At 35.7% G+C, this 72,089-nt stretch overlaps 1 protein-coding gene across 1 annotated transcript; it reads right to left on the reverse strand.

Annotated features, from left to right (window-relative positions):
* Positions 1 to 13,554: 13,554 nt before the first annotated feature.
* LOC145139978 (uncharacterized) lies at positions 13,555 to 14,891 on the reverse strand. Its single transcript, XM_079073614.1, has 4 exons — positions 14,739 to 14,891; positions 14,017 to 14,647; positions 13,850 to 13,952; positions 13,555 to 13,750 (listed from the first exon to the last, which is right to left on the reverse strand). The coding sequence occupies exons 1-4, from the start codon at positions 14,889 to 14,891 to the stop codon at positions 13,555 to 13,557; spliced, it is 1,083 nt and encodes a 360-aa protein (XP_078929740.1).
* Between the last annotated feature and the right edge of the window lie 57,198 nt (positions 14,892 to 72,089).

The following is a 72,089-nucleotide window of genomic DNA, read 5'->3' on the forward strand; positions in this document are numbered from 1 at the left end:
TCTGAGCTCTGGACAAAAGGCCATAAGGGATAAAGTGCTTAATGAAGGAGTGGGATAAGGTCGTGTATGTTGGGCCTACTCAACAGCCTTGGACTTTGACTTTTGTTGACTTCCGCTGACTGTTGACTTTTTGACCAAGTTTGACTTTGGGCCAAACTTAAGGATTTTGGGCTATTGATTAAGATTCTAGCTGGTTTCGGTGTTACTGGATTCGCGGGTGCAAGCAGTGCAGTAAAGGGATCATATCGCAGTGTTTCAGAGTTCTTCGATTCAAGTAAGTTTCTTCACTGTACTTGTGGGTCGAAGGTACCAAGGCTGGCCTACTGGATTTTGTATCCTGGTATATTGGATTGATGTTATGTTGAGTATGTGTTAGATTGGTAGATTTGTATGATTACCAATGTTCATCGAGTATGTGTTAGTTATGTATCCTTATGTATAATATGTTGCTATGTTGTAGTGATCTAAGTGTAATGCTTGGTCCAGGTATAAAACAATTCTCATTATTTTTCAAGAGTTTGGAATGGAACTCGATGAGTTGGGGAGCTCCAACTCGTCGTGTTGAAATTTTCTGGCCGCGGATTTTAGGTGGCCAACTCGACGAGTTTGTGAGCCCCAACTCGACGAGTTGGCGCAAGGGGAGGAAACCCTAAATTTCAGGGTTTGCACCCTTTATAAAGGACTTAACTCTTATGGCTGGCCTCCCTACCAGCCTCCATTGTCTAGAGAAACCCTAGATTCATATTCCATCTTGCATCTTGAGTGTGGTGAGCTTAAAAGAGTGGTTTTTGGTGATTCTTGAAAGGAGCTTGGAGGTGGGAAGCATCTAGCTTGAAGGAGGGGCTTTAGATCCAGAAACTCTTCTTCCAGGGCAGCATCTTTAAGGTATAAAGTCGACACATTGGCATGTAGTTATCTAAATCTCCTTACTTGAAGTTGAAGTTTGATTTTTGGGTCTTTGGTTAAGTTGTACAAGAAGAAGAGGATTCCAGGGGTTGATAGGGTAGATCTGACCCCTTCATGACCTCTTGAAGCTTAAAGTTGCAAACTTTATTAGTCCCTATGTCCCATTCATGCAATATGTCCATTATGAAGTCATAAATGAGCCTTAGAGGGTATTTCTAGCATGCATGGACGTAAAGTTGGAAACTTTACGTGATTTGACCACGTTGGGACAACAGATCTGTGTTCTGGAACATTAAAGTGAGAGTTTAGGGGCTTAATGGTTCAAGACCCTCTTAAAAGGACCTAGGGTTTGAGTTTGAAGCTTTATAAATGGTCCTTGAGGGTAAAGTTTGAAACTTTACCCTTCTAGACATCATTTTTGAAAGGGATCTGAGGTTTGGAGTCTTTGGATTCAAAGGAAACGGCTTAATGCATTAAGAAGTTGGTTTTCTAGCCAACTCGACGAGTTCATGAGTGAACTCGACGAGTTGGTGGGACTTTTCGCGATCTGACCAGTCAACAAGGGAACTCGACGAGTTGATTCAACTCGGAATGTTGACCTTGACTTTGACTTTGAGTTTGACTAATGTTGACTCTTAGGGTTTGAAGTATTGAGTTGAATCTAAAGAGTTGTTTATGTTTAGGGATTGAGTAGAGCAGATACTCGGAGTCAGGGCCTATTCAGCTACTGTTAGCATTTGAGGTGAGTCTCCTCACTATACCAATGGGTCGAAGGCACAAAGGCCGGCCCATTTAGTTAGTTGTGGTAATTATTGAGAATGTGTCATCGACATGTTTAGTATGTATATATATGAATGTGTTAGTATCTTGTTTTATAGTTAAATGAAGACCACGGGGGGAGCCCATGGCAGGTAGTTAAGACCATGGGGGAGCCCATGACACATAGGTATAAAACCTTGGGGGAGCCCACAACATCCTGGAATAAGACCATGGAGGGAGTCCATGGCATCCTTACATATTACATGCATGGCTTATGTGGTTTATATGGAATATGTGATTATGTGGATTATGTGGGATATGTTATAGGAAACTCACTAAACATTAGCTTACAGTTTGTTGGTTGTTTCAGGTACTTCGGGATCTAAGGGCAAGGGCCCGGCGTGATGACGCGACATGCACTCCCCGACGTTTTATTATAGACACTATGATATTTTGAATATTTTATTTGATGACCTGGATTTTGAGAACAATTGTGATTGGAATTTTATAATTAATGAATATGAGTTTGTTAATTAAATGAAAATTTTTATTAAAAAATTTGGGTTGTTATAAGTTGGTATCAGGGTCTTGGTTTGAGGGATTCGAGCACACTCTCGGGTGTGTCAGAACGCAAAAAAATTAACAACCCTAGAACTCATAGTTAATTCTAAGCGTAACAATCATATAAATTTCCAGAAAAGAAAATAACCTACACAAATTAATAAATTAATTAGAATAAATAAATAATGAAATAATTATATGAAAAATATTACTATCCAAATAAATAAATTAATAAATAAAATAACCCAATAATACAAAAGAAATAATAATAATAATAACAACTTATGTGTCTATATTCCATTAGATGAAGAAGCATTAGTTTTAGGTGTATATATTCATATATGAATATGGTTGTATTTTGTTATAGATGTACATGATGGCTTACAATATAAACAACTATCTAATGATCTATTTCTTAACTCGACAGATTGAAGAAGCAAAAATAAAAATGAAACTAGATCGAAAATTGTTTCGAGGTCAAAAGGGAGGATAAATCATTCCTCTACATATCATGAAACATTTTTGGATGATGCAATACATGAACAATTTGCTTATACAAATTACAATACAAAAGGATAGCCCAAAGAGTTTGTATATACAGTAAACTTTGTGTGTATATTCATTTATGAATATGATTGTATTCTTTCACTTTCACTTTAAGAAAACAACTAGAATCCTAAAGAAAAGATAATTCAGATCTGAACCATTGATTCTTCTGCCAAATGTTGCTTGCAGGTTTAGGTAACCATGGCATTGATCAATCATCATCAATCTCCAATTGCAAGAGACACACTTGGATCTTCTTCATCAGAATCAGATTCAACCTACATGAACGTTGTATCAATATTACAATATACTTTGGGAATGAACTAAAATCACAATTATATTAATGGGAACAAAAGAACGGATTACATTTTCAACTAAATGTCATTTTACAGTTAGAAAACTATGAAGACACATAGTTAAGAACATTGGCTATGTACAACTAGTTATAACATCAATTTGATGTCACCTCACATGTCACATAAGCAATGATGTTATAACACCAAGCGAGGAAATAGTTTTCATGTTATAGCACAAATATTTTCCATGTCATATTTATATTTTGAATTTTCTTTTTCGAGTTTGTTTTTTTTTCGTGTTTCTTTTTTTAATTAATAAAACAAATATATTTTTATAAAACATAATATTTAAAAAACAAAAAAAGACATAATTTTTAAAAACTAAAATTAAGATTACAATAAAAAAAACATTAATTTTAAAAGATAACATTTTTTTCCTAGTCCTAATTAACCCAAATAACATTTAAATTAAACCCAAAACCATACCATTTTACTATTAATCCTAATTACTCCAAATATTTCTTCATAATTTGATCATTCATCGCTTGTAGGACCTCTAAATCTTAAGGCGCCAAAACATCCTCGCTAGTCTGGATAATTGGCAATCGATGTATCATTAGTTCTCTCTCTCTTTGCTCCTGCTTCTCCCGTGCATTCCTTTCTAGGAACTCCAAGTGACGACGTTTCAACTCATTTTTTCTTTTTGTAATAAATTTGTGTTCATCCAATTTCACTTTTATTTTCGCCGCATCTTTTGCTTTCGCCTCGACCTCATCTGCATGCCTTGCAACGCGTCTCGCTTTGTCGCGTCTCGTGGTGGGGAGATCTCCTCGATATCATATGAGATCTCATCGGTGTCGGCGTTTAGGTCGATGTGAGTCCGTGCATCTGACACGTCGACCGAGCTCGAATTTTGAGACCTCTTGGATTGAACTTTCGTCGATGTAGGAGTTTTATTCTACCTTGGATCTACTCATAGCAACTCCCATAATTTCTCAAACTCTAACATATGTCCCATTTTCACCCGATATTGTTCTTTTGCATATTTGAACAAATTAAATTCGTTTGCTCCGCTTTGCTGTTGCGCCTGAAGCCCGGTGTAAATACCATTGAATGATGTGCACCGTTTAGTTACTTGACTCCATTTGCTGCTTAGCATGTCCGTATTGCGACACGGTTTTTTCTTCAACATAACGTAGGATCTTTCGAGCATCACCTCCCAATAAGCACTTTTCTTCATACCATTGCCGTGGAGTTCGTCTTTTGAAGTATTACATCATGTCGCCGTCAAAGAATATTCCTCCTCCGGTGTCCACCATTGTGGAACTTCCTCATTTTCCGTATCAACCGCTATAGATTTCCCTTTCCCTCTCCCTCTCCTACTACCTCCCGTTTGCAATTCAACCGATGGTTGTGTTGGTGGTGGTTGGGTGGTTGTTTGTGGCATCGAAGCGAAAGTCAGGAAAATATTTTGTTGTAAATTTGGGTTTTGTTTGTTGAATGTATGTTGAGTTAGGAAATTGCATTGGTGGTGAAGCGAGATTAAAAGTGGCTCCTTGGTATGGGATTTTTGGTGATCATTGAGACGATAAAATGTTGAAATAATTTTCGTAACCGGCAAATCCGAGAGACGAGGTTGTATTTGGTTGTGTGTTTGGGTTTGATGGATGGGTGTTCGGGTTTTGATCCATTTTTTTGGTTGAAGAAAATATGAGATTTTATAAAATATAGAGAGAAAGAGAGAAAGTTGAAAAAAATGGGTTAATATGTTGTATTTATAGCAAAAATTAAAAAGTATTTTTTTAATTACAATTTAACCGTTTGACAACGGTCTAATGTTCAAACGTTCTTCTTTCATCCGATCAAGACGGCAACGAGAACCAACTTTACGAGATACAGCGAAATGGGGGGGGGGGGGGTGTTAAGCTCGTTAGGACGGCGTTGTGGCTCGTCCACATAGGCAAAAACGCCGTTGTTACGGCCCATACCGATTGCTCTAAGAAACATTTGATAACATTTTCATTTGTAATTTTTGAAAATCCTTCTCTTTCTGATCTCTGGCGAAGTCATCATTTTATGGAGTCTGATTTGGTGGGGGTTGTGGGTAGGTTAAAAAGAAATAAGAAGATAGATTAAAAAAAAGTGAATAAGAAAAGAAGGTAATTAAATGTGTACAGGGTGCCAGCTAAAATCAAAGGGGTAATTACTAATCTAGCAAAATTAAGGAAGTGATTAGCATTTTTTAGCCAAAAATTAGTAAATGTCCAAATATAGCCCACGAAATCGTAGGTTTCTATATTCGTCTACTGTTTCGCCAATTCGTCTGCTGTTTCGTGTTTTGTATAATTTTTTTTTTCATTTCTAAGAAACAAAACCGTAGGTTTTTTAAAACCTATGGTTTCCTCTTGGTTTAGCTACGGTTTCCCAAACCGTAGCCTACGGTTTTTTATTTATTTATTTTTTTTTAAAGTCTACTGTTTTGGGGTTTAATCTACTGTTTTATCAAAAAAGCTACGGTTTTATTTTTTTAAATTTTTTTTTTGTGATATAGAGTATTAAAAATTGTGTTTATAAGATGTAGAATTATTTTAACAATTATTTTGTTAAAATTTTTTGAGAATTCAAAACATTAGACTTCAAAAAAAAAAAACAACTTATTCTTTTTGTGATATAGAGTATTATAAAGATTGTTTATAAGATGTAGAATTATTTTAACAATTATATTGTTTATAAAATGTAGAGTTGTTTTTTGACAATTATTTTGTTAAAAATTTTTTTTTGTAAAATATAAACTAGTTTTTTAAGAATTAACACAATAACTTTTTGCTAATGTAGATTATTTTTTTGAATTTGTTGACTGATTTTTTTGGTAAATTTGAAAATATTTTTGGTAAACTTGACTACTTTTTTGTCAGAGTTGAGTAATGTTTTGGTAAACTTGACTACTTTTTTATCAGAGTGGACTACTGTTTTGTAAAACTTGACTACTTTTTTGTCAGAGTGGACTATTGTTTTGTTAAACTTGACTACTTTTTTGTCAGAGTGGACTACTGTTTTGAACCTACCCTATATATATATATATATATATATATATATATATATATATATATATATATATATATATATATATATATTAAGTATTTCATATTTTTGAAATTATTTCGTATTTTGAAAACTGCACTTCTCTCTAGCTTCTTTATTCTCAAAATTAACATAATGAGTTGTAACGAGTATTTCGTATTGTTCATTACGGATGGAAGATGGGAGTTTGTTAATTCCCAATTATCATATGTTTGGCCACCCGAATACAATCTGAGAATGTTTTATTTAGGTGTTGAATTTTACGAAACCACCACGTTCATCGAATTTGTTCATTTGGTGAAGTGCAAGATGGGTCTTCCCGAAGAATCAAAAGTCAGTCTGGCTTATCAACATCTAGAACAACTCTATTATTGTGGTATTGTTGATGATCGTGATATTAGAAAGCTGATCAAGGTAATAAATGTCGTTGGAGATAAATATGTGACTGTCTATACGGTGGTTGAAGAAGGCGTTTCGCATAACGAAGTGGATGATAGAGGAAAGGTATCTGCAGCTAATTTATCAAGTGGAAAAGGGAGCAACAACCCAATAGGTAATTTTAAAAGTCCAAGTAAAAGTCAATATCATAGTGTCGCTGAAAATATAAATGTAGTAGTGCCAGAACCGATTATGTATGTTACAACGGAGAATTATAAGTATATCGGTGATAATGATGTTGGTGTAAATCATTATTTTGACAAAAAAAAAGCACTAGACGTGGTGAATAAGGTTGGTAATGAATCTGGAAAACAAGAAGTTCCATTTTTGCATGATGGTGAACTAAAAGGATATGGCGAGTTTGCGGATTGTGAGAAGTTGGATATATCCGGCCTAGAGAGTGATTCTAACGGAGAAGAATTTGATGATGAACCTAAACTTATTTATTCAGATACCATGTTTCATGGTATGCCCCCATTGCCTTCGTGTCCTGTAAACGATGATGTGAACATTCCATGTCAGTGGGTGGATATAAATGAAAAGATTAAGGTTCTAGACATTTTTGATGACAAAGAGTTGCTCAAGCTTGCAATTGGAAGACAATGCATGGAACAAGGTAAGCAGTATAAGACTACCAGATCGAGTAAAGAAAGATTCGAGGTGGTTTGTTTGGTAGAAAATTGTTCTTGGATGGTTAGGGCAAGGGGAATCAAATCGACTACTGCTTTCCAAGTCACAAAAGTTGTTGACCAACACACTTGTTGTGCAACAAACTTGGAGTCTAATCATCGACAATAAAAGAAAAAGGTACTCGGCCACTTTATCGCTGAATTCGCCGGGGATTATAATAGAGTTTATCGGGGTAATGAAATTGTGAGGGACATCAATTCGAAATTTCCAATCAATATCTCATACCAACAGGCATGGCGGGCAAAGCAATATGCGTTGTTGATGTTAAGAGGTACCAAATAGGATTCATTCACCAAACTACCAGCGTATCTGCACAACTTGGTTCAGCATAATCCAGGAACTGTTGCTAAGATAAGAACAGATGATGATGATCAGTTTGAGTTCGTGTATATCGCACTGGGTTGCTCGATAAGCAGTGATAATTTTTTATAACAAATAAAATATATGAATCCTAATTGGTATTTGTTAATGCCTCAAAAATAATTGTAGGTACAAGCGTTCATCAAATATTGTAGGCCGACCCTAATAATTGATGGTGGTCACCTAAAGGGTGAATTCAAGGGTACGATGTTGCTCGCAATGACAATGGACGGTCAAAACCAAATCATGCCTGTTGCTTATGCCATATGCAAAAGTGAATGTACGGAGACATGGTCCTGGTTCCTTCGAAAACTACGTGAATGTATAGGAAACGTGGAAGACCTTACATTCATATCTGATAGGGCTCCATCCATAGCGACGTCAATTGCAAATATATTTCCTCACGCCCATCATGGAATATGTGGTATCCATTTGTATTTCAACATTTCAGCAAAATTTGGAAGCAGCGATACAATACACGCATTATTTTGGGAGACATGCAAAGCCTATACTATTATAAAATTCGATAATGGGATGAAAAAAATTAAAAAGGTAAATGATCGTGTATGGGAATACCTACAAAACATCAATCCAGAAAGATGGGCCAGGGCACATTTTCATGGGAATCGGTATTTTCTTATGACATCAAATAGTGCAGAGTCGATAAATTCAATGTCAAGATTTGCAAGAAAGATGCCAATATTGATGTTGATTGAATATTTCCATGCAACAATGCAACAATGGAGTTTTCAGAAACGTAATGTTCCAGGTACTAATATTTTATATACAATAGTACTTGAAATGTTATTTTACTACTCATATGATATTATGAAATTATGTCTATTTTTTAGCTGAAGCAAAAACAACACTCACCTCATGGGCTGAAACGATTATAGAAGCAAATAAGAATGCTTGTAATAATTGGATGGTGTATCCTATCTCAAATAGTAGATTTGAAGTGAAAAGCTCTACTCACAAAAGTGTCATTGTTGATTTCCAACAAAGAACCTGTACATATAGGCGGTGGCAAATAGATGGCTTACCTTGTGGCCATGTCATAAAAGTGCTCACAATGAACCGTTACGAAGATTGTTCGGAATTTGCTTTAAAAGCTTACTTTATAGAGACACTGGGGAAAACTTACGAGGAGTCTGTGAACCCCTTACCAAGTCCATCTGAGTGGGAGATTCCCGATGATTTGATGATTGTGAAGCCACCCATAATGGAGAGACGTCAGCCGGGTAGACCAAGAAACATTGGCTGTATTCCATCACAAGGTGAGCGTCCCATACGACAAGAATGTTCTACATGCGGTCATTTTGGACACATGAGGAATGATTGTACGGGTAGGGGATCAGGGAGCGGATCTGGGGGGAGGAAAAAATCGACACAAAAGGGCATAACGATTGATGAAATCGCATCCGGAAGCGGGTCACAGAACGAAAGCGTGTACCCTACTTTTGATTTCAACAGCACATTTGATTTAAATTGTCCTTAGATTAATGTACGAAAGTAATGAATTCCCGTATTTGTAATTTGTATTGCTTGTATTAAACTACACTTCTGACATTATTAATTAAATCTAGTACCCCACTTATTATCTACTTTATTCCATGAAAAATAAAACACAAACATAAAACATTATAGAAAACGAGATACATCAGTAGCAAACATTACATAAGACATTTCACATATAAGAGTCTTCTACATGAAATATTTTTTTATTTTTAACTAGAATCCATGCATCCTCATACTTGAAGTCACTTCCCTCGTGCTCCAAAATGTAATGATCTTTAACCAATTCTAAAAGATCTTCGTCGTTGTTTGGATAACGATACCTATTTTTAAGATGATGATACCATCGATTGAACCATGTGATTTTTTCCTTTAAATCCGTCCACTTACCAACAATATCTTCTTGTGTTCGGTGTTTTCCTTCTCCCAATGAGAGGTTAAACATAGCTGTTATGCAGGTCCATTCATCACCTTCAAAGCAATCAGGGTTAACCATGGTTGTTACATCCTCGTAAACGTTCATCCAACATCGTGTTACCACCATCACCTCTCTTATCGTCCATGGATGTGGAGTATTGGACGGAGCAGCTGCATAGGAAGAAGTTGTTTGATTGGAGGCCATTTTTTAAATTTGTTTGTTAGTTTGTTTTAATTTTATAGGAGTACTTAAATAAGAAAAAATATTGATAAACAATTAGGTGGATTCCCATAAGTATTGTTTGAAACTACATTATGCAGGCTACAAAGCAGTAGTCAAAGTCTATAAAACCGTAGTCAAATAATTGTCAAAGAGTTGTCCAATTGTCAGATACCTTACACGGAGATACTGTTTGAAATGACAAATCTACTGTTGGAAATGACAATACATTATGCAGGCTACAAAGCAGTAGTCAAAGTCTATAAAACCGTAGTCAAATAATTGTCAAAGAGTAGTCCAATTGTCAGATACCTTACATGGAGATACTGTTTGAAATGACAAATCTACTGTTGGAAAATACAATACATTATGCAGTGTACAAAGCAGTAGTCAAAGTCTATAAAACCGTAGTAAAAAAATGTCAAAGAGTAGTCCAATTGTCAGATACCTTACACGGAGATACTATTTGAAACGACAAATCTACTGTTCGAAAAGACAATACATTATGGACCTTGCCTTTATAGCTCCTACATACATATGTGTCTGCATGTGGTAAGCCCCTTACATCCACAACCTTAGGCACACTAAGTAATTGGTAATTGTCTCTTATAACTGATTCGAAATGAGTTTCTCTGACAGTGAGCATGAAGAAAGCTTTAACAACTTGCCTGTTTACCTTCATAACCTAAGGCGAACCAACCTGCATACTCACACTCACATCAAAACGGATTTGATGGATCGTTTTCAATCTTGTTTTCTCGCTATTGGATGGGTGGTATATTTGTTTTCCAAATTTCTATTGTTTCTTTACATTTGATATTCTTTGTACATTTAAACTAATTGGTTTGCACTCTTCAAAAATACAGGTCCATGCATTCATAAATTGTTTCTTGCCTGTAATCTTCATTGGTAGTGTACGTCTTCGAGGGAACTACCTAAAACAATGTTTGTAGCGGTTGCTAAAGACGGGAACAATCTGACTTTCCCTATAGCATTTGGTATGGCGGTTGAAAGTAATCTGGTAAGTTGTAGCTGGTTCTTGATGAGGTTAAAAGAAAGTCTTGGACAGGGTAGGGAAGTAGCGTTCATATCCAATATGGACGATGTCGTTAGTTCTTGCGTAGATAATGTTTTCACTGATTCTTATCATGGTTACACTTGTAAGAGCGTCCACAAATATTTACGCACAAGAGTAGGCTCTAGAAGATCATTGGAAACTTTGTTCTGGATAACATCAAAATCCTACACTATGTCTATTTTTAAACAAAATTTTTCTAGGCTAAGCCATGATGCTCGTGAAGTGCTTACGAATATCGGTCATCCGAAATAGGCAAGAGCCTATTTCCCTATCATCCGTTGGAATGTACTCAACATGGAAGTTCCTCAATATTTTTCATTATTATCGCTTAATCAACGTAATGTACCGATAATAACGCTTATCGAGGGAATTCGTGAGTACATGCAAAATACTTTTGTTGAATGAAGTATAATGGCAGGTAAATTTTTGGGTGCAATATAAAAGTACTAAATAACTAGTACAACAACCTTTTATAACCATATTTATTTTTCAGGGAGTTTGACTACTGTACTAACACCGTATGCTCAAATGGTGCTTCAAAGAAGGATGCAAAAGTCTGTTGGTTGGCAAGCAACACAGATCCCCCAACAGATCGCGTCTCCCTTGCCGACATATGTTTATCTAGTTTTTGATTTTAAAACAACTTGTGTTGTAGACCTTAATGGTCATACTTGTTCATGTGGCAAATGCCACAGTCTCAGTATAGCATATGGTCATGCTATCACAGCAGCACGTCATTCAAACATGCATGAATTAGTTGATATGGTGCAAGTATATTACCATGCTGATGTATTTCAGCTCGTCTACCAGACACAAACCGTTCACCCTCTTCCCCCACCATCTGAATGGGAAATACCAGACCCGTTGATGGCTGTTTTATTGCCAATGTAATTTTTATTCCCTTTAAACAATGATGTTTGTAATATATTTGTCTTTGTGTATGTAATATATTTGCTATTGTGTTTGTAATATATTTGTAATATATTATGTTTTTAATATATTTGACATTGTGTTTGTAATATATTTGAAATATATTATGTTTGTAATATATTTGCCATTGTCTTTGTAATATATTTTCCATTTGTTCGTGCTATTAAAAACGACGTAAAATAACATAAGTTGTCATTTTTAGCTTACAATAAAAGTATGTTTTTAGTGTGATTTTCATGTTTTATATGTTGCTTACGTTGTTTTTACATAGTTCTTCGTCGGAAAATATCCGGATTTCAAATCCGATATCGTTACATTATTGGTTTTACCCTCCAAAGTATGCTTCATGCTGTTAAAAACGACATAAAATAACATAAGTTGCCATTTTTAGCTTACGATAAAAGTATGTTTTTTAGTGTGATCTTCATGTTATATATGTTGGTTACGTTGTTTTTACATAGTTCTTCTTCGGAAAATATCCGGATTTCAAATCTGATATCGTTACATCATTGGTTTTACCCTCCAAAGTATGCTTCGTGCTGTTAAAAACGACATAAAATAACATAAGTTGCTATTTTTAGGTTACGATAAAAGTATGTTTTTAGTGTGATTTTCATGTTTTATATGTTGGTTACGTTGTTTATACATAGTTCTTCGTCGGAAAATATCCGGATTTCAAATCCGATATCGTTACATCATTGGTTTTACCCTCCAAAGTATGTTTCGTGCTGTTAAAAACGACATAAAATAACATAAGTTGCCATTTTTAGGTTACGATAAAATAACATAAGTTGCGACATAATAAACATAACATAATTAAGTTGGTTTCCACAGATTAGGAAAGTGTTTGGGATACAAATTTTGTTCACGATCGATAAAATCCCCTCTAATTCTAACAACATCTGTTAGACGGTCCCGTTCAGCTTGAAGCTTATTAAACTCCCTATTTGCATCTCGAATCCATTTCTTAGTCTCTTTGATTTTTTTGGTAGTTTCAGCAATCCATTTTTCTTTTTCAATTACTTGATCTGCTAGGTCGTTTGCACGTTGGTTGAGTATGCGACTAATTTGAGAGTCCCTTTCGTTGGCTTCTTCAGCGGCCTTCATATCTTGGAAAATGTCGCCAGGCATGTTATCTGGGAGTGGGAAATTTGGGCCTTCCGGAATTGGGTTGTTATCGGAACAAACATATCAATCTTCTTCTTCACAATGCCAAACACCGAACTCAGATGAATTCATTCTAAATTTCTGAATGTTGTAATGTATCACGTTTAAGATGCATGTTAGTTGCATATTAATAGGGTGAGACCAACATAGAAGTACTGTTTGAAAGGACAATTTTACTGTTCGAAATGACAAAACATTATTCACTCTAGAAACTAGTAGTCAAAATTTATGAAACCGTTGTGAAATAATGTGAAGGAGTAGTCAAATTGTAGTATAACTTACATAAATATACTGTTTTAATTTTACAATAACTATATATTGTAGATGCTATTAATTGTTAAAGAAGAGTAAATGTTGCAATGCAATTTCTTTAAATTTTACCACCTAATGTTTAGTAAATTTTTTTTGATTTATACCACCTAATGTAATATAAACAGTATGGTTTTGTAAAATGGAAATGTTCATTACCACAATCTCATGTTACTCCACATCGAATATTATACGCTTGCATCATTTATTAAAACCACAATCTCAGGTTACTCCACATCGATTTAAAAAGAAAAGTATTAGCAAATAATAGTAAAATAGGATTACATAAGGATTAAAACGACCATCAACGGCTCTGGTATTTCCCATTCAGATGCAGGGGGAACAACGTTCACATTTCTAGTCTGGTATGTAGTTCGAAACACATCAGCCAAATAATATATTTGAACCATATCGGTTAATTCCGTGTTTTTTGTATAACGTGCTGCAGCAATAGCATGACCACATGCTATACCCAGACTGCGTCATTTCCCACAAGAACATGTGTGTCGATTAAGATCTACAACACATCTTCTTTTTAGATCATAAACTCGGAAAATATCAGAGGGGAACGGAGACAGGATCTCAGGTGGAATTTTAGTTGCTTTCCATCGTAGAGACTTTTGCATCCTCCTGTGAACGACCATCTCTGCGTAAGGGGTGAATATGGTGTTCAACATCCCTGAAAAGTAAAAGGATAGTCAATTATGGATATTTTAATGGTTTATAAAAACTTTCTAAATTACCTCCCACGACACTGCGTTCTGCAAACGTCTGTTGGAGGTACTGAACAATTGCATCAATTAGCGTTATTATCGGTACATTGCGTTGAGTAACCGATAACACCAATAGGAATTCTGGAATATTAATGTTTAGTACATTCCAACGTATATTAGGGAAATAGGACCGTGCCCATTTCGTTTTTCCGATGTTGGCAAGAGCCTCACGTGCAACATGACTTAACTTAGAAAATGATTTTTCAAAATCTTGCGTGGTATATGCTTTGCATGCACGGAAGAACAAATAGTCTAAATTTGTGCTTTGACCAATTCTTAAGCGACAATAAATAAAAACACTCTTAGACGAATAACCATGATAAGCCTCAGGGAATACCTGACCCACAAAAGAAGAAATGGTATCGTCCATATTGGTTATGAACGCAACTTCCCTACCCTCTCCGATAGCATCCTTCAACCTCATAAGGAACCAAGTGCAGGAGTTAACATTATTTGCCACCCCGATACCAAATGCTATTGGTGTAGTGTTGTTGTTTCCATCCATAGCAACTGCTACGAACATTGAATTAAGATACTCATCTCGAATACGAACACTGCCTATGAAGATGACCGGAAGCATGCATCCTAAGAATGTGTTGATCTATTTCATACTTAGTACAACACAATTATTAGTTTTCAAACTAATTTAAATCTTTTTAGCACAAAAAATAAACAAATCGAAAGTATATTACCACACATCGAATAGCGACAAAACATAGTTCAAACCGATCCAAAACATTGTTTTTGATGTAAGTGTAACTATGGGGATTTGTAAGCTGAATGTTGTGGAGGTAAACAGGCAAGTTGGTAAAGCTTTCTTCATGGTCATTGTATGAGAAACTCATCTTTAATGTTGACGAGTTAAATAGTAATTTAGTGATAAGTCTTTCCATAAATCACTTCAAAAGCTATTAAAAGGAATAAAGTAGTAGTAAAATGCTAGTAAACAGTAGTCAATGGCTATAACACAGTAGTGGTAGTCAAATGCTAGTAGACAGTAGTCAATGGCTGTAACACACTAGTCAAATTACAATGATGTGTCCGAAATTCACTGTACGATAAGACAACACATAAACTTGTAGTCAAATGCTAGTAGACAGTAGTCAATGCTTGTAACACAGTAGTCAAATTATAATCATGTGGTAATCCCCTTACCTCCGCAACCTTAGGCACACTAAGTAATTGGTAACTGTCTCTTGTAACTGATTCGAAATGAGTTTCTCTGATAGTGAGCATGAAGAAAGCTTTTACAACTTGCCTGTTTACCTTCATAACCTAATCCATTTGTTCGTGCTGTTAAAAACTGCAAGGGTTTGGGTACGAGATGCAATAGACTACGTCAACAAAGAAGAGGTTAAAATGAAAAAGATTCTCAAAAACATACACAAAAATTACGACCGGGTGATTCAAGAAAAAGCAAAATTTGCAAATGATTTTCCAGATGTTTGAATTTAATAATTCTTGATTAATCAAGTAGTAAGTTTATGCATTATTTATGAGTTTATCTATGTAATAAGTTTTATATTTGCTTGTTTATTATGATTAATCTATATAATATGTACTATTCTCTTTCTAGTTTGTTTATGTTTAATAATTAGGGGACATTTTGTTAACCAATCGTCATGAAACAATACACATTGAATGTCACTAAAAACATACAACTCGGACTAACTAAAAATCGCCTGTCTAGAAGATCCATAATATATCATGCCCATCCTATAGCGAAACTGAGTAGCAGCAACAACAGGTGCCATCGATATACCAATCGGTCGACCTGAAACAAACTGCTCCATGAACATCAGCATAAATACACCGCACTCTGCAAACATCCCTTCTTGTTGGGGCACGTCCGTAACAGTGATGGATGCTTTCTGAACAGGCAAACCCATGTCACCATGTGGTTCCAATAGCCAATTTCCAGCAGAATGCGGTCCATAAATTCTTCAAACCGCACAAAATCAATAATCTTCACGACGCCAAATAATTGGAAGTTGTCGTACAAATTCAACGACAGCGTGTTCATCCATAACTCGCCAAGTACCCAATGATGTGGGTTGATGCATATTGGAAAATAAACCTATTTTAACACACAACCGTTGCAATTAATTACAACGTTTAATTAATGTAATATGACAAGTAAAGTGACTGATAATATATATATTATTTCTTTACTTACACAGTCAACTTCTAGCCAATATTTACATCCATCCAATGGGTCAAACAGATTTCCCGTTGCACTTCCTGCCCACTGGAACATCTCAAATGCACCAAAAAATGACGATGGCATGATTGTCCATCGAGCATCGTTCGGTCTCCGCTCATTCAAAAGCCTTCCCCATATGTCAACATGCTGCATTTAAATTTAATTTAAACATAAGTAGCTTATAAATTGTTCAAATTTTAAATATAAAGGAATGTCTTCATACCGCTTCATCTAAAAATCTCAATTCACTTGCATAAAAAAGCAGATCCCAAAACTTTGCTTCCATTTTTTCATTGTATAACCGATGTTTCAAAAAAAAGCTGGTTTGTTTCCCATGTATAGAGCAAGGGCGTTACAACCCGGATTCACATACGACTCCAATAAAAGTGTCGGGAGATGGCTGACAAATACGGGGGGGGGGGGGGGGGGTTCGTTGTGTATTACCCCACCTGTACGATATGGGGGGGGGGAGGGCATTTTAAACCTACATTATATACGTAGTCAATAGCTATCCATATAGTAATAAAATTATAGTAAATATGATTTTTAACATACTTACCGAAACGTATGGAGAGCTAAGATATTGAGAAGGTTTCAATTGCCTAACCGGACGACTTTCTTTCACAACAGGAGACCCGGGTATATGATTTTCCGCATCCACAATCTCACTAGCAACAACCTTCTTTTTTTTCTTCTTCTACAAAAAAAATATTAATTTTTTTAATATACTTTAAAAAAATAAAAAGTTTAATATACAAAAAAAAAATTATAACCACCTTCACGATTTGTATTTGTTTTCTAGAATCAAACAATGGTGGATTATCAACATCATCATCCTCGTTTACTCGATTTGATTTCTGTGGACTACCAACCACATTCTCATTCCCCTACATTTAAAGAAAAAATAATTAATAAAAGTTTCGTTAAAAAATTAATTAATACATCATATTTCTTCAAATTGATAGTAAATTTCTAAAATTAATTATTTTACCTCAAAAGCTTCGTTAAAAAATTCTTCCAAGTCATCATCATCTCGAGTTCCACCTTTATTTTTCAATCATCGGATTTCTTCCTCCAAAGATTGAAGTCTTGCCATTATTTCTCGCGTGGTTTTTTTGTTAATTCCCACCGTATGAGTTCCCTCGGTGGACTTGGAAGATTGGTTGTTTCCACAGGATGGATCAAACGAAGATGCCCCCTACATAAATTATTTCATATATCAATAATAGTTGAAAATTTTTATTATACTAGATTCTGTTTTTACAAATTTACTTACATCATTTCTAAAGTTGTAGCGTACAGAAGAAGGGACTTCAGACGATTCACAATTTAGACTAGTAATATATGACAAATAATGTGGAGTAAAGGACTCGGCATCTGAGGCAATCATCTTTTTTTTGGGTTGATGCGCCTCATCCTGATCAACATCGAAAACATCGCAAACTTTCACCCAAGTTAACCTCCTAATATGAAACCAACGCAATATACGAGGATATAAATAATTGCGTCGTATCGCAACATTTCCCCGAATTACTGGGAACATCTCCCATATCCATATCTTGTAATAAATATACATTAATTTATAAGTGTTAGCACTAACTAAAATTATCAAAAGAATAAAAACCGATAAATTATTAAATATATTTTTTTAATTACTTAAATATACCTTCAAATGAATAACAAAACCCGATAGTGTGTACACAATCGCTTTTGTTGGATGGTTGGACATATGATCCTCAAATTTCTTAAACATACCCGACAATCTAGGGTATGTTTTAGTCCATAGATAACTCCCCCACGAGAACCTATATTATAAGAAAAAGTATTAGTTAAACGTATAAAAATTAGTATTTTATTATAAATATTAAATTGATAAATATCTATTCCATTGATCCAGGTTCTCCACCACCCACAAAAATTCCTTGGTGACTTTATCATTAAGCTCCTTTCCCAAAAAAACCTTGATTGAGGATATATAGCAAAATGACACGGACACCGTCGTGAGCCGATATATCATTGAACCGTTGATTCAAGATAAGGAGCTCCAAATCTTCTATAAGTAACGAAGTGTTCGTGCGATATGGGAAGACTCTGGACCGAAATGTATTTTCACCATATCCGTGTTTATACATGGTTGAAAATTCGATCCTTGATGTAGGACACCAGCCCATGTAAAGTCCGGTCACAAGACAAAACTCCTCCGGGCCAAATGACAATGTACGTCTAGAAAACCTAAAATATAGACGCTCAGCTGCATCCGTTTCAGCAGTAGGACGCAACATATGCAGTAACAACCCATGAATAAGAAGTCCGTCTCCGGACTGAGCTGGTAGGTCCAACAAGTAACCGAAGCTAGTTGTTGAAAAAATATCGCGCACGGGTCCGTTCAAGTCACTCAAAACTTCATGCAATTTATGGCATGAGGCTTTGACAGATAAGTGACACATCATCGTTTTGTTTGGAAGCTACAAAATTAAATAAAAATTAAGGTTAAATAAAGTTTTATAAAAGAAAAAAAGTGATAAACAATTAGAGAAAGCACACAATATAAGACTTAATCATTTCATATATTCTATTTACTTTGTATAAAATACCAAAGGAAATTAATTGACAACATTTTTTTGTATTTTCTATACTAATAGTATACTAAATATAGCATTGTACTTTGAAAATGGTGTGACAATAACATATTTTATAACAAACCCGAAACTACCAAAACAAAATGTTATTTTGTCAATACAATATACTTCAAAGTATCTACTCATTATAAACATAGAAACTTCTTCAAATAGATAGTACATTGATATATGTATACTATAATCGAGACATAGAAAATAACATACTTTTTCACAAAATGCAAACATGGAATCATAATATATATACAATCGTTAAAATTCCGTAGAAACTATTTTTTTTTCGAACAAAAATGAAAAAATATATATAAAACTGTAGGTTTTAAGAAACCTACGATTTTATATACATACCTACAGTTTCTTATTATTTTTTTTTTTCAAAAAAAAAATCACAGCATCAACAAAATATATAAATGTTTAATTATTGATTATAAATTTTAAAAAAAAATAAAACCGTAGGTTTTTTGGAAACCTACGGTGTACAACCTTTTACTGTACAAACTATGCATTAAATGCTTGTACAGCGTAGGTTTCAAAAAAACCTACGGCTTCGCTATTTTTTTTAGTTTAAAAAAAATCATGAAATTATACTATATATCAAATTCTGATCATGTTGGATCAAATTTTTAAAAAAAAAAACGAAAAAAAAAAATTTCGGGTTCGACGAAACCGTAGGTGAACAAGTTGACACTGCACAAACTGTGCATTGGGCACTTGTAAACCGTAGGTTTTGTATGAAACCTACGGTTTGATTTTTTTTCGATTTTTTTCAAATAAAAACTTAACCCCATGTACCAAAACTACTCCTAATCACGAACACGGTAAAATTTTGATGAAAAGTAGACAAACCTGGTTGTTCTTCGGGTGCTCCATTGAGAGAAAACAGTAGGCAAACCAAAAAAACAATACTGAAAAATAACCTAATCTGAAAAATTAACCATTATATACTTTGGGCTAATGGGCCACGAAAAAATAAACGGGCCGTGAAAACAGTAGTCCATTACCACGAAATAGTAGATTTCAAGAAAAAGAGTAGTCAACTATATGTTGACTACTATTTGGTGGACTATTTTTGGCTAAGACTCATTTTTTGGCTATTTTTTAATAAGTCATTAATAATTATGGTTAGATTAGTAATTTCATCAAAATCAAAGGAGGACAACCTTTTAAAAAAGTCAATATATAAATATATGGTGGGATCCACAATTAAGTAGGGTCCACACACCCCACTCCTTCTACCTTAGCTCAGCCACTGGATCTGATCAACCCGGTTTCAAGCCCCATTTCAGCCTTTCGGTAGGAAAAGCAAACCCGCCGGTCCACTAATATATAATCAACCTTTCTATCAAATACAACACGCCACCAACAAACAGGGTCGTAAACTAAGCAAGGGCTTAGGGCCCCAATTCTAAGGGGTCCCTTAACCCAAATCTCGATGGTTCTTCGAATCGTGCATGCCATAGACTGAAAGAAATCATCAAAACCAAGCGACTACAGGCTGTTCCAATCTTCCTTCTCGGCTTCTCATTCTTTGATTTTCCATTCTCGGCAGAAGCAAGAAGCAACCGTTACCAATCTGCAATCTCGATTGAAACAATGAAACAATATGTTAAGTTTGATATGTTCTTCTTCGGTTCTTCCTCTGATAATCTGATAATCCGATTAGTTGATTCTCGATTCTTCTTATGTTTGATAGTCGATTTTTCTTCCTCTAATAACCCAACGACTGCTCTTCTTCTTCCTCCGATACTCTGTCAATCTGATTCTCAGTTACTCTATTAGGATTACGTTTGATATGTTATATTTGTAGCAGTTTTTAGACCTTCCATTATACGAATATCTGAATCTGATTATTAGTCTATCAGATTATCTATTAGGGTTAATGTTTGATGTGTTATTTCTATAACAGTTTTCAGTCTTTTTGACCCAACAACCGATCTTAGCAATCAATCTTTAGATTTTGGGCAAAGATTCAGTCATAATCATGACCCAACAGGGGCAATATCCTGTGGTATGCACCTCACACCTTTATTTGGAAGATCAAGCTTCCAACCAACCATGGCATCTGGTAATGCAACTTTTCCTATTGGGGCATCAAATGCATTTCATGTAACAAGTGGCTTCTCTATTGATACATATGGGACCCCTGGATTTCTTGAAAAAAATTAAAAAGGTATAGTTAGGAGCATACAATATCATTTCTGCTGCTGTGTTGTTTTCTACTATGTATCTCAGATTGGAAGACTATTTAGGTTTCAGTGCCAAATTGGCTTAGAGAGGAAATAATTAAGAAGAAAGCAGTAATTGGAACTTCAGCCACAGAGATTTTCAGGCAGGATACCGAGTCTAATGAAGTTGAAGTTATGTAGGGATCTCTTGGGAAAGGAGATCAGGTGGATGGAAAAAACATTTCTATAGAAGAAGAGGATGATGATGAGTTTCTATTATGCAAATCCATGATAATTTTGATTCATTGAATTTAGGTAGTATTTGGTATGATCATGATGGAATCAGGGAAGAAATGGAATGGTTAATTCCATAGGAATGAAGAAGAAAAACCTATTTGTGTTGAATGAACCATTCCCGAAGGAATGTGATTCATTCCAAATTGTTAATTTTGTCATGTGATAATGCATTCCATTCCTTCGGGCCAACCAAACATTATAATTCAATATAATTTCAGACCAAATTTTTGTAGTCTAGTTTGAACGTTAAATTTGTATTACATTACTATTGAATCAGGTTTGGGACGATTTTTGTTGGAAGTAGGAACAAATTTTAGTTTTCTCAAGGTCAAGGCTGTTAAGAACTAATTGTATAACATTAAGTATAATAAAGGCCAAAGGGCCCCAAATTTTTGGTTCGCTTAGAGCCCCCAATCTGGTTGTGCCGCCCTGCCAACAAATGATATAAATCTTGTTTCACAATGTATTTGTTCTACACAAAACTATAAAAAGGAATATTTGAAACCTAGGAACATGCAACATGACACAGTTATTTGCAACAAAATTCAGTATTAATGTAAATAAGGCTCATTAAAAATAAAACCAATTCAATGAAATTAAGCGGTTGACTTGACGGCTTCAAATAAGCAAAATATGATCTTGTGGCTTCTTCAATCTAGGAAAAACCATCTTTGTTCCAGGGATTCACTGCACAACATGAATGTCACAATTAGAAACAACAGAGAAAAAGGAAATGTGAAATCGTACTGGCAAAAATCAACATATTTTACTGTTTTTTTATCAACATAAACAATGTACTTTACTTTTTATCCACAACAATTTACTTAGATTTATTTACCCATAATAGCATCATACTTGCCGTTAAATTATTTTTTTCTCTTAAACTTGTAAAATATACTTTATGTTTTACCATAATAGCAATGTACCTATACTTATTTACACAAAATCGCATCTTACTTGCACTTCCTTTACCTAAAAGTTCAGCAACATACTTACATTTCTTTACGGATGATAGACTTATGTAACATTGAGCTTATCAAATGCTTCCAAGTTTCAGGTCATCTATTGCTACCATATATAAGAAACAAAATATAAGCAAGTTGGCATTCTTGGTAGAAAAAAGATACAAGTACGCTGTTATTATGGGTATAAATAAAAGTTTATTGCTATATATTATGGTAGCGAGAATTTTTACTCAAATCCACTAACTATACCCTATTCGACGAAAAAAACAATAAATATGCTGTCAGGATTTTAGGTGATAAAGAGTGGCTGCACATATTATTATTTTAAGATATTAAGTTAGGAAACTTCACCTGTTGTGTTGTGAAAAAAGGTATTCGATCAGTAAAATATGGGAAGGTTCACAGCGTCAGCTAGCTCATCCATGATATTTTCATCATCTGGTCCAATTTGGATGAAGACATTAGCCAGATAATCACGATAAGCAGGCTGACCACTCCATTTCAATGCATCCCACCAGTGCTTGGTCCCTTTAATTTCCCTGAGATGATCAGAAGGTTGCATGTTGGAGATTTCCTTAAGTTTTGGGCAATTAAAAACGACCAGACTTTCTAATCGTGGGGCAATACTTATACCACGAGAGATGCTAACAAATTCATGGAGGTGTAAAAGTGATATCTTCTTCAAACTTGGGAGACAACAAGAAGGAAGAGTTGATGAATACTGATAACATTCCAAACTTACAAGGCTTTCGATTCGTGCAGTCTTCAACAACAAGATATTCCAAGCAAGTGAGACTCTCAAGCAACCCCCGTGTAAAAATGGTGATCATCTGAGGGCATGAATGAATAGCCAAGGTTTTTAGCTTGGAAAGACACAGACTATCACTTTCGATTCTCCCATTCAAGATGCAAGTGAGACTCTTCATGCAATGAATTGACAGATGTTCTAACTCCTTCAAATGGTTTCCATTGACAATCTCCAGCAACTCATTGCATTGGGCCAACAAGCAGAATTTCAGCTTCTCCATCTCTACGAGCCCAAAGGAAGACAAGGACTGGACAGTCCAGTGGCGGTCTAATAAAAGAGCATTAACATCTTTCAGCAGCCTCGCAATCACTTTTGTCTCGTCGTCATAATTTGTATACATCAGAAACTTGGGGAGTTTTATAAACATCTTGAGAAGGTCACGTGGGACACACGATATCACATATTCTTCAAGGTGACCAACAATGAAACCAAAATCAGACAACTGTTGGTAGATAGGGAACCCCCGCGAGTTCTGTGTTTCCATGAATGTCTCCAGCAGTTCTGTGGTTGGGAAATACAATCTCAAACATTCCAAGTTCTCAAGTTTGGGCAAAATGTTGATGATTCTTTTGACCTCATCTTCCCACCATTCAGTATTCGAGTCCAAATAAATGCTGATTGCCTTTAACCCTCTGAGTTTTGCTAAATCTGCTACTGGGACTATTTGGTTTCTTGGTTTGTGATCGTGTGCAAATTCGTACAATGAAAACTTCAAGCATTCCAACTTGATTAGCGACCCAACTTGTTTAGGTAGACTCACAAGTTGTGTTCCTTCTGAATCAAGGACCTTGAGATTCTTAAGGGATCCAATTTCAGGTGGGAGTTCCATCATCGCACAGTTTCTTACGTATAATTCAGTAAGAGTTGTCAGCTTGGAAATGGAAGATGGCAGACATCTTATACTCGTGTTGGACAGATCTAGTGTTTGGAGACTAGGCATGTTATTGAAGAATGTGATTGGAATATCATACAGATCTTCATTGAAGTCCAAGAACAAATTTACAAGAAAGGGGCATTCCGGGTTATCTGGAAGCTTGGATACTGTGTTATTAGTTAAGTGGATTTCCTTGGAATCCCAGTCTTCAACGTTTGACATTGTGATTCTTAATAAAAAAAACTTCTCTTCCCCTACAATTAACAGCCCACAAATCAGAAATCAAAGTAGCAAAACTTAAGAATCGTATTAGCAAAACTCACAGTGCACAAAACTGAGTAACCACACACAGCACTTCGCAGAGTCATACAGCAAGACAAAGATCACACACACAGTGTTTTCTGGAAAAATAACTTGCTTGAACAACAAGAAGAAACCCAAAGTCTTACAGTACATAAATACATGGAATAAACTAAAACTAAGCACCCACAATCAAAGAAAGTAAACTGCATGGAAAAAAAAAACATAAAGGATAGAACATGTGCATAAGCATACTTGTACGTTGGTATGAGTGTGCATGAAAAAGATGGGGTTGTACGTTAATAAGAACTTGACAATCGATCAGAACTTCAGATTTCACAATAACGTGACGCGAAGCGGTAAGCAGCGAACAAGATCAGTCCTAAGATTAGCAAAGTAGCGATTAAACAAATAGGAATTAGGGTTAACGGGATAAGTTATAATAGCTGGGTCAGGCCTTGGGCTTCATTCACGTAATCGCGCTTATTAAACATTTTAAATCATTTTTTATATTTAAAAATCATTATTAACGAAAAAAAAACCCCTAGCCCCCTACCTTCAAGAGTAGGGATTTATATCACGTATGCATCATACCACGTTAATCCCTATAATTGTCTTTCCTTTTGTGTGTGATCAATCGTCTCTTCCTTCCCACTGTCGAGCATCGTGAAGGGACATATTGCATAGTTTCATTTATTCTTTAATCGATAATATGCCCACCACCTGATTGCCCACGTAATTATCATGTTTTTCGGTGTTTATTTCGTTTATTCTTCCGATTCTGTACAATGACATTATCCAATTAACCTAATTTCATTATGATTTTCTCAATCAAGATGTGTGTGCTTTGTGTCTGTTTAATTGTACGTTATCACGTTATCGAGATTCTTCTACTAATTTTTGCATACTCGAGCAAGTTATTTATTCGATTTTTTTGTATGTAGCGGTTAGATTGTGGTTTACACGAGAGATGAAAAAAATGTATTATTTTTTCCTTTAAACAGTTTTCAAATGGTATGAACATCCTCAATTCTAACTATGTTTTCAAATCTGGTATGAACATCCTCAATTCTAACTATACTAGTTGTAAGACCCGTATGTTATACGGGTTGGATAAAACAAAAAACTAAATATGAAGGTTTAAAAAAAATATTTAAAACTGAAATTTTAGATTTGAAATTCAAAATTTAAAATTTAAATGTAAAAGGAAACATATTAAATATTAAATACAATATATGAATAGTAATAATACTGTAATTTATTAATTATTTTCAATTTAGACAGTTATTAAATGTGATGTGTTAATTAAGAAAAGATGAAAAATGAAAAAATGACACATGGAAAAAACATTTATTAAAAAATAACAAAAAATAACATGTGTTCAAGTTAACGAGAGAGTGACATTTGGCAAAAAAATATTCATTTATTAGCAATGATTTGCTCAAAAGGGTTTTGTTTCGGTTCATTTTAAGATTTTAATTTCGTTTAATAGAATCTAGTTTTCAAATTGAATAACTTTATGTTACGAATTTAACACTCGTAATGTTTGTGGTAATATTATAACCTTTATTAACTTAATTATCATATTAGTGTTTGCTTGTAGGGATTTCCAGTCTTATCTTTCCAATCTTAGCCCTTTCCTTGACGCCTGAAAGCAAGACATTTTACATAATGGTGGATAATCAATAATAGGTGGAAGACTTAAGTGGTGTTTGTTTTTTGTCTGTAAATCTTCCTGACTTTTTCTGTCTGTGCGGTGCAGACCACGCGCAGACATTAGTCTTCGCAGACTGTTTGTTTTTTTTTAAGACTGCAGACCTAAAAATGTCTGTGTGCCCTCTTTTTGGCGTAGATATGGACCAGAGTCTTCTAACATTTTCAGATATCTTCTAGCCTAAAAAAACACATATACTTTACTTTTTTTTAGTTTTTTTGAATTTATATTTATTTCAACTTTATTAGTGATAAACAATTTGAAAAAAAAAAGTTACAATACTTAAAAAAAAATTCGACGACACAAACATGATATTTTTGACAAATTTATAAATAAAAGTTTATTACAATAATGGTCGTTGAAGTTGTTTATATAAATATGAATATATATATATATATATATATATATATATATATATATATATATATATATATATATATATATTCTTATATTTTTTGTGTCAAATTTTATAAAACATTATTTAATAAAGCATCGTCAATTTCTTAGAAAAATATTTATGGCACGTTTTTAATTGATTTAATTGAAAAAATCGAACTTTATTTATATTTATTTATATATCAAATTCTTTGATTCCTAATTACAATGTTTAGACATAACTTTACGACCAAAATTGTTGGTTTTTTTTTCAAATATATACGTTAATTTGTATCATCTTTATTTTCACTTTTTATACAATAATACTAAAAGTTGATTTAGATTTGTTAATTATTTATAAAAAAGTCATAAATATATTTAAAAAAATCACTTTGTAGTTTAAAAAAATCAGTTTATTTAGATTTTAGTTTATTTTAGTAGCCTGCAGATGTTAAAAAAATAGTCTTCTTTTTTCAGACTACAGACGTTTAGTCCACCTCTTCTGTTGTAGAGGTCTATAGATGTGGTCCGCAGACTGCAGACATTTTACCTCAGAAAAAACAAACAACACCTTAGTCTATGGGTCTCCACAATATGACAGATGATGGTTACCAAGGTTAATAATTTTTTAGTTAAGGGTGACTCCAATCTGCACAAAATGTTTCGGGTAAATTTTATATTTTGAAAGCTTAAGAAAGGTAAATGTGATATTTAAAATTAGATCGGACAAATATAATAATTTGACGTTTAATATGGGTGTATACAAAATTCTTTATTTTTTTAATAATACATTTATCCACCAAATCAACGGATATCCGCTCCATTAACATGACCCATTTACAATACTAAGATTAAAAATTATTATGCCAAAGTATTATCTATAGAATATATCATGAATCATAATTTTACTTAATACTTACAATAACATTCTTAAAATAACATAAATATTTATTGTAGCAAACATACACGAGACAATATAGACATCAATATGCATCTTAAAAAATTCAAGAATCAGATCATCCACTCTTTAAGGATGAAAGGTTTTGTAGGGAAAACAAAAGCACGGCGTGGCAATGCTTGTTTTGGACCATTATAAGTATTAAAGTTTCTTGCTTAGATGTAGGATTTGGTTGAGCATTTGACTCTTTCCTAATGCTCATTTTGTAAATTCGACATAAACCGACTAACAACTCCCATTGCATGAGTAATATCCAGTTCGGTGCACATCATTGCGTATGTCAAGCTACCAACTATAGAAACATAAGGAACTTTTGTCATTTTAGCCTTATCCGCTTTGGATATTGAGGATTGATTATTAAAGAGTTTCAAGTGACTCCTAAGAGGCATACTTCTGGCTTTCGTATTTGTCATTTTGAACTTCTCTAATTCTTTCCGAATGTGTCACACCCCCAAACCGGAACGGCAGAAACGTTCCCCCTTGCGGAGGACGTCATGTATAGTATCACAACAATTGAATAATAGTAATCAAAGCAACAACAACCATTGTATTAATAATATAGTGTTTACATTGTATTTGAATCACATATGATTGAGTCCAAAAATAAATAGCAAAATAAAGACTTGAAGCTACTATGCTCCGTCTTCTAAAACCTGTGCGAGTACCTGTCTACTAGTTCCCTGAGAATACAAGTGGTTTTGAAAGTGTCAACATTAAAGTTAGTGAGTTCATAAGCGTTTTGTTTTAGAAAACAAGTTCTTTGTTCTTTGTAAAACATGATGTGTTTCTCCAGGAAATCCTATATCTCTTGATGTAATGAATGATATATAAATTGACTCATACTAGTTCCTTCTACGAGTACTTAGTGTATATAAGTTACATACAATCAAGATCGAACAGACAATCGGTTGTATGGTTCTGCCCCAAGCCCACAACCAAACAAGGAACAGGAAATGGGGCGGAAGGCACACATCCCACTGTTTGTCGGATCCTTATTGTATATAACCCGGGCGTATTCACTAAGTACTTACAAAGTTAACTGTAATGGTCCTTTTACAAATGTAAGTATGTTCTTCCAGAAAATCCTATATTTTCTGATGTAATGACATGTAAGTTCTTTTGACTCATACTTGGAAAAAGTAATGAAATGTGACTGTATTTGTAGTGCGACCCTTTTTGTATGCATGTACTCTATTACACGCTCTCTAAGAAATGTATGTTTTATACTAGAAACTAGTGTACTGTACTTGTATATAGCAACCTGACCCATACCTGTTACCCCTTATATTTTCTTAGTTTATACAGATCATATATAACCAAGATCGAATAGGAAATAAATTGTGTGAATCTGCTCTAAGCCCACAACCAAACAAGGAACAGGAAATAAAGCGGAAACCACTCATCCTATTACCTATCAGACCCTATAATTATATACAACCTTTGGTGCATAAACCAAGAACTCATAGTGTTAACATTATAGGTCCCTTTTGATTTGTATGCTCTTGTTACTTGTAAAACTGTATAGTCTTATTATTAAAATAAAACTCGTGAAGTAGTGTTAATCCCGTAAACATCATTTAGTTGATACTATTGTGAGTTTCATATAACCATGCTAATATGACCTAGTGGCCTCTACGGCGTTCTTCAGGCGTCGGTAATATGACATTTGTCACCCCCATGCAGCCTGCCTAACTGTAGCTAGCAGTTTGGGTGTGGGATTGTCAGTCTCGTATAGATCTATACACAAACCTCACGCTCTCTATCCGGGAGACTCTGGTTATAATTTCTACGACTTGAACCTGTACCCTGGTGGGTACCCGAAGTAGTGCCTCACAATCCTATATTAACTAGTTTACGCGTGGTGTTATAGGGTTCTCTTGTATTAGTAATCGTTTGTATTAACATGTAGTGATGTACTTTGTAATACAAAATAATCATACTTAAATAATTATTTTAATAGTGTATCCTTGTAGTAGTGAACTAGAGTAGTATTCCATAAACTATACCTATTATAGTTTAAATGTATGTTCTATGAATTCTGTATGCACTGAAAGTCCTTGAGTCAAACAGTTTGTATAATCTGATAAAAACGATGAGAAAGGTACCCTTTTGCTCGACATGTTACAAAAGGGTTAAAGATCTATTTAAATAAATTGCATTCATAAATATATAAGATATATACATATAAACCTGTACTTTGAAATAAAAGTATAAAATATTTAAAGTAGTTCGAAACACTTTTTAAAATATTTTGAATCAGTTGAAACGACTTGATGTACTTTAAAACTGTTTAAAAATCCTTTGAATATCAGCACGAAATTTCTTTGTGTTATACTTGTATTCCCCCCTAAAAACGTTTAAAAATAGTGAAAATGTAGGGGTATGAACTCACCTCTAGTGCGTACTCGTGTTTGGATAGCATAGCGGTAGTGAAACAATAGTGACGATCCTCGGGCTAGCGTACGTGCGAATAACGTTATCCTAAAATAATTATATTCGACGTCGTATTTAAATTAATAATATATTAATTTAAATAATAATTAAATAATAATTTAATTATATAAGAAGGACTTACAATTAAAGTGGAATTAATTGGAAATGTTGCTAAGTGTTTTGGTTGCAAAATAGGGGTTTACGGTTGGGAGAATGGGTTTACGGTTGGATCTTGGTGTTCTTGAGGATATTATGAAGATTTGAAGATATTATGAATGTTCTTGGCGAATTGGTTGAAGATTTGAAGATTCTGGGCGTAAACCTTTGAAGATTGAGAGAAAATGGGCTGTTCACGGATGAAGATTGAGAGGATTTTGGAAGTGGTTCACGGTTGAGAAATGAGGAAATGAATTGATTCAGGGTGTAAACACACACACACACACACACACACACACACACACACACATATATATATATATATATATATATATATATATATATATATAAGGGGTGTTTACGGTTGAAATGGTATTGGGCTTTAGTGTTTACGTTTCATAAATGGACTTGAATTGGGGTTTTCAGCCCAATAAGAGGGTGTTCCTGGATTTGTCCAACCATAAACTCCTTTGTGAACTAAAACTTCAAACCGTGAACACTTCTTTAATATTATTCCCCAACCGTGAACTACGTCATGGATTACCTTTTTGACCGTGAACCTAGCTTCTAGATGCTAATTGGATCGTGAACTACATCTCCCTTGTTTACTTTGGCCGTGAACATCCTTCCATGATTTGTTTTGGCCGTGAACACAATCTAATATGTGTTATTTATGTTTTAACCCTTGATCTTTAGCCAAGTGTTGGATTAAACCTTCCTAATTTAGTTTAGGTTTCTTTCTACACTTCTTTGTTAGCTCTATAAACAAGCCCTAAGGCTATAGAGGACACCATGCAATCAAGGTGGCAATGTGGATTACACTAGTACTTGGTTAGGGTTTAGACCATGCTAGGTCTAAAATTTGGAGTTGTGACATCATCCCCCCGTTAGAGGGAATTTTGTCCCTAAATTCGAATCCTGAATGGTTACTCGGAACTAGGAAAGGAGGTGGGTACTTCGGTTCCCTCTGAACTTCTCGTTCTCCAGTGAATTCAGATCCTCATTTGGCGTTCCAGCGGATCTTCACTATTGAGTCTGTTGTTTTGATCGGTAGAAAGTGTGTGGGTTTGGCTTACTGGTTTACGTTCATCCGAATGGTAGTATGTACACTCGTAGTCCTGGGCAGCTTTGTCCTGAAGTTCATGGTAAGACTCACACCTGGTTCATCTATCATCACCTTGTGAATACAGGTCGTATATAATTAAGATTAATAAGACGGTCGGATGGGTGACTCTGCCCCAGGTCCACAACCAGACAAGGAATAGGAGATAGGGCGGAAACACACATCCTAAGTCCGTAGAATCTAAATTATATACCACCCTCGCGTATACACTTTGTAGTGATAGGTTAACCGTATTCGTCTCTAGCCTCTGCGCTTGAGCTTGACTCGCTGCACGAGTGGTATTCTCGAAAGGCCTTGTTGAGAATACTTCGGGAAGGTTACGAAAGGATATAATACTCCTCGCATGAGTACTTCGGAGGTTTGAAGCGAGAGAAGAGTCTGAGGTTCGTATCTGGTTTGTCGTTATGAGTGACGAGGGTTTCATTAGTCGGTTGGTTTAGGGCGAAGGGTCATTCTTGTAACACATGCGATTGTTATGGTGAGGACTAAGCCAATCCATGTCGAATGACGTCGGTACTTCTTAAAGACATGTGTGTTAAGTCGATTCGAAATAAGTGTTTGCTAGGGCGATAGTGCATCTATGTGTACGTTTCTAGTGTTTTCTGTTTTACCTTTGTTATTACCACTGCGAACGTTTTGTACTGCGTTAAGCAAATACTAGCAGTAAGTGTGTTCTGATAGATAGTGATGATGCTTCATACTATGATTCCCACTAGGCTCGTTTATAATCGCTTAGTGTCTACAGGTCATATATAATTAAGGCTGGGAAGACGGTTGACTGAGTGACTCTGCCCTAAATCCACAATCAAACAAGAAACGGGAAATAAGGCGGAATCACACACTCTAAGTCCGTGGGTTCTTAATTATATATGACCCTAGCGTATACATTAAGCCATCACAGTGTTGGATTAGGTGTCTAAGACCATAACTATAATTGGTATGTACTTGACCCGAGAGTAGCATGGTCCATTTCGGGTTGCATATCACCAGGACAATTTCATAGGATGGATACTTGAGTAAGAGGTTACTTATGATTTATTAATATATTATAAGTTCTAATATATTAATATGAAATCATATTATTTAATTAGTATTGATCAAGAATTAATTTGGAATTAATTATGTGATCAAAAGAGACTAATTAAATATATGGGGACTGATTTGGTAAATCAATGATTCTTATAGTGTGGGCCAATTGTTATTTAGGATGGGCTAAACCAATATGGTAGTCCATGGATAGTCCATGGAGGTTTAACCCATGGATCCTAAGTAATATGAAAGGTTATGGGCATTAGGGTTTGCATGTATGTAACCCTAGACTTTGCCACACTATAAAAGGACTCCCTTAGCACCTAAAATCGTAGACTAGAGTTTTTGGAGTTCATTAGAGCCGATTTTGGATCTAGCAACATCTCTCTCCAGTTCTCCTTTGTCCTAGGTGTGTTGTGACCCGTTTGAGGCATCACACTTGGGGTGCTAAGTTCTTAAAGGCCAAAACTACAAGCTACAACAAAAGAGGTAATTCTATAACTCACTTTTATGTTGATTATGTCAATTGTACGCTAGTTGTATGCTTAATGCTTTGGAAACAATATTGCATGTATAATTAGAGAAAACATAGATCCACAGCATTTAGAGTTGTATGTGCACCATAGGATGTTGTAGTATACAAAACCCAACAGTGGTATCAGAGCCATGGGTTATTTTCTGTTATATTGATGCAAATGTTTGATTTTCAAAGTTGAAAAAAATATGAAGTTTGTCAAATTTTAAGATAATTACTTGATTCTATGAAAAACTAATTATTTGTAAAATTTGAGTCATTTTACTACAAGAGTTGAATTATGTCAACTTATTAAAAGATAGAATGATATGATTATTTTATTTGTTTTAAAAGTTTGATCTAAATGTTTTTAAGGAGTTACAAACTTTGTCATAAAATTTTGGAACTCAAAAGTCTTTTTTAAAAGTTATGATCTTAAGAGTTTTCGAAACTTCCATAAGTTATGGATGTGAAAAGTCTCATTCATTAACTCTTTAAATTATGAATTCCAAAAGTCTTCAAAGGTTACAAAATTTGTTATAAATGGCTTTGAAGAGTTTCATAACTTGCCCTCAAGTTATGGAACTTGGAAAGTCTCTTTTATGGAATTCTAAAAGTTTTCAAGAGTTACAAAATTTGCCTTCAAGTTTTAGAATTTGAAAAGTTTTTTTATGAGACACTGAATTCTAAAACTAAAGTTATTTTAAAAAATTTCAAAAGTGTAACTCATGAGTTCATGAGTTAATAACAAGTTAAATAGTTTTAATTTTGTTTTAGCATCTTGATGTTTTAAATAATTCATATTACATCTTTATGGACTTTATTAATAGTTAATTAAAGTGTTTAATTAAAAGAGAATTAATAATTCCATAATGACATGGTTTAAGTTTAATTAAATTAAGAGTATAGTTTAATTAATAGATTAAACCACTTAGTATTTTAAAAGTTTAAAATACACCCTTATACTACTATAATATTAAAAGTTTAATATATTATATGTATAAGTAAAAAGTTGGTCTTACCGTTAGTAGGCCTCATTCACGAAGCCGGTCATTAAGAAGGGTATAAGGTTACTGCCTATAAAATAGTGGTTTAATGTGTGTCCACTCTCACCCACCGCTTCCTTGACTGGTGGAGGGTCGTTAGCCGAACGGGTAGGATAGGACATTAATTCTCATTAAAAGTATAATGAAAATAACAAGTAACTAAACACTTATAAATTCCCAATCATAGTTACTTAGGAAAAATGTGAATTTGGTGCTAACCCATGAAATTGAACTTTGCACCTTGTTAAGTCGTTAGTGGAGCGTGTGTGGTTAACCGACACACTAATTTGGGACTGACAGTGTGTGGAAAAGGGTAGCTTGATGTTTGTCATAGATCAATGGAGTGTGTGTGGTTAACCGGCACATTGATTAGGTGATAAATGACATCGAGAGTACCAAGCTAATTTGCATGGTTATTCACACCTTGTTTGTGATCTTCGGCATCCCAGTCACAAACTTAAAGGGCATAATCGAGATTTAAACATGCCATTGAAAAGTTAAATGAATCTCAAAAGATCTAGGAATTTCAATTCATTTAAAACTTAATAATCAATTTCGTTTTTCATGGTGGAAATTGGTAAATTGTCATTTACCTACCTTCAAATATTTTGCAATTGGATTACAGCATCCCTCTTCCGAATTGTAAAATATTGTGTTGGGTCCTAGCCTTAATATTTCATTTTCGGTGTTATATTAAGGACTTAAATCAACTAAACTTGAATTTCTCCCTTTAGATGTCTAGTTTTGACAACTATGGTCTTCCCGAATCTTTGAGAAAAAGCTTTCCTCGTGAAGATGATGTTCCCCGAAATCATACTTCACTTCCTCCACTTCCTCCAATAATTCTCCCTGACCCACAAGTTCAAAGACTTGAAAAGTTCAAGGTCACTAAAACCTTGTTGGCTAGCAAACACCAAGATGGAAGGTTGGTGTGTGCACATGTCTTGGAGATGAAGTCACACATTGATAGGTTGGGAATGTTAGGAGTCGATGTCTCAGAGGAAGTTGGCTGTTGACTTGGTTCTTCAGTCACTTCCCGAGTCGTATAGTCAGTTTGTTAAGGACTACTATATGACAGATCACGACATGACCCTTATCGATCTTACTTATTTGCTTGTTACTACTGAATCAGAAATGATTTGGCGCACTGGTAAAGCAAATTTTATTGGAATATCTACTCCCCAAACTTCCATGGACATTGACAATGGCAACATTGGAAGTCCAGAAAAGCTTTCTCTTCCCAATGGAAAGGGATCGACCATGGTCATGTCGTTTGACCGAATGGTAAAGAGAAAGGCTAAGTCTGAGATAGTCCCGTGTACCATTCCCAAAGAGTCCATATGTTTCTATTGCCAAGAGAAGGGGAATTGGTTGCGAAGCTGCCATATTTACTGAAAGATCGCAAGGATGGTAAAGTCAAAAAGTTTGACTCTACTTCAGGTAAAGTCCACTGTCTAACTCCATTAAGTTCCTGTTGGGATTAAAACCCTAATTGTGATTTGATGAACAAGATGCGGAAAATAAGAACAAACACAAATAAAGAAGATATGTCGAATGATCACTCGATTTATTCAAAACATGAGGAATAAATTACACTTTCACCATAGACTAAAGAATCTAACACTACATAAGAAACCTCACAACGTGGCGGCTACATGTTGCCTCACTCTTAACCCTAATTATGAATAATACATGACTATTTATAGGGAAAAGACAAGTCTTGGGCTTTTAACCTACACTTCATCAAGGGGGCCCATTGCCATCATCCATGGAGTACTTTGAAACCCTACAATCTCCCCCTCAAAGTATGGAATGGATGACAATGCTTTAACTTCCATAACAAGCATCTAGCAAATAAAAAGATCTTGCAACGAGGAATAGATGAAGCAATCCATGAATCTTGATTCTTCAATAGTCTTCAAACACAGGCTCTAGGATATATAAATCAAGCACTGAAGTAATGTCTTTAAACTTCATTTTCGAATGTAATCCCAAAAAAATCTTCATGAAAACCAAACCCGCCATAAAAACCCATTTCATAACAAAGAAACCAAATCACTTCTTGTCTTTGAAGAGCTCCCCATCCAAATCACAATGATCTTCAAATAAGCTAATGATATAAGCCACCAAAAATTATCATGTAACAACCCAAATTTTAAGATTCATAACGCCACTTGATCGAGAAAGTACTAGAAGTCGGAGATATAACAAGTCCTTAGATGAGCTCGATGAAGAACTGCTACTGTAAATGATACTTCTCTGTAAAAGCTTTAGCAGATATCGATGAAGAACTTCTACTGTAAAAGCTACCTTCATAATTCTACCACAAGCTTTATCAAAAATCTTCAACTTTGAAAAGTCACAAATCCAATTTCGAATGGCCATACCAAATTCTCCCCAAATTTATAATCGAAAACGTGATTATAAAGCCTTCTAATGGTCATGAGAATGATCTTGAATGGATAAAAATTATCGTGCTCCCCCGTGACAAAATGATATATACAATGAAGTATAAAATCCGAAAAAGTCGTGAAAATTGGACGTTATCACGAAAAACGACTTTCCGAACCGCCAAGACTTGATGGAATCTTTATTTTTCTATTCACGAAAAAATATGTGCATTAAAAAATCCAAAACTGTTCACCAGCCCTCAAATTTGTAAACTTTTCGAAAAATGGGCTGAAATTGTCACTTTTCAGAAATTTAGGGGACAAAATTAATAATTATGCACCATATTCCCCTTTATTTGTAACAATTTCTGAAACTGAACTTAAACTGTCACTGTGCAGAAAGTATGAGGACTTGAGTTGTAACACTGCATCATCTTCCACCTTTTTGGACGGAAAGAACGAAAACCTTCATCTTGTGAGACCAGTTAACTCCGATTCAATTTTCATTCGGAAACGAAATCAACTGTAACCCAAAATTCCGATTCCAAACCAAAATAAGTTTCGATCATAATAGTTGTACAGATTGCGATTTCTTTTCTGATTGTGATTTATCATCGTTTCAGAAACCAACATTCCGATTCCGAAATTAACTTCACAATTGCGATTATTCTCATTCTGAATTCTCTCGCATCCTTCCCTTCATTAAGAACAAAACGATCAAAATCTGTCATCCATCACCAATTCAGATTCCGACTTCGCAATTCGATCAAAACGATGAGTAATCAAACTGACTTTGACTTTCCAATTTGATTGTTTTAAGCACCGATGGAAATACCCATTTGGCAATTGAGAACCTGACTACAATTCAATTCCAGATCAACAACCCACTATCTTCGTTTACATAACTCGATTTTGATTTTTCTTTTTAGGACCATCAAGACCGATTATTGATTAATACCAAAATCGTCTTTCTCAGATCAATCCAGTCACTATACAACATCGACATTCAATGAAAGATCAATGAAAGAACAGATTGACAAGATTAAACCCAAAATCAATAAAATCAAAAATTGATTTTGACAATAAACCCATGTACAGATAACGACTCAAGAATGAAGGAACAAAGAATTCAAGATACGATCTTTTACGGATGGATCGATTTGCAGTATACGATATTAATGAACCCTTATTCCACAGTTCAATATTAGTGGGCAAAAGCATAGTCAAAATTAAATCATCGATTTTGTTGAGTCAAACAACGATAAGAAACCATCGATAATGGGCTCAAGAATGAACAGTGAACAAACTTGAATAAACGGAATTGAATAAATGGATTAAATCAAAGGAAATAAATCCATTAACATCAAACGATCAGATCAACCCAATGAACAATAAAACGAAACGGATTAAAAGATATACCAGATGAACAGTAGAAGAACACCATAAATCATCATGAACAGTAGAAAAAAAAACCTTGATTCCAAACCGCCAAAACACCAATAATCTTCAATAACTTGTGCAGAAAATCACCAAATCAAGAACCGATACTTCAAAAATCAATAGATCTTCAAAGACCCGCTCTGATACCACTTGTTGGGATTAAAACCCTAATTGTGATTTGATGAACAAGATGCGGAAAATAAGAACAAACACAAATAAAGAAGATATGTCGAATGATCACTCGATTTATTCAAAACATGAGGAATAAATTACACTTTCACCATAGACTAAAGAATCTACCACTACATAAGAAACCTCACAACGTGACGGCTACATTTTGCCTCACTCTTAACCCTAATTATGAATAATACATGACTATTTATAGGGAAAAGACAAGTCTTGGGCTTTTAACCTACACTTCATCAAGGGGCCCATTGCCATCATCCATGGAGTACTTTGAAACCCTACACTTCCTATTTGGATATTCTTAATACATGATGTAATGTAATTACATTTTGATGTTTTGTAGAATCGAAGAAAAGAAAGGAAGCTTAAAGGAAGAGTAAGCTGATTCTGATCATGAAGAGATGGATTTCAATTGCATGGTTCGATGATCAGAATTTTGAGATGCTGCTTAAGAGTTATGATGAATTTCTTAGGAATAGATAACAACATAGTTTTCATATGTATTTGCATTGTAAGGACAAGTTTTCCGCATTTTTATAAATAAAGAAAAGTTTTTTTATTTTTATTTTAAGTTTCCTTACAATGGCATTTGTGAAAATTGTTGCTTATATGTTTCCATTGATAGCAATATTGGAAAATGGATTTGATTCTTTCGTTTATGGTAGTGTCATAATTTACCAAATAAGGAAAGATTCTCATCACCCAAGTTTCAGTTGGATAGAAACTTGGAATCATGCAACTTGTATTGTATGATGAATGAGAACTTTATCTTTGGGAAATTAAGACTAATTCCTTGATCACATTTATATGTGAGTCAAGTGAAGGACTAGAGGATCGGGTACACTCGGTTGTGCGCTGATCAGGTCCACCATAAAGAACGACAAGACTATTCGTTATGATTTACTAAAGTTTAGTAAATATGGTTATACTTACAAGATTAAGTATAATTCTGAACCATTGGAAAAGTTTCAATGTATAGTAGAACGAATAAGAAGAATAAAATTAGGCAGAAAGATAAAAGATTCTCCAATCTGAAAAGAAAGGAGAGTACTTGAGTATCGTGTTTTATGATTATATTAGTGATTATGAAACCATATCACAATTGATTCTCTAAGGACATCTTAGTGCACTTGTATGGCTAAGAAGAGGATCCGTGAATTGTTGAAACGGTTAAATCAAAAGGTGAATCATACTTCGTTCCAAAATCAAGTCTTAGAGTAACACTCCAAGATCGAGCCTCGAGTGACATAATCTTAAGAAAGGTTTATAACACTTATCAAATGTAGAGTAAAATGTTTTCTACTCTTGTACATTTGAAACTGGTAAGTTGTGATGTTTTGGATAAAACAAAGACCAACTAATACCAATTGTCAGAAGTGTTTGTCTTGATAAGAAACCGCATTAACTCTTGAATCTTATATGTCAAGAGGACAGTGGGAGTCTTAAAGATCTTGAAAAGTTTCAAGAACTAATCAAGAGTAAACCTATTGTTAATCACTAGCACACGACTTGAGGTTGGTAACCTATCGTGTTGACATACTCTTGTTTCTGTGCCTATTCCAGTTAAAGTTGACTATGTATGTGAGTTCTATGAGTTCTCAGTTGTATGCATAACTGATGGGTTTTGAGCACTCTAACACTCCTAAGTGTACATGCAACCCTAAATACCTTGGATCTATGTTTTCTCTATTATACATGCAATTATGAACTTTCCAAGGTATTACCCTATCTAGCATACAATACTTGATACTTGGGTAATCAAATGGATAGAATACATACGTTTGTTTGATGTAGCTTGTCTCCATGAAGCTTGAGTGCCTAGTGCCCCAAGTGTGACACCTCAAATGGTTCACACAACACCAAATGCACATGGAATGACTTGAGAGAAATGGAACACTCCTTGAAATCGTCTAGCCCTCATATTCACACATTAGTGCACGATTTTTTGAGCCATGGGATTCTTTTATATGGTGGCTATTAGGGTTACACCATGTAACTCATAACTTTACCCATTCCTTATGCTCCATGGATTTTAACCTCCATGGAGTATCCATGAGTCACCCCATGGACTTAGTCCAACATAAGGAATCTTGGATCACAAGCCCACATATATAAGAATGAATGATTTACACAATCAACCCATATATTTAATTAGTCTCCTTTTGATCACTTAATTAATTCCAAATTAATTCTTGATCAATACTAATTAAATAACCTTATTAATATATTAGAACTTATAATATATTAACCAACCTTAAGTGTTATTTCTCTCATTATAGTCTATCCAAATGCATGATGCCATGCAACCCAAATGGACCATGCCGGGTCGGGTCAAGTCTTACCAATTATAGTTATGAACTTAGACATTAATCCAACAGTCTCCCACTTGGATAAGTCTAAAACTATTCTTGCGTATGACTTCAAGAACCGACTGGCAATCGTAGCTCTCAAAAGCTTCCGTCGAACTCTGACCTTGCCGATGATCTCTGACCTTTGTCAATGTCTTGTCCATTAGATAAGGGATCATATATTCCTCCATTCTAGATATCATATGGACTGAGACATGGATTATCAATCATTCTCTCTATCCATTTGTTGTTTCCCGATTTCCGATTCATGATGACTGACTGATTGAACAAATCAAATCAGTCCTGGCTTGGCCAAGCACTCACATGTATCATCTTTGAATCATCGAGGGGCCCACAGATATCGCTTTTATCCCGAAGGTAAAAGGAATGGATAAACTTCGACTCATATGGCTTGTTCTACTACTTGTTGAATCATACACAAAGGCACGTTTTATAACATCGAGTTACCGAATGTGTTTTCGTGCAATCAATGTATAACCAACTCATAGTAACAACTCATATCTCTAGGTTTGAAGAATATAAGATATTATCGTCTCATGATCACTCGTGATAAAATCCATGAAGTGATTCAAATGAGCGCGGGTTGAATCCAATACTCAGAACTTATGAGCACTCATGAGTGTTGTAGCACCACTTTGTCCACCAACTTGGACCTCTACAAACCAACCCATGACAGTCTTGATTCATATCTACTTCCAACATATGACCGACTGTGGATGGTTTGAATAACTTAATCATTCAGGAAGAGCGACTTAGTTATTCTGGAAGTCAAAACATGCAAAGTGAAACACAAGAATAAATGAATCAAATATGGTATCAAACCCTATGAATATAAATAAACACTTTTATTTATCACCATACTGATTACTCATTATTCATTGTTTCCGTTTTATCAACTTTATACTTGAATTAAAAACACTAGTTGTCCCATGCTCCAAGCATGTACACTATGTTTTTCTTAAACAATAGCTTTGCCATACACCAAGTATGCACTCTATGTTTGTCTATGATCCTTACTTTGTGAAATAAACCAATTGAACATAATTTCAATGATTCTAATTTCACACTCCCAAATCCTTATCGAAAAATGTGAGAATTTCAAATTCCTATCATTTATCGAAATCTGTTTAGATTTTAAACTTATATGCACTGACCCTCCTGTAATGAATATGTACAAAGTCACAAAGACTTGTCAACAATCATTATAAGGTATTCCAATGGAGATCAACTCCATGGAAACTAAGTCTCATATTCAAAGTACATTGCTTTGGACATGCTTCTTGCATTAAGTTTTCTAATCTTACACAGATAACTTCCACCTATGGAGACAACTCCATATTCTTAATTTGACTATCACTTCTGAATAAGAGATGCCTCTTTTCAGAATATGTCAATATGGTCCTTCCAAAATTAGCACTATACTTCCAACTGTCCCTGAGCAACAAATCTTTGGTAAACCTCAGATTGTCCTCGACAATTGCTTAATCATTTTAGTCATATCCAATTCTAGACCTTTTCCCTTCTTAATGCCTCTGGGCATTTGGAAAAATTTAGAAATGACAAATATTATAGCACATGCAATCGATCCTGTACCCAAAGCAAATGGTACACGATTCATGATGTCTCACATAAAGACATGATTCTAGACTAGTCTTTTGCTACAATATTTTTATTTGCCATGTTTTCAAAATTTGACTATGAAGAGGGATGCCGTAATCATAATCGAATTTTGAGAACGCAATATATAGAATTTCCTTAAGTTGAACCAATCCAACATGAAATTCATATATATATTCTTGACTAAAGATGATTAAGGTCTCAATCTAAGCCTTTAGAACTGAAATGAAGTATATCCTCTCCCTTAATTATAGCAAAACAACTTTTTCAATCCCTGCAGCCTCACAAATTGAAACTTTTGTTTTCTATAATTAACATTGCTAACTTGCAACACTAACAATAATTATCATGCTCCCACTAACATGATGATTATTAGCATAACACTTATGCTCCCACTAGCTTTGACATGTACTCAGAAATCAGCTGGACTTCTAGAAATCAATACTTTATTGACTTCCTTACCAAAGTTCAGATTTCTGATACGATATGCTTTGATAAAACTTTATCAAAATCATACACCTTTCCTTAGATAGCATGCATGTGTGTCTAAACAATTTCAGAACTATGAAAAGGGATGCCGTAATCATAGTCTCAATTGTTTAGACCTTTTGCCATCTGCTTCAAATCTACTTGGTGGAAATGTTTCCTCACCATCATTTTCATGAATCGGAGAGAAACCTTATGACCCTTAGATTTTATGGTGTATGTGTTCTTATCCATGTGAATCGTCAAAACCATAGTCACAAGACAAGGATAATGACAAATCCAAACTCATATAGACTGAACTTATGCAATCTTAACTTCTTGCCACCTGGCAGTACATGGCCTGCCATTGCTTCCAAGTTGTTATGCAACCAATTGAGAACTTTCAGAACTCCTATGCAAAGCCAACTTTAACTGGAATGGGCACAGAATATGTCAACACGATAGGTTATAAACCTCAAGTCGTGTGCTAGTGAAGAACCTCAGGTTTTATTCTTGATTAGTTCTTGAAATTCTTTTTAGGATCTTTAAGACTCCCACTATCCTCTTGACATATAAGACTATCTTGCCAAATATTCAAGAGATAGTGCGGATTCTTTATCAAGACAAACACTTCACACAATTGGCCTTAGTTGGTCTTTGTTTTATCCAAAACATCACAACTTACCAATTTCAAATGTACAAGAGTAGCACACTTTTACTCTTACATTTGACAAGTGTTTTAAACCTTTCTTTAAGATATGTCGCTCAAGTTACAATCTTGGAGTATGACTCTAAGAATTGTTTTGGAACGAAGTATGACTCATCTTCCTGATCTAACCATTTCAACAATTCATGACTCCTCTTCTTAGTCATAAGAATGCACTAAGATGACCTTTAGAGGACTAATTGTGATATGATTTCTAAATCATTAAGACGATCACAAACATGATACTAAAGTACTCTCCCATCTTTTCAGATTTGAGAAACTTTTATCTTTCTGCCTAATTTGATTCTTCCCATTCGTTCTGCCATACATTGAGACTTTTCCAATGTTTCAAAATTATACTTAAACTTGTAAGTATAACCATATTTACTAAACTTTAGTAAATCAAATAGTCTTAACGAGCTTTGTGGTGGACATGACCAGTGCACAAGAATGTGTACTCGATCCCTTTAGTCCTTCACTTGACTCACACATCCATGTGAACAAGTAATTAGTCTTGATTTTCCAAGGCTTGAAAGTTCTCATTCATCATACTATTCAACTTGCATGATTCCAAGTTTCGGTCCAATTGAAACTTGGGTGATGAGGAACTTTCCTGATTTGGTAAATTTAGACACTACCACAAATGAAAGAATCAAATCCATTTTCCAATATTGCTGTCAGTGGAATCATATAAGCAACAATTTTCCACAAATTCCATTGTAAGGATACTTCAAATAAATAAAATTAAACAATTTTCTTTTATTTTAAAACTTTGTGGAAAAACTTATCCTTACAATCCACATGGAAAATTGTTGTTATCTATTCCTTAGCAATATATCATAACTTCTTAAGCAACTGCTCAAAATTCTGATGCGATCGAAATCCACCTTCGCGATCAGAATCAACATATACTTCCTTTAAGATTTCTCTCTATTCTTTGATTCTTAACACATCAACATGTGACCCAGTCACATCATGTAATGAGGATCTCAGAATAGAACTTAACAGAGTTAGATAATGGGCTCTACCTGAAGTAGAGTCAGACTTATTGACTTTAACATCCTTAGGTAAACTTGGCAGCTTTGCAATCAACGCCCCTTCCTTTGGCAAAATAAACATATGGACCCTTTGGTAATGGGACTATCTCAGACTTAGCCTTTCTCCTTACCATTTGGTCAACCGGGTTGACTATGGCCAATCCCTTTCCATTGGGAAGAGAATGCTTTTTCTGGATTTCCAGTGTCACCATTGTCACTGTCCATAAAGTTTTTGGGAAGTTGATCTTCTAATCAAATTTGCTTTACTATCGTTCCAAATCATTGCTGATTCAGCAGCACCAAGCAAATAGATATGATCATTAAGGTTCATGTCATAGTCTGTTTCATAGTAGTCCCAAAGGAACTCACTATGTGACTTAGAAAGTGATTGAACATCCAACTTTCTCAAGACTTTGACACCCAACTCTCCCAGCTTGTCAATATGTGACTTCATCTCTAAGATGTGATCACACATAGACCTTGCTTGCCATTAGGGCTTGAGTGACCTTGAACTTGTGGGTTAGGGAGAATAATTGGAGGAGGTGGAGGAAGTAAAGTTCCAAGAGATTTGGGAAGATCATAGATGTCTGAACTAGACATCTTTTGGGAGATATTCAAGATAGTTGATCTAAAGTCCTTAATATAACACCCAATATGAAATATTAAGGCTAGGATCCAACAACTATTTATAACTGGAAGAGGGATGCCGTAATCCGACTTATAAAATAGTTGAAGGTAGGTAAATGACGATTTACCAATTTCCACCATGAAAAACGAAATAATGTAATTAGGTTTTTAATTGGATTTGAAACTCCTAGATCTTTTGAGATTCATTGAACTTTTCAATGGCATGTTTCAATCTCGAGTGTGCCCTTCAGGTTTTGTGACTGGGATGCCGAGGATCACAAAACAAGGTGTGAATAACCATGCAAATATACTTGGTACCCTTAATATTTACCCCTTAATCAGTGTGCCGGTTAACCACACACGCTCCACCGATACTATGATAAATATTAAGTTACCCTTTGCCTACCTTGTTAAGTCCAGGTTAGTGTGCCGGTTAACTACACACGCTCCACTAACGACTTAAGCAAAGTGCAAAGTGTAATTTCATGGGTTAGCACCAAATTCACATTTTCCTAAGTAACTAAGATTGGGTATTAATAAGAGTTTAGTTACTTAGTATTTATCATTAATACTTTTAATGAAAGGAGAATTATAGTCCTTGTCCTACCCGTTCGGCTAACGACCCTCCACCAGTCAAGGAAGCGGTGGGTGAGAGTGGACACCCATTAAACTGCCATTTTATAGGCAGTAACCTTATACCCCCCTTATAGACCGCTTCGTGAATGAGGCCTACTAACGGTAAGACTGACTTGCTCTTATACATATATTTATTATTAACTTATAATACTATAAAGTATAAGGGTTGAATTTTAACTTTTAAAATTCTAAGGGCTAACTTGGAATTAAAGTATTCATGGGGAAAACTTTACAAATTCCAAAACTTGAGGGCAAGTTTTGAAAATATTCAAAACTAATTAATTCCATAACTTATGTGTTTAAAGTAGTTTTAATTAAAAAAAAAAAACTCTTCAAGTTCCATAACTTGAGGACAAGTTATGGAAGACTTTAAACTAATAAAAGAATGTAACTTTTCTTTATTTTTGTAACTTATGGAACTAATTAAGGTTACACATTTTATCATTTAATGAAGTGACTCTTGAACCTCCATAACTTGAGGACAAGTTATGGAGTCATTAAACCATTTAATGAGGACAAGACTCTTCATTTTTGTAACCATTGCCAACTTTTTATGAGTTTTATGAAACTTAAATGTGACTTTTCATATAACTTGAGGACAAGTTACAAAAACACATTTTAGAATCAACTGTTAGATTAAAATGGATTGAAAACACATAATCAATTAATTTTTCTATTAATCTAATAAACTCATATGAACAAAGATAATTCACATCAAAATTTTCAAGTAATTAGCATAACTTTTAAACTAATACAATTCGATTTTTCAGCTAATTTTGCAAGTATAACAATAAAACAAAACCAGGCTATGATACCACTGATGGGTTTTGAGCACTCTAACACTCCTAAGTGTACATGCAACCCTAAATACCTTGGATCTATGTTTTCTCTATTATACATGCAATTATGAACTTTCCAAGGTATTACCCTATCTAGCATACAATACTTGATACTTGGGTAATCAAATGGATAGAATACATACCTTTGTTTGATGTAGCTTGTCTCCATGAAGCTTGAGTGCCTAGTGCCCCAAGTGTGACACCTCAAATGGTTCACACAACACCAAATGCACATGGAATGACTTGAGAGAAATGGAACACTCCTTGAAATCGTCTAGCCCTCATATTCACACATTAGTGCACGATTTCTTGAGCCATGGGATTCTTTTATATGGTGGCTATTAGGGTTACACCATGTAACTCATAACTTTACCCATTCCTTATGCTCCATGGATTTTAACCTCCATGGAGTATCCATGGGTCACCCCATGGACTTAGTCCAACATAAGGAATCTTGGATCACAAGCCCACATATATAAGAATGAATGATTTACACAATCAACCCATATATTTAATTAGTCTCCTTTTGATCACTTAATTAATTCCAAATTAATTCTTGATCAATACTAATTAAATAACCTTATTAATATATTAGAACTTATAATATATTAACCAACCTTAAGTGTTATTTCTCTCATTATAGTCTATCCAAATGCATGATGCCATGCAACCCAAATGGACCATGCCGGGTCGGGTCAAGTCTTACCAATTATAGTTATGGACTTAGACATTAATCCAACAATAACAACTTGAAAGCAATGGTAGGCCCTTGTGCTGCCAGGTGGCAAGAAATTAAGATTGAACAAGTTCAGTCCATATGAGTTTGGATTTGTCACTAACCTTGTCTTGTGATTATGGTTATGACAAATTCACATGGATAGGAACACTTACACCATAAAATCTAAGTGTCATAAGGTTTCTCTCCAATTCATGAAAATTATTGTGAGGAAATGCTTTCAATAAGTAGATTTTAAATAGTTAGAAATTGTGATATTTGCATTCTTAAATTCGATTATGATTATGGCATCCCTCTTCATAGTTCGAATTGTGAGAAATGGTAAAAGGTCTAAACATTTGAGACTTATTGCTGTAAGTTCTAAAATTGTTTAGACACACATGTGAGCTATCTAAGGAAAGGTGTATGATTTTGAGAAGCCTAGATAAAGTCTTATCGAAGCATCTCGTATCAGAAATATGAACTTTGGTAATGAAAGTTAATAAGTATTGATTTCTAGAAGTCCAGTTGATTTCTGGGTACATGTCAAAGCTAGTGGGAACATAAGTGTCATGCTAGTAAGATAATAATTATTGTGCTAGTGGGAGCATAATTATTATGGTAAGTGTTGCAAGTTAGCAATGTTAATTATAGAAAACAAAAAGTTTCAAATCACAAAGTTGCAGGGTTTGAAAAGTTGTTTTGCTATAATTAAGGGAGAGGAATTCATACTCCATTTCAATTCTAAAAGCTTAGATTGAGATTTTAATCAAGTTTAGTCAAAAATATATATATGGATGTTATGTTGAAAAGATTCGACATAAGGAAATTCTATATATGGAAATATTATAGCAAGAGACTGGTAAAGTATCATGTCTTTATGTGAGACATTATGGATCGAATCCCATATGCTTCGGGTATAGGGTCGATTGTATATGCTATAATATTTATGTGTTCTGAATTTTCCAAATGCCTAGGGCATTAAGAGGGAAAATGGACCAGAACTGGATATGACTAAAATGGTTAAGCAATTGTCGAGGACAATCTGAGGTTTACCAAAGATTGGTTGCTTGTGGACAGTTGGAAGTATGGTGTAAATTTTGGAAGGACCATGTTGGCATACTCTGGGAAGAGGTAACTCTTGTTCAGAAGTGATAGTCAAAATGGGAATATGGAAATGTTTCCATAAGTGGAAGTTATTCTTTAAATCTATGTAAGATTAGAAAACTTAATGCAAGAAGGATGTTCAAAGGAATGTATTTTGAATGTGAGACTTTGTTTCCATGGAACTGCTCTCCATTGGAATACTTTGTAATGTCTATTGCCAAGTCTCTGTGACTTTTGTGCATAGTCATTACAAGAGGATCATTGCATATAAGTTTAGAATCTAACAGATTACAGTAAATGGCAAGAGCTGTTGGGGAAGGGTTTTATCAGACTGAGTAGCTCACCATGGGGAGCGCCGATCATTTTTATCAAGAAAAAGGATGGTTCACACCGGATGTGCATCGATTACTGGGAGTTGAACAAGCTGACGATCAAGAACCGTTATCCACTACCGAGGCTCGATGATTTATTCGATCAGTTGCAAGGAGTGTCTTGGTTTTCCAAGATTGATTTGAGATCTGGGTATCATCAGATGAGAGTTTGCAAAGAGGATATTCAGAAGACGGCCTTTAGCACTCGTTATGGGCACTATGAGTTTGTGGTGATGCCTTTCGGGCTCACCAACGTACCGGCAACGTTCATGGATCTCATGAACCGGGTGTGCAGGCCCATGTTGGATAGGTCGGTGATCATGTTCATCGACGGCATTTTGGTGTACTCGAGGTCCAGAGAGCAGCACAAGGAGCATCTTCGGGAGATTCTTAAGGTATTGAGGGCGGAGTGGCTTTATGCCAAATTCTCCAAGTGTTATTTCTAGTTACGAGAGGTCCAGTTCTTAGGACACCTCGTTAATCAGAATGGGATCTTGGTCAACCTGGCCAAGATTGAGGCAGTTATGCGATGGGAGGTGCCGAGGTCCCCATTCGAGATCAGGAGTTTTCTTGACCTGTCAGGTTACTACCGGAGATTCATCAAGGATTTCTCCAAGATTTTCGTTCCTCTTACCAAATTAACCAGGAAGGTTGTTACTTTTGTCTGGGGGCCTGAGCAGCAGGCCTCATTCGAGACTCTTCGCCAGAGATTGTGCGAAGCTCCAGTGTTATCCCTTCCCGAGGGAGTGGAGGACTTCATAGTTTACTGTGATGCATCTATATCAGGGATGGGTGCGGTGTTGATGCAGAGGGGGCACGTGATAGCATATGCATCAAGGCATTTGAAGCCTCACGAGACGAGGTATCCCAACCACGATTTGGAGTTGGGGGCGGCGGTGTTCGCCCTCAAGATCTGGCGCCACTATCTCTATGGTGTCTAGTGTACCATATATACGGACCATAAGAGCCTGAAGTACCTTATGGACCAGCCTAACCTGAATATGAGAAAGAGGAGGTGGTTGGATGTAGTGAAAGACTACGACTGTGAGATCTTGTAACACCCTGGAAAGGCTAATGTGGTAGCCGATGCCCTGAGTCGTAGAGCAGTGAGTGCTCCGATCCGAGACGTATGTATGAGGATGACGGTGATGACTCCAGTCTTAGACACCATCCGAGAGGCTCAGGTGGTGGCCGTGAGACCAGACAACCGTAAGAGAGAGCGGGTAACCGGGAAGATTTCTGTGTTTGGGACGGATAGTCGGGGGCTTATGACTTTCCATGGACGGATTTGGGTGCCATATACGGGTGGAGCCCGACGTATTTTGATGGAGGAGGCCCATAGGTCGAGATTCTCGATCCATCCGGGAGCCACCAAGATGTATTTAGATTTGAAGAGGGATTATTGGTGGCCCTGCATGAAAAGAGATGTGGCAGGGGTAGTTGAGAGGTGCTTAACCTGTCGTCAGTTCAAGGAGGAGCACCAGCGCCCACATGGCCCGTTGCAGATTTCCATGGATTTTATCACCAAATTACCGAGGACTGCACGAGGTGTCGACGCAATATGGGTGATTGTAGACCGGTTGACAAAGAGCGCTCACTTTCTGGCTATCAGTGAGGGCTTTTCTGCAGAAAAATTATCCGAGATCTACGTGCGAGAGGTGGTGGCATGGCATGGAGTCCCGACATCGATAGTATCATATCGGGATGTGCATTTTACTTCCAGGTTCTGGAAGAAATTTCATGAGGAGTTGGGTACCCGGTTTCACTTCAGTACAACATATCATCCACAAACAGATGGGTAGAGCGAGCAGACGATTTAGACGCTCGAGAACATGCTACGTGCATGTGTTATGGACTTCGGTGGAAGTTGGGACACTTACCTGCCCTTGGATGAGTTTTCATACAACAACATCCACCATTCCAGTATAGGTACGCCTCCCTTTGAGCTCTTATATGGGAGGAGGTGTAGGACTCCCATCTGTTGGGGCGAGGTAGGGCAGAGAGTGATGGGGGGCACTGAGATAGTGCTCAAGACGACAGAACAAATCCAGCAGGTCAGACAGAGGTTACTGACGACCAGAGTCGTCAGAAGAGTTATGCCGACCGGCGCCGTTCAGAGCTTGAGTTCCAGGTCGGAGATTTTGTCCTCTTGAAGGTATCCCCATGGAAAAGGGTGATTCGATTCAGGAAACGGGGAAAGCTGGGCCCAAGATACATTGGTCCTTTCAGAGTGATAGCCCGAGTGGGTAAGGTAGCTTATCGGTTGGAGCTACCTGCAGAGTTGAGTCAGATTCATAACACCTTCCACGTGTCCTAGCTGAGGAAGTGTGTAGCTGATGAGACGACAATGGTCCCTTTAGAGGACATTCAGGTTGATGCGAGCCTGAATTATATCGAGAGGCCGATAGCCATCTTGGATAGGAAGGTGAAGGTCTTGAGGAATAAAGAGGTGCCTTTGGTTCAAGTTCAGTGGCAACATCGAAAGGGATCCGAGTGGACTTAGGAGCCGGAGACCGAGATGCGAGAGCAGTACCCAGAGTTATTTTCGGGAAACGAATTCAAGGGCGAAATCTGATTCTAGTGGGGGAGAATTTCAACATCCCGAGTCCCAGGAATTTTATTTAATTAATTTCATTCATTTTGGCAGGGAGACTCGACGAGTTGGAAGCACCAACTCGCCGAGTAGAGAATATTATGGCCGCGGGATTTTAGAGTCTACTGGACGAGTCAGAGGACCCCGACTCGACGAGTAGGAGCTGAGTGAGAAAACCCTAATTTTCAGGGTTTGTGTCCTATTTAAAGGACCTTAAGCCCTTATTTCCGCCTCCCTTATTATTCTAACCCTCTGTGAGAAACCCTAATCGCGTGTATCCATTTGTGAGAGAGAGAGGAGCTAACTTTGGGTGTTTTAGTGCACTTTTGGAAGGAGAGTGAAGAGCATCAAGCCTTGGATCAAGAAAAGGCTTGTGGATCAAATGTTTTTCTGTGCTAGCTTCAGTTTGGAGGTAAAAATCTATCTCCTTGACCATTTCTTTTGATAGATCTCTTTCTAGAGAGTTTTAGGGCTTCCCCCCCCCCCCCCCTTATCTTGTGGTTTCTGAGTTGCTGGAGCTTGTCATGGAGTTGAGATTCCAGATCTAGACAAAAGGAGGTCCCATGAGCCCAAAGATCCAAGCTTTATCAAGCTTTGGGCAAGTCTCCGTGCATGAAACCCTTTATGGAGCTTGTTTTGGCATTTTGAGCCCTAGATGCCATGCATGAACGTAAAACTTGCATCTTTACGTGATAAGTGAGCCTTAGAAGGCTAGATCTAGAGTATGAGACATCACTTCTTCCTAGAAACGTCTGAATGAGGAAATGGTCTAAAGGGGCTCGACAAGTCGGTTAGGGATTTCCCCGACGAGTCTGTACATGTGTAACTCGGCGAGTTGATGAGACAACTCGACGAGTTAAGTAGGATTTTCATGACATTTCTGAGGAAACGAGGGAACTCGACGAGTCACATAGATGCACTCAACGAGTTGGGTCAACAGGGACTGTTGACTCGAGTGTTGACTTCTGTTGACTTTTAGGGTTTGGTCAAGACTTGGATTATGGAGACTATGGAGGGGTAAAATGGTCTTTTACCCATTCCAAGCGTTAGAAAGAGAGGTTGAGCGAATTTATGTGGAGATGTGGTTATAAGTGTTAACTAGAGATGATTATAACATGTAGGCGGGGAGTAGATCGTTCGAGGGGTACGAGGTTTAATTGCTTGCTTATGAGGTGAGTCTTCTCACTATACTTACCATGAGTGGTAACTTTGTGTGACCGAAGGGTCTTGTTTGTTATTATTGAGTATCGTGATATCCTGCATTATGTCTTTGTGATTTATGCGGTGTATTATTCTAAACATTATTGAGTTAGAACCGGAGGGTCCAACCCGAGTGGTGGGACCGGAGGGTCTCCACTGAGACACATTGACCGGAGGGTCTTCATTGAGATATAGCCATGAGAGGCTAATGAGATGTGTGTGGTATTTTGGGGAACTCACTAAGCTTTGTGCTTACCGTGTTATGTGTTATGTGTTTCAGGTACTTCTCAGGATCATGGGAAGACGTCGGCTTGATTGTACACACGAGATGGAGATTATGTTTTTGAGGATCCTAGATTTTATCAAACAATTTACGAATTTGTGTTTTTGACAATTTGACAATTGTGGTTTTGAAATGTGATATTGAGAATTATGTGGTTTTGAAAATGAAATTTTTTTTTTGAAAATTTACAGTGTTACAGATGGAAGGTATCATAATGATTGTGTGGGTAGTGATTCCATTAGGCTTCCCTCGGTGTTAAGTCTGATCATGTTAAAAAAAAGTGAAATATTTTTAGTTCAAGTTTTTAATTTCTTTTATTTTAAATTCTTTTTAGGTCATGTACATCTTTCCATTTGTTTTATAATGTTTAATCTTTTTATTACTTGAGGGCAAGTAAGGTTTAAGCTTGGGGAAGTTTAATAGATGCCCTTTTATACATATTTTAGGGTAGATTTTGTTAGCATTTTGCATCATTTTTTATGCTTTTTCATGTTCATTAGTTTAAATAATGTTCAGTTCATGTATTTCATAAGAATTCCCGTATGGCTCATGTTTTGGTGTCTATTTTCAGTTGATTTGAAGTGGAGTGGTAGTTTGAAAGTCTTTGGAGCATATTTGGAGCAAAACTGGATCATATATGGAGCTTATTTGGAGACAAAACGCTAAAAAAACCCAAATATGGGCTATATCTCATTAAAAACGTGTCATTCTTCACTTACAAAACATAACCGAAGGATTTTTTATTTTTTTAGGCATTTTAAAATTTCGGCTTCAAAGCACGGGTCGTACCTCCCATGCACGCGCCTTGCCTACCTCCAGATGCCATTATTTTGGGTATTTTAACCTGCGAAGCCCAACCGCGGGTCGTGCTTCCCTAGATTTTGATTTTTGCTGATTTATTTTGGATTTTAAAGTTGCGATGGCCTGGAATGGGTCGTGCCCCCCAAGCATGGATCGTGCTTACTGCCAAAACCCTTATTTGCTGCCCAGATTACTATATAAATACCAAATACCCTCTAAGTTGATTCAAGAGATGGTTCCAGATGACGAAATACATTTCTGAAGGCGATTTCTAATACCTTTCAGCGACTTTCTGAAGATCTGAAGGTTGTGGATCATCTCCCACATTTAGTTTAGTAAGATTTAATAGTTTAATGTTTCTTTTTATTATTCTAGATCGGATTTTAGCCATGTCTGGCTAAAACCCTAGTTTTCAGTTCTGCAATAGACTAGTACTTTTCATGTGATCAGTTATCATATTTGGTTTTCTTTTTGTGTTTCTATCTAGATTATTTCAGTTTTGAACTTAATGAACGTTTGATTTTTAATTCTTGTTGGTCTGGTCACCTAGCTAGGGTTTAATCATTCCAGTTAATCAGTTAATAGAATCCGTAATTGTTATTGTCAACTGGTAACAAGTAACAAGTATCAAATTGGTTCCGTGTTTGGGATTTAACTCTGATATAAACTGTAATTTCATACATTTACACTTCCGAGCTTGTGAGAAGTATTGGGTATTGTTGAGAATTTTACACAGATCAGAAAGCTTCTTTTCTGATTTAATTAAGAGCTTGTTTAATTAGACAGTAAAAAATTGGGGTCAACTGAAGAGCTTGTTTTGTTTAATTTAACTATGTAAAAGAGATTATACTAGAGCTTGTTAGTTTTTCTCAGTACCAGCTTAGATAGAACACATTCTGAATAACCAGATCTAGGCTGATTCCATGACTAGGAAAGTCGCAGTAGAACTGAAATCATTTTTATTACTGAGTTTTGTTTAGTTTATTTTCACTGTAATTTTTAGTGTTTAGTTTAAATCAAAATTACCCTTTTTATAATTTTTATTTATTTACTAGAATGTGTCTGATGCAAAAAAAGCATTGACCGTTAGGCTGTGTTCATGATGATTCGACCCTGCTTCCATGTGCTATATTATTAGTACAACCAATAGTTAAATTTTATTTGCTTAATACCAAGGTTTTAAAAATCGCTCAACATAGGCTAATCGGTGGACTGGGGTCAATGGATTAATCGGTTAGGCGGGGATTAATCGGGTACCATTAATTATTAAAAAATTATTAAAAAATTAATAAATATAACATTAATCCTAAGAATATAACATTAAATATAACAGTAATAAATATATCATTGTAAATGATAAATCGTTTTGATTCTTTTTTTCTATGACTTTGAAGACTCTTGTGATGTTGATGGTGACCTCACTTTCACAGCCCTTCTACACATAATTGCTCTCCTGTTAACAATTAATTAAGCCAACAATCTTGATGAATGAATGAATCAACAATGTAAGAAATGTAATTTGTATAATATATATTAATATATGAGAAAGGGGGTTTGATTACCTAATGCCTCTAATGACAGCTAAATAAGCATCACAGATAACTCCAACTAGTTTTATCTTGTATGGTGTTCTTCTCTTTTCATCTACTGGTTTAGTCTCTTGTTCAAGCTGTTGCCAGTAGTTTTCTATAACACTTCCATCAGCATTCACCTTGTATCCAACGCCTATTTGGTACCTTGTATCATAGGCTGCAACTAAAAAAGCAAATACAAGCATTATGTGACCAAAATCACTAAAAATTCTGCTCATGTGAATGTTGTTGGACCATCACAGCATTGTATGACCAAAATCACTGAAATTTCTCTTAAGCATTTACACAAACACTTGACATGCTAGTTATCTAACAACCATATCAAACATATCACTGAAATTTCTCTTAAGCATTGTATGACCAATTTGAGTCGAGAGAGAATCGATTTTACCAACAAAACACACCCTAGCAACTAATCTGAGTATAGATTGAAGAACAAACCTTCGTAGACCAAAAACGAATTCAGACCAGTTTTGTGTCAACGGGATTTCCGCCACCTGCTCTAACCGCCACATGCAACCTCGTCAATCTGAGTCACCGAGGTTCGTTTACACGACGCCGGAGGTAGCGAGGTTTGTTTACATATCGTCAGAGGTAGCGTCTCCCCGGCCAACTTTACGCCTCATTAAAATCAACTGAATCAGAATCCTTTAACGATTGATCAAAGAAAGAAAAGGGAAATTGAAGATGATGGTAGCGTCTCCTCTGCTAGTATCCTTTAACTCCTTTGTACACTCGAGTCGTGATACCTTCCATCTTCAAGAAGAAGGGTGGTTCGGTGATGGAACTCAAATTCTCCTTCCGAAGAACGAGATGCAAACTAGGGAAGAACGAGATGCAAAGTGGAGATATGAAACAATTATAAGTTTATCCCACATCGCTGGTGGGAGCATTCTTTAGAGGCAAACTTATTCTATAAAAGGAGCTTTTATCTCTTAGAAAACCAAACTAAGTTGTGTTAGCGAGCTGACTCCTTTGAGCTGGTGGGTTTCATAAATTTATTTGGCCCGATTTGGTCCGATTAGGAGTCCGAATTGGTCCGATTTAGTCCGAATTGGACCGGTTTTGACTGATATTGACCAGGGCCGATTAATTAACCCTCTGACACCTATTTCTAGGCGGTTGGAGGCCACCAAGCGCCTAGGCGCCGATTACTCGGTCGCCTAGACCGATTTTTACAACACTGCTTAATACGCTCGTGACAGCGTGTTAACAATGAGCTAGAGGTTGGTGTAGAATGTAAAGGTAATGGTTCATCAATATTAGAGAACACATGAGTGGCATCATTTACCGGTGGCACATTGCCACTAAATGGAAAAACATCTTCATCAAATTGTGTGTGTCGAGTAATTTATACACGTGATGTGATAGGGTCTAAGCACCGATGGCCCTTATATTTAGGATTATAGCCAAGAAAAATGCAAGAAGCACTTCTGGGTGAAAGTTTATGCTTGCCATAAACTCGTAGATATGGAAAAACACAGCAACCAAAAATACAAAAATTAGCAAAAGTCGGAGTGTGTCCAAAAAGTGTCTCAAATGGTGACTTATGATTAAGAATCGGAGTGGGAAGGCGATTAATGATGTAGGCTGCCAAAGTGAATGCATCAACCCAAATTCTTGTGTGAGCATGAGCATTAAAAAGCATGGCAAGGCCTGTTTCAGTTATGTGTCTATGTTTTCATTCGGCTCGCCCATTTTTGTTGAGGTGTATGTGGGCATGACAATCGATATTGAATTTCATGGTCTTGAAAGAATTGTTCAACTCGATTGTTTGTAAACTCCGTGCTACCATCACTTTGAAAACTCTTGACTTTTCACGAAAATTGTTTTTGAACAAATGGAAGAAAAGCCATCAAGGCTTTGTAAAAGTCAGACTTTGCTTTTAACGGATAGAACCACGCTAACCTAGAATAATCATTAATAAAAATTGCATAATAACAATAACCATCGGATGAAATTATAGGTAATGGTCCCAAAGATCACAATGTATTAAATCATGTGATGATCGTTTGTGATTCAAATCAAATGGTAGGCGATGAGCTTTTGATAATTGACAAAAAGAACAAAGCCCAGATTTAGGTAATAAAGAAGCAACAGATAAAATCTATACCATTTTTATGTAATCTGGAAATAACATCAAATGAGACATGACCAAGTCTTATGTGCCATCTTTCAAAAGATGATTTAAGATGTTGAGAGTTTAGAGTAGCTACGAATGCAAGTTGACCTTCCCAAAGAATATTTTGGCCATTTTCACATGTTCCGCGAGCAAATACCTCCTTCGTTTTTCGATCTTGAATGTAAAAGTAATAATTAGAAAACAAGTCATCAACAGCTGAGTCATTTGTGAGTTTACTAATGGAGAGTAGGCTCTTTGTGAGATGGGGAACAATAAGAACATGTTGTAAACAAAGCTTGTTGTTGATGGTTGTTGCCCCAATTTTAGATACCGTTAAAGATTGGCCATTTCCAAAAGTCACAAATTCATTACCATTAATGTTGGTGCTCTGCAGTCTATTTGAGTTGGGTTTTGTGTGCGATAGCACCCGAATCTATATGCCAATCTGGAAAATTTCAGTAACATGACATTGGGATTGAAAGGCTTGGGCGAGGTTAACATCTATTGGATTTGCACGAGTGGCAAACGAAGCCATATTTGGACAGGAAGTTGCATATTGGCCTTCTGTCCTGCAAAGTTGACAATGCTGTGGTCGGCGAGCACGACCACATTACGGGGCTAGATGCATTACGGGTAGAATAGCTAGATGCATTACTGGGCTGCCAGGCTAAGAATGCATCATGTGGAACAGCAGACACATTGATAGATTGCATAAAAAGTTCATGATTTTCAGGCTTTCAGCTTTAGAAAGTAAATCACAAAAAGAAGAAGAGGATGACAAAGCACGATGAGCCTTTGAAAAAGTTTCAAAGGTTGATCCTAACCCACACAGAAACCAATGATACTTATATGATTCATTAACAGGTTGACCAATGGAAGCCAATTGGTCATAGAGCAACTTGAATTTTCAACCGAATTCGGCGACCGTAGATGAGCCTTTTTGAAGCTGTCTTAGGGAGTCACGAGGTGTATACATGCGCTCGATAGAATGGTGGCTGTTGGCAGCCTCTAGAGTGTTCCAGACTTGGCGAGAAGCGGTGAGGACGGTAACCTCGGCCATGGCTTCTTCGGAGAAAGAAGATTGGATGAGCAGCAAAACCTTCTGATCATTGGCTTTCCATGTTATAAAATATGGATTGGGAGATATGGTGTCATTGCTGATGATTGTTTCGAGTGGTGAAGAAAGACTGCCATCAATATGGCCACATAGGTTTTAGTAAGAAAAAACAGGAAAAACTTGATTTTTTCCATACTAGATAATTTGTAGAGGTAAGTTTAATAGGTAGAAAATGAAGAAGGGTTTGTAACGGAATAGAAGAGGAGGCAGCCATGGATTAGTTGAAGAAGAGAGTAGCTTGTATTGTTTACAGGGAAAGGAATGGATCAACAAGTGTGGCTGATACCATGATAATTTCCAAAATTGATTCCATTCTATTGATTGAGTCAATATATATACAATAAATCTCCACTAATTAAGGAGAAGAATATTATCCTAAAATAAACTATATCTTAAGTGGCTAACCAAATTCCGATTAAGGCTCGAGTTGTCCCTCTTTGCAATATTCCGACTTCAACTCCCCAATTCTCATTTCGATTCCTCATAGTTTCGACTATCATCGATTTAACCTTCAAGTAACTATAATTTCATATCATATTCCCCCATACTTACGCCTCGTTCCCAAGTTTAACAAAAGAAAAGAAGAGAAGAGAAAAGAAAGTCACGAGAGAAAAGAAGAGAAAGGAAAGGAAAACAAAATTTTCTTTCGTGTTCCCGGGTTGGAGAGAAGTGGAAGGAAAATGAATCATTTTGTTCTTTCCTTCCAAATCCTCCCAAATCGGAAGGAAAGTTAGGAGGGAAAGTGATCCTCCTATTTCTCTCCACTTCCTTCCACTTCCCTCCTTTAATGAAACTCGGGAACACTAATTTTTTTTATTTTCTTCTCATTTCCACTCATTTCCTTTCCTTTCTCTCGTTAAGTTGAACTCGGGAACGAGGTGTTAGTCTTGAACTATAAAACTAACTATTAAAATTCAAAGATCCGAATTTATAACCCCATACTTTAATTTTATGACCCATAATTATAACTATTTAAATTAAATGGAAATTGGGGTGTTACACGTATCTGATCAATCGTTGATGGAAGCAGGCAGAGAAGGAATACAATCTTTGAAGATTGTCGTCGTTGGGATCACCAGCTCCATCACCCACCCCAATGAACGGAAGGAAAACATCTGACAGTGTAGTATGCTCCATGTTTCCACATGGAACAGACAATTGATCACCCGGAGAAGAGGAAAGTAATCAAGGAGGAAACGAAGATGATAATGATCTCGATTGGGTTGGAAGAAATCGGAATTAACCCCAAACAACAAACACACTTGGACGAAAAGTAGTGAAACAATAGCACACATGCAACAAAATTGGCTCCAAGCCAAGCAACGGACACAAATCGGCTCTAACCCAGCCATGGGACGCAAAATTGGAAACAACTAAGGGCAAAATTGGCACTGTTCATATCTCATATATGTATTAATATATTTATATAATAGTTAACAAATCTAGATCAAATTTTATGTATTACTGTATAACATTTTCATTTTTCATAACCATTTGCTATTTTATTTCTTTTATGTGACATTATATTATGATTAATGTGTGCCTAAATTATTTTGTATTATAATGAGACTAGGATAATTATGTCATTTTTTAAACAATGTATTATAATATAAAAATAAAAGTAAAATGTTGTGAATTAACGAATGTATTTGATATTTATTATATTTCGTTGTAGTTGAAATGAGAAAATATTGAAAAAAAAAACATTCAAAAAAAATATCCATGTTTGGAGAGGTAAAAAGAAAAAAGTGGTATCCGAATAACAAAAAAAAAAAAAAAAGAGGCATTCGAAAAAAAATGATGTTTTCTTAGTCTAAATATATGAAAATGTTAGAAGACTCTAGTTCACATTTGCACCAACAAGAGAATGGATAGACATTTTTAGGTGTGAGATCATCTAGAAAACAAACAGTATGTAATGTCTGCACGATGCAGACAAACGATATCAAGAAAATATGCAGACAAAAACAATCACCACCGTAATGTCATTTCCTCGGTTAAGGATGATACCCGAAGAAAGTCCCTAGAATCGATGATAGTTTCGTTTTTATTACTTATTTTCATAGTTTATTTTTAGTTAAAACCATCTCGTTTTAGTTAATCTTCATGCATATTTTCTCTTTTTGTTGCTTTTCTCCTTTACCGGGTGCTTTCCAGTCTTTTGAGCTTATTTGCAGGATTTGTCGAATACTATTTGTTATTGGAGGTGTGGAAGGAGTGTGGGACTGCTGGAGGCTTGCAATTTGTTCATGGACTTGAAGTGGTGTAATTGGGCTTGGTGTCAATATAAGCAAGAAGCGCGTCAGACTTAAATTTCGGGCGGGACGACAAGAATTCGAGCTATAAAAGATTAAAGGAGCATTGGAGCATCTTGGAAGAGTTTGGAAGGCATAATTGGGCTATCAAGAACTTGCACAAATGGGCTGGACCATGGATGAGAAGATCAATCTAGTAGGCCAATCAAATGGGCCAAATGGCCCAGAATCCACGCGGTCCGCGTAGATTTACAAATGGTCCGCGTGGATCGCACCGTGAAGAATCCGGATTTTTGACTTTTTGACTCTATTTTGGGAAGGTTGGTGGAATGCTTTTGGGGGACTTTTAGATCCGAATTTTTACACCTATTTACTGGTTTTTTGAGGAAGAAAAGGGGGGAAGACTTTGAAGAACAACACTTTTGCTCTCTAGAAGATTGGAAGATTTAGAAGCTTGGAGCAATTTTTCTTCCAACTTGCATCTTGAACAATGTTTGGTATCACTAATCTATTTTTTGCATTTCTTTCATTTTGGTCATGCTTGGCTAGACTCATATTTGGTTGACTTGGATGTAATTGCTTGAATGTTTTGGTTATTTTGAAGAACTCCATGAACTTGTGTTGAATATCTATGATTATATTTTCTATAAAAACTTCATTCATGTTTATATATCTCTAGTCATGAATATTGATATGTGAATGTTATTTTTGTTGGTTAAATTCTTGGCTAAGTAATGAGTCTTCAATTTAACAAGCAACAATTAGTTTAAATGTTTGTTTTCATTTCATTTAGACTAAGAAAATATTTTCTCCATAGTGGTAATGAAAGCAATAGATTACTCTTTGGATTTGGTGACTCTTAAAACCTAATGCTAATTGATTTTCACAAAATTACATGCTTCATTAGTTTTGTGACTTTGATTTAGGAAATGTGCTATGAGCTTCTCTAGTCATTTTAATACAAAAGAAGAGTTGAGGCAAGTTATGCTTATAAATTGCTATAGCCAAGTTAGATTATAAACACAAGTATTGCACCTTGGTATTCTCATGATTATTTAACTAAATGTTCAAGTAATGAAAATCCAAAGTCAACCATCTTTATCTTATTGATTTTACATCAAACTCTTGTTTTTGTTGAAATTGTCTATTTAAATCTTAGTTTAATTATAGTTTGTTTCAAGTATTTCAAAACACTAAACCCCCCATTTTTAATTTATTGTCATTTACAAGTATCTTTACAAAGAGATTTTTCATAGAGTTATTAAATTGAGCCAATCTCCGTGGATTCGATCCCTTTACCATTATACACTATCTTAGTGTAAAAGACATAGGGTTATTAATTTTGTTGGTCTTGACAACCACCAAATTTTGGCGCCGTTGCCGGGGATTGGTTTATATTTAATCAGTTTGTTTCTCTATGCCTAGATCCCATTGTGCAGGTACTCTAATTTAAAACTCAAAAATTGAAAAAAGTATGGTTCGGAAATGAACACTCCTTGCATTGAAGATAAACTTTCTGTTGGATTAGTGTCTAAGTCCATAACTATTTTGGTATGTACTTGACCCGATTATGAGCATGGTCCTTTTGGGTTGCCTTCACCATAGCAATATGTAGGATGAATTAAGGAGAGAAAGGTTTAATTATGATTTGTTAATATATTATGAGAATAATATATTAAAGGAGAAATCATATTGTTTAATTAATATTAGTCAAGAATTAATTAAGAATTAATTTTGTGGCTAAAAGATATTAATTAAACTTAGGGGACTGGAATTGTAATTATAGGATAATTGCAATTGGGTTATGAATCACCTTGGAATATAGGTTGGACGAATTCTATGGGGAAGCCCATTAGAAATCGTCCAAGGCATGTTCCAGAAGGGGTCAATGGGCTGCTTAGGGCTTAAGCAGTCAAATTAGGGTTTCCTTGTTAGATAACCCTAATTGCCTACCTATTTAAGGAGCCCCTAAGCCCCAAAAACGTGGGGAATGATTCCCTTAGGGTTTCTGGACGATTTTGGGCAGCCACTTCTCTTCTCCTCTTCATCCAATTGCTTAGTGGTGTTTGTGACTCCATTAGAGGTGCAACACTTGAGGCACTAAGCTTTCTAAAGCCAAGGAATTGATTGTTATTGCTACATAACAATCAAGGTAAGATCCAAACCCTAGTTTACATGTTTATTTGATTAATTGTATGCTAGATCTAGGGTTTATAAGTCTTGGAGGTCTATTGCATGTTCAAAGTAGAAAAACTAGATCCAAGCAATTAGGGTTGCATGAACACCATAGGAATGTTGTTATGCTCAAAACCCATCAGTGGTATCAGAGCCTAGGTCGTTTTTCTATTGAATAGAAGCATACTTGAACTGCCAAACATCAAAAATTCGACAGTTTTTGCTGTCTGGAGCAGGAACTCGACGAGTTTTCGAGTCTGTTGCCGGATTTTTCGAATTTTTGAGCAGATTTTGCTAAGGATAATTGCCATAACTCGTTTTTATTGCCTAAAATCGATTTGTCATGTTTGGAGTGTTTATCCTTGTCAAAATTAATGGATTTGGTTAAATATGGATAATATAGGATTATTATTAGATATATATTTGACCTAGTAAGTTTGAAAAGTTTCAATTTACACCCTTTAGGTTTTATAGTTTAAATTTGAACTTAAAAAGTTTTGTTTTTGAAATTTGATTAGTTGAACCCTAATGTTTTGAAAAGTTTCAAAACTTGCCCTCAAGTTTTGGAATTTAATTTTTTGATTAAAAGTTTAATTTTGAAATACTTAAATTCTAAACCTAACGTTTTGAAATGTTTCAAAACTTGCCCTCAAGTTTTGGAATTTAAAAGTTGATTAAAAGTTTAATTTTGAAATGTTAAATTCTAAAACCCTCGTATTTTTTGAAAGTTCAAATTACACCCTTATGGTTTTATTAATTAATTAAAGTGTATAATTAAAAGAGATTTAATAATTCCATAAAGTTATGGTTTACATTTGATTAAATTAAAAGTATAATTTATTGAATTGAACCACCTAGTATTTTAAAAGTGTAAAATACACCCTATACTATATATATGTAACATTAAAAGTCTAATATTATATATATGAGTAAACAGTCAGTCTTACCGTTAGTAGGCCTCATTCACGAAGCTGGTCTATAAGGGGTGTTTAAGGAAATTGCCTATAAAATGGCGATTGAATGGGTATCCACTCTTACCCACCGCACTCTTGACTAGTGGAGGGTCGTTAGCCGAACGGGTAGGATAGGACGAAACCTTCCATTATAAGTATAATGAAGTACAAAGTAACTACATGCTCTTACAAATTCCCAAAATTCTAGTTACTTTAGGTAAAATGTGAAATTGTATGCTAATCCATGGAATTACACTTTGTACCCTTGTCGAAACGTTAGTGGAGCGTGTGTGGTTAACCGACACACTAATTTGGGTTTGGCATTGGTGGCGAAGGGTGGCTCGATGTTTATCATAGATAAATGGAGCGTGTGTGGCTAACCGACACACTGATTAGGTGATAGTAGCAATTGGGTGCACCACGTGATTCGTATGGTTATTCACACCTTATTTGTGATCCTCGGCATCCCAGACGCAAATTTGAAGGACATAATTGAGATTAAACATGCCATTGAAAAGTTCAACGAATCTCAAAAGATCTAGGAGTTTCAATTCATTTAAAACTTAAACTTCATTTTTGTTTTTCATGGTGGGAATTGGTAAATCGTCATTTACCTACCTTCAAATATTCTGCAACTAGATTACGGCATCCCTCTTCTAGGTTGTAGAATGTTGTGTTGGATCCTAGCCTTGATGTTTCATTTGGGTGTTGCATCAAGGATTCTTATCAACTAACTTGAATTTTCTCCCGTTTTGTAGATGTCTAAATCTTACAATGGTCTTCCCAAGTCCCTTGGAACAAGTTTCCAAATGAAGATGACGTTCCACGATACGATCAAGGAAATGAGAGTCATGCTTCACTTCCTCCACCTCCTCCAATTATTCTCCCTAACCCACAAGTTCAAAGGCTTGAAAAGTTCAAGCTCACTCAAGCCCTATTGGCAAGTAAACACGAAGATGGGAAGCCTGTGTATGCACACGTCTTGGAGATAAAGTCACACATTGATAGGTTAAGGATGATGGGTGTCGATATCTCAGAGATGTTGGCTGTTGACTGGGTTCTTCAGTCGCTTCCTGAATCATATAGTGAGTTTGTTAGAGAGTACTATATGATGGACCACGACGTGACCCTCATTGATCTCACCTATTTGCTTATAGCTGCTGAATCAGCAATGATTTGGCGTGCTGGTCAAGCAAATTTGTCTGGTGAATCAAACTCCCAAACTTCAATGGACACTAGCAACATTGGAAGTCCAGAAAGGACTAAGCATGAGATTGTCCCATGTGCTGTGCCAAAGGAGTCCATTTGCTTTTATTGCATAGAGAATGGGCATTGGAGACGAAGCTGCCCAAACTATCTGAGAGATCTAAGAGATGGGAGAGTCAAGGAATATGGCTCTACTTCAGGTAAAATCCATTATCTAACTCTGTAAGTTCCTATTTTTGATTCTTAATACATGATGTGATAAGATTACATTTTGATGTTTTGCAAGATCAAAGAAAAGAGAAGAAGCTTAAGGAAGAAGCGTGCTGAATCTGATCATGAAGAAATGGATTTTGATCGCATGGATTCGAAGATCAGATTTTTGAGCTGCTACTCTAGAGTTAGGATAGAATGATAAGAAATATGAAATAGCATAGTTTTTCAGTTGAATTGCATTGTAAAGACAAATTTTTCCGCAATAAAATAAATTTTGATTTTGTCTTATTTATTTATCCTTGCAATGGTGTGTATGAAAAATTGATGTTTAATTGTTTCTATTATTAGCAATAATGGATTTGATTCTTAATTATGTTATTTGTGGAAATGTCGAGAATTTGCCAAATAAGGGGAGATTCTCATCGCCCAAGTTTCAATTGGACAGAAACTTGGAATCATACAACTAGGTTGTGTGATGAATGAGAAACTTCATATTTGGAAATTAGACTATTTTTGACAAAGTGTCAAGAGAAGGACTAGGAGATCAAGTACACTAGGTTGTGCGTTGATCAAGTTCATCACAAGAGTGATAAAGATATTCATCATGATTTACTAAAAGTTTAGTAAATATGGTAGCAGAACGAATAAGAAGAATCAAGTAGGCAGAAAGATAAAAGTTTCTCTATTCTAAGAAGAAGGGAGAGTACCTTTTATTGTGTTTTATGATAAGTCTTAATGATTAAGAACCATATCTCAATTGATCCTCCAAGTGAGTCTTAGTGCATTTGTATGTCTAAGAAGAGGAATCGAGAATTGTAGAAATGGTTAAAATCAAGAAGTCAATCATACTTCGTTCCAATATCAAGTCTTAGAGTTATATTCCAAGATTGTGAATTGAGTGACAAGTCTTTAGTAGGCTTATAACATTCAACAAATGTGGAATTGAAAAAAAGTCTTTTTATTCCTGCACATTTGAAATTGGTAAGTTGTGATGTCTTGGATAAGTCAAAGACCAACTAAGACCAATTGTGTGAAGTGTTAAGCTTGATAAGAAGCTACACTAACTCTTGAATATTTGTTTGTCAAGAAATGTTTCTTGACAAGAGAACCTTATATGTCAAGGAGTCAGTAGGAGTCTTAATGGTCTTGAAAAGGTTCAAGAATAAATCAAGAATAAACCTAATTGATCATCACTAGCGCACGACTTGAGGTTTGTAACCTATTGTGGATGACAATTTTGTTTTCTGTGCTATTCCAGTTAAGTTAGTTATGCTTCTGAGTTCTATGAGTTCTCATCTGTATGCATAAAGGCAAGCACCTTGATCAATGGAAGGTACATTGATATGTAAGGGTGAGTTGCTAAACTACTTGGAAGACATGGTGGGCACTCGTGTTACCATGAGTAAAGAAATCAAGATTGAGAAAGTTCAGTCCATATGTTTTTGGATTTGTCGCAAACCTTCGTTTTGGCAAATTCACATGGATAGGAACACATACACCATAAAATCTAAGTGACATAAGGTTTCCCTCCTTCATGAAAATGATTGTGAGGAAATGCTTTCACTAAGAGAGATTTTAAGAAGATAGCAATTGTGAATATTGTATTCTCAAATTCGATTATGATTACAGCATCCCTCTTCATAGTTCGAATTGTGAGATTTGGCAATTAGTCTGAACATTTGGGACTTAGTTCTGAATTTGTCTAGACACACATATGAGCTTTCTAAGGCAAAGGTGTATGAGTTTAAGAAACTTAGATAAAGGCTTATCAAAGCATCAAGTATTTAGAAATATGAACTTAAGGAATTCAATAAGCATTGTTTTCTGGAAGTTCAGATGTTTTCTAGATATATGTCAAAGCTAGTGGGATTATAAGTGTTATGCTTGTATTGTAATAATCATCGTGTTAGTAGGAGCATGGTTATTATTTCAAGTATTGCGAGTTAGCAATATTAATTATAGAAAACAAAGATTAACTTTGCAAAGTTGTAGGGGTTAAAAAGTTGTTTTGCTATAATTAAGGGAGAGAATATTATACTTCGTTTCAATATGTAAAGCTTAGATTGAGAAATTTTAATAAATTTAGTCAAAGGATACATAGTGTGTTCTCAAATTTCGATTATGATTACGGCATCCCTCTTCATAGTTCGAATTGTGAGAACGTGACACATAAAATATTATGACAGAAGATTGATAAAGTATCATATCTTTATGTAAGACATTATGCATCGTGTCCCATACGCTTAGGGTATAGGATCAATTGCAAATGCTATAATATTTTACCATTCTAATATTTTCCAAATGCCTAGGGCATTAAGAGGGAAAAAGGGACTAGAACTGGATTTGACTAAAATAATTAAACAACTATCAAAGGACGATCTAAGGTTCGCCAAGGAATTGTTGCTTGTGAGTAGTTGGAAGTATAGTACTAGATGGACTATATTGACAATATTATGAATAGATAAGATTCTATTAAGAATGAGTTGTCATATGGCAAATATGGAAATGTTTCCATTAATGGGAGTTGGATATTAAGAAATATGTCTAGATTAGAAACTTTTATGCGAGAAGGATGTTCAAAGGAATGTACTTTGAGTGAGAGACATCACATCTATATAATTGTTTTGTAACAATTTCTGATAGAGTACCTTGTGATTTCATTGGCCGAGTCTTTGTGACTTTTATGTTGTGACTTCACGAAAGGATCGTTGCATAAAATGTTAGAATCTGACATATTCTAAAAGTGGCAAGAATTTTGTATTCTTACGCTAATGATAAGGATTGGGAATTGTGAAATGAGTTTCATTGGAAATGTTTTTCAATTGATATATTTCACAAAGTAAGGATCATAGGAAATCAAAGTGTGCATGCTTGGAGCATGGGACAATTGTGGTTATAATTCGAGTAATAAGTTGATTTTCTGAAACAGTAAGCAATGAATAATGAGTAATCAATATGGTGTTTAAATAAAAGTGTTTTTATTTACGCTCAAAAGTTTTGGGGCCATATAGGATTAATATTATTATTGCGTTTCACTTTGCATGTTTTGACTTCCAGAATAACTGGGTTATTCGAACCTCCACAGTCGGTCATACGTTGGAAGTAGGTATGAAGGAAGACTGTCGTGAATCTGTTTGTAGATTGCCTAAGTGTTTAGACATAACACAAGTTTGCTGCAGAGTTCATGAGTGCCTTAATAAGATTAGAGTATTGGATCAAACCCACGCTCACTTGAATCACTTCATGGTTTTTATCATGAGTAATTGTGAGACGATAACATTGTATATTCTTGAAACCGAGACGTGTGAGTTGTTATTTGCTGGTCGGTTGCACATTGATGATAAGTAAACGCACCAGTAACTTGGTGTTATAAAACTTATTGTTGTGTGTGATTCGATTAGTAGGTGCTAGCAAGCATTTGAGTCGAAGTTTATCCATTCCTTTTACCCAAGGTGGGATAAAAGCGATATATGTGGGCCCCTCGATGATTTAGTGATGACACCTAAGCGCTTGGCTAAGCCGGGACTAATTTGATGTGTTCAATTGTAGTCTGTTGTCAGTCGTCATAAATCAGAAGTCGGAAAACTGTATAGAGAGAATGATCAAATTCATGTCTTGTGTCTATATGATATCTTGAGAATGGAGGAATATATAATCCCTTATCTAAAGGACACGCGTATCTGATAAGATTAGAGTTGACAGCGGCTTTTGAAAGCTACGATTGCTGATCAGGTTCTGAAATTATACAGAATAGTTATTAGACTTATCCAAGTGGGAGACTGTTGGATTAGTGTCTAAGTCCATAACTATTTTGGTATGTACTTGACCCGATTATGAGCATGGTCCTTTTGGGTTGCCTTCACCATGGCAATATGTAGGATGAATTAAGGAGAGAAAGGTTTAATTATGATTTGTTAATATATTATGAGAATAATATATTAAAGGAGAAATCATATTGTTTAATTAATATTAGTCAAGAATTAATTAAGAATTAATTTTGTGGCTAAAAGAGATTAATTAAACTTAGGGGACTGGAATTGTAATTATAGGATAATTGCAATTGGGTTATGAATCACCTTGGAATATAGGTTGGACGAATTCTATGGGGAAGCCCATTAGAAATCGTCCAAGGCATGTTCCAAAAGGGGTCCATGGGCTGCTTAGGGCTTAAGCAGTCAAATTAGGGTTTCCTTGTTAGATAACCCTAATTGCCTACCTATTTAAGGAGCCCCTAAGTCCCAAAAACGTGGGGAATGATTCCCTTAGGGTTTCTGGACGATTTTGGGCAGCCACTTCTCTTTTCCTCTTCATCCAATTGCTTAGTGGTGTTTGTGACTCCATTAGAGGTGCAACACTTGAGGCACTAAGCTTTCTGAAGCCAAGGAATTGATTGTTATTGCTACATAACAATCAAGGTAAGATCCAAACCCTAGTTTACATGTTTATTTGATTAATTGTATGCTAGATCTAGGGTTTATAAGTCTTGGAGGTTTATTGCATGTTCAAAGTAGAAAAACTAGATCCAAGCAATTAGGGTTGCATGAACACCATAGGAATGTTGTTATGCTCAAAACCCATCACTTTCTGATCTAGCTCAGTTAGTTATGATGATTGAAAGTGACCAAAAATGGGAGGAAGTGCAAGAAAGGGGAAGCTATTACTGGTCAAATCAATGGAGTTATGATCAACCTCAACATGATCAATGGTGGGACAACAACCAAGCTTGGGGATACAACCAATACCAAAGCCCTTACCAAGCTTGGAGAAATGACCAATACCAACCAAATCCATAATTCCAACATCTATGTCCTCCACCTCCTCAACAACCTGAACCGCCAAGCATGTCCTTAGAGGAGATTGTGAAGAGCATTGCCACTTCTACCTAAAATTTCCAGGAAACAACGCAAGCTAGCCTCAAAAGCTTGGAGCAAAAAATAACACAACTTGCTCAAACAATAAGTATAATGGAAGCTTAAGACAAACTACCATCTGAAGAGATCCAATGGCATAGCGCATGTACCATTCCTTTGAAAGATGAGAAAAGTTTTGATGGCCCAAGAGTGTCATATGAAGAAGAGGAAGAAGAAGTAGAAGTGGAAGAGGCTGTCAAGGAGGAAGAAGACATTGAGAAAGTTGACAATGAAACTATAGAGGAAGTGTTGGGTGTGAAAAAAAGAGAGGTTGAGCCACCCAGTACCATTAAGAAACTAACTGCAGTGGTAGAACAACCACAAGAGCCGGAAACGCTAAATCTGTCGGACCCTTCAAAGGATACGTATCCCGAGAAAGAAGACGCCCAACCGGTCACCTACTCAACCACCATGTCAAAGAGGGAAGAGTTAGTCACCTTATTGAACAAATACAAGAAAGAATATGGTTGGATGATTGCTATTATCAAAGGTCTAAGTCCGATATGGTTTTCTCATAAAAAGAAAGTCAAATACAAGAAAGGAGTCCTAATGGAGGTGTGGAAATTAAAAAATGTCGACACGGGGAAAATCTGCAAATTCAATGGGCATCGTTTGAAACCTTTCTATGAAGGTTTTAATGCAAATGTGCTAGATGTCATCAATTTGGATGCCCCGGTATACTGAAACCGAGAGGGAAGGACGTCTCGCCAAAGACGTTAAGAGGGGCATTTTTGGAAAACTTAATGTTTTCATCTTTTCTAATTCCAAATAAATGTTTTAGATAAATCCTTTTTGCATTTCACATTTATTCTTCTTCCTTCTTGCAGTAAAAGAGTGTTGAATTTTAATCCCCCGGTGTTCGTTTTGGTCAAGCATGAAGGTTTGAGATTTTTCACGGGTTCACAAATGGACCGCGTGTACTCGGAAGAGCGTCCGTGTGGGTTATACAAACGGACCGCGTGTGGCCAATAAAATCGACCGCGTCATTCTTTCAATTTAGCACCATTACAGAACTTCCTATGCTGACCGCGTGTACTCGAAAGCTCGTCCACGTGGCTCAAAAATGGTGCGCGTGTACTCTAGAACTTGTCCGAGTGTACTGTAAATGGTCTGCGTGTACTCCAGAAGCTATCCGCATGGATTCGTTGACCAGCTTTGACCAACTTTTACTTCTATTGACTTTTTGACCAAATAACTTAAGTGACATGCAACCCTTCTTCTTCATTGGCATGCCGATTGTTTCCCTCTCTCTATGCATTCTTTCTCCCTCAAGAAACCATTAATCCATACCCATACCCTCCTCCCGATCCCCCGGTCTAGGTACTTTCGCCTCGCCCCAAGCATTGAGGACAATGCTTATTTCTAAGCTTGGGGTGGGGTATTCCCTTTTTCTTTTTGCTTTCTCATATATTTTAATTTAGGTTGCATAGCATTTTAGCCTTAATTTGCATTCATTTTTTTTAAAACTCCAAAAAGATTTTATTTTCTTCTTTTTCACATTTTATTTTTACATGACATTTAGCTTAGGGCATTAGCATTCATGCATTTTTTGTTATCTCTTTATTCTCATCTCCGAACATCTTTACTTGAAAGACTCGACACACCTTAAATACAATTCTTTTGGAAACTCACATAACAAATAAGAATTGCTCTTAGGGACCTTCAGTTGTTGCATCTTCTTTTATATACGTGGGGAGAGAGTGCAAGTAGTTATGCATATGAACCGACCTATGTCAAGTGTGGCATAAGTAGGGGGACAACTTAGCCTCGAGCCGACTAGTCCCTCACTTGCATTTTTCTCACAAGCTACAATCAAACCCCAAAGAAAGGAATAAAAGCTAGATTTTTCTATTTTGAGATCTTTAGTGTCTAACTGCTACAATTCACATCATATCTCATTACTTTATGATTTAGACACATTTTCCCACTTGATCTCGAATTAGCCTTAGTGTAGTTGTGCTCTTTTGGCCTCTTGTTTGGGTTAGATTTAGATTCCACTTATAGTTGTATATAGTTATGTTTTGCATTTTTATTTCCAGGCTGTAATTGTAATACTCCTGTGGTAAACCAAAAAAGTGAGCCCAAAAAAAAAAGACAACTACCCCTTTTTTCTAGTTTTGTTTTGTTTTATGAATCAAAAGTAAATTGTTTTAAAAATGTCGTTCAAAAAATTTTGCATCAATTTACCAAAAATTTCAATAAAGTCTAGTATTTAGTTTGTGTACGTAAAAATTTCATATGTATCCAATTTGTTTGGAGAAGTCAAATCTTTGATCTTTCGTGAAATTTGAACTTTATTTTTCTTGGTTTTAGTGTTAAAGTGTCAAAAAAAAGGTTTTGAAAAGTCGGATATTATCGCAATCATAAGATGCGAATGTAATTATATATTTTTAGTGTTTTCCTCGTTGTGTCTTAAGTATTTGTATTTGTAATTGTGTCCTTGGGGTTTTGTTGTCCAAAAAATATAAAAAAAAGTAAAAATAAAAGAAAAGGCCGGTTCACGGAGTTGTATCCATTTGTTT

Source organism: Lactuca virosa, chromosome 9, assembly GCF_052849685.1.
Source record: "Lactuca virosa cultivar CGN04683 chromosome 9, Lactuca_virosa_CGN04683_v6, whole genome shotgun sequence".
NCBI classification, from domain to species: domain Eukaryota; kingdom Viridiplantae; phylum Streptophyta; class Magnoliopsida; order Asterales; family Asteraceae; genus Lactuca; species Lactuca virosa.

Bases quoted from the DNA above. Each gene is read 5' to 3' on its own strand.
- LOC145139978 (XM_079073614.1), bottom strand. From the start codon at position 14,891: ATGAGTTTCTCATACAATGACCATGAAGAAAGCTTTACCAACTTGCCT. The intron at 14,648-14,738 runs GTAATATACTTT...AGTATGAAATAG, and splicing joins TTGTCGCTATTCGATGTGTG to ATCAACACATTCTTAGGATG. The intron at 13,751-13,849 runs GTCTCCGTTCCC...GAAATGACGCAG, and splicing joins AAAATTCCACCTGAGATCCT to TCTGGGTATAGCATGTGGTC.